Source organism: Durio zibethinus, chromosome 18 (assembly GCF_047325235.1).
Source record: "Durio zibethinus cultivar Kanyao isolate XHJ-2024 chromosome 18, ASM4732523v1, whole genome shotgun sequence".
Classification (NCBI taxonomy): domain Eukaryota; kingdom Viridiplantae; phylum Streptophyta; class Magnoliopsida; order Malvales; family Malvaceae; genus Durio; species Durio zibethinus.
This window is the reverse complement of record NC_143179.1, coordinates 365,414-437,502: the sequence shown is the minus strand read 5'-3', so window position 1 is coordinate 437,502 and position 72,089 is coordinate 365,414. Positions and strand designations below refer to the sequence as shown.

Here is a 72,089-nt window from a genome sequence, read left to right as displayed (position 1 = left end):
GGAGATTAGGAGGGCTGTAGAGTTGTATACTCCAAGTTCTATAGACGAAGTTTACCAGTCTGCTTAAGTAGCAGAGAGATTACTAGGAATGTTTCCCAACATAGGACTTCCTTTCAGTCTGATAGTCATGATCCCATTGAATACCCTAAGGATGAACTCAACCTTGGAAAGGAAGGTAGCGCTCACCAAATTACTATGATGATAGGTGATTTGGATGTTAGATATAGCTTAGAGGGTTGAAATGAGAATGAGATCATCGATATTGATAGTGTGCCCACTGAGTGGACATGTGAGTTCCCTTTCAAGAGTTTTTTGATCGAAAATGAGATTAGAAATTGCGATTTGGAGTTGGTTGTCGTTGGGATTGATCCTAAGTTCACTCATAAGTTTCATGACGAGTTCATTTTCTTGCCTCATTGAAAAACAGTCCCACATGCCTGTAGATTTTATTCTTCCACGACACCTTTGACATTTTTTATCTCCATGTTGGGACTAGACAAGAAATTGGGGCAAATTATATGGATTTAATCTTACCATGGACATGCATAGTAGGACTAATTTAATTTTACCATGGACAAGCAAGTAGGACTAAGACATTTGATGTCACTGAAGGTGTAATGGTTTACATCACTCTTGAATATTTTCTTGACCATATAATTAAATTCAGTGCCATCAATTTCCCTATATTTTTCCTCCCACAACTTGGACTTAGAACATATTTATTTGCTTTCCCCAATCACTTGAATGTTAGTCTTGTTTTTTACGTGGAAAGTACAGTACCTCATTGGGATTCTTTGGAGCCAATTGCTTTGCCTGCTATTATTCCTAGACACATTTTACTGGTGGCAGGGCTTCTTGGTGATGACTTGTTGCTTCTTGTCTTGACAACTATCAATATTATCTTGTTCATTGGAAAGGCCATTTATTTTTCTCTTTATGGATTCTCTAAAGCAGAACAGTATTTGCATTCTAACACTCAAGAATTGAATTCTTTCAGGGATGATATCAAGGGTTATATTTGAGCCTTTTTATTTTATTCGGTTTTTTTAATTAGGGTTATATTTGATATTTTCCATTTTATTAGGGTTGAGATGAATTTAAGGGGAAAGACTATTGGCAGGGCAATGATTAGAGGACAGGAGGAATTAGACCTGGCAATTTTACACACGACACGAAAATGACATAAAAAAACCGTGTATGGATTTAGTGTAATTGTGCTCCGTGCCCTAATCATGTCGACACGATTAAGACACGACATTATTCGTGTTGTGTTCATGTCAAACAATAATGACACGCTTAAAATACAATACTGCCATAGCATAAAAAAAGATTTAAAATTTATTTTAATTTATTTAAAAGACAAATTAATAATCGTATTTATCATATCATTTTTGTGTTTAAATAGAAATAAATATTTAATTTTTAAATAATTTTTTATTTAAATACTAATTTAAATTATTTTTTTGTTCAAATAAATAGATTAATCATGTCTAATCGTGTTATTCGTATATAATCATGTTAATCATGTCATATTATTTGGGTAATTAATCATGTCTAATCGTTTTATTCGTATATAATCGTGTTGATCGTGTGGTGTGGTGGTGTTAGTTGGGCATAAATTAATTTTAAATGTATTAATCGTGTCGTGTCATGTGTAACACGTATAATAAACATGTCGTATTCGTATTCGTGTGTTAGTTATTCGTGTCATTTATGCATTCATGTCATGTTTGTGTCCAAATTATTCGTTTCATGTCTGAAATCATATCTGACATGAAACACGACATGATGACACTAATTGCCAAGTCTAAGAGAAAGTTGGCACAAGTGCCGTACAAAGACGCTGGGAGAAGCAGAGTCTGGCAGTGGACATGAAGATGAAACTGGCATAACCATTTGAGCTAAGGTAGCAGCCAATCACTAGTTTTTTTTGGATAGAAAACTGTAATAGGGAGCTCTTAGATGACCTTTTCTTATTGGTTCTGGTAATTAGCAAATTCTGTTAAATTCAACATGTGGTGCTTATATATGTCAGCAATGTAACGAGCCAAACTATGAAATGAAAAAGTTGCTTTTCTCCTCTCTCATTCTTCTCTCAATTCTCTTTCTTCCTCTGGTTCTATCTTTTTTTTTTGGGTTAAATTCTATTTAGCAGATTATTCTTTATTCTGTGACAAGGGTTTTTGGTTTACTTATAAACACCTATGTTATTTAGTTTCAATTAGGTTTCGGACTATGAATATTTGAATTATTGTAATTTTCTTCCCCTATTGGTTCTTTTCAGGTTTTCTCCCTAGTTCTTCTGTTTTCCCCCCAATTTCCTCTATTCCTCCCTAGTTGTTCCAGTCTCTTTCTGATTTTACTACTAGATTTCTATATTTTATCTCTTCTCCCTACATATTCTACATCACTGATTGACCAACTATTTTAAAAAAGAAAAACAAATGCATGCACACACCTACACACATTACCAGTCTTATTGGAAGTCCTTTGGAGTTAAGAAATTGTGCAGGCTTAAGATCTACAGTTGCTCCCCCAATCTTGGTGACTGCTTCAATCTGCTCACATTTGGTATTGCCTTGTCCAAATGATGGTATTTGGATATCTTTTGGGTGGTGGAATTTGCAGGTCGCACCAAATTTACATTTTCCAGTCTTCATGTAGAACTGAAAAAGTTATAAGATGAAGGATTACAAATTAAAAATCTCAAGTTGGTACTACTGATACAAGAAGAAACCAAAGGAAGGAGATAAATATCTTACAGCACATGGGGGCTCAGAGGGCCTATCTGGTAAGACAGATACTTGTGTATTCTCAGAATCACCCTAAGAAAATAATCATGGCATTGTCATTGAAGGGTAAAAAATGAAAACAACTGCAAATTAGGGAAACATTGGATGAGTAGAACATACAGAAGTAGCCAATTTATCTTTTGGATGATTGAACTTGCACTTTGAACCAAACTTGCATCTTTGAGTTTTCAGAAAAAACTGCAAAATCAAACAGACAATAGAATAGAATATTTTAAGAACTCAAATTCAACTTAGAAAATAAATTAAAAGCATAAAAAATTATATGAATAACTGCTTACAGGACAATCTGGCTCTTCGGCTCTCTCAGGGAGGGATTCACCAGTGGCAAGAAGTGGAACCTAAAGAAACAGAAGCAAATCAAAATGTATCATAATAATGTAAACTGATTTTCCCTTTTGGCAATACCAGGATAGAATTGCTAACATAGAGAAACCAACATGGGTGCTAAGCTCATTGATATGACTATATGGCAAAGAAACAACTTAATAAAAAGTAGACCAACAAATAACCGTGTTTCTTTAATTGGAACAACCACGTAATACTTACAAAAAAAGGTAGGCACGTTTAACAAAATTAATAATCGACCAACCCTATCTTTAAATATACACATAGTAAACAAATGAAGAAGCACAAAAGTGTAGATGTTAAAGGGACCCACTCAGAAATTTAGAACCACTACAAAATAGCCCATCAAACTTAGCCAAACAGCTGAGAAAAGCATATCATTAATCCTTAGGTACGTCGATCTCCACCTCCAGTACATTGAACCCATCTAGCAAGACAGACTGACAGCAACAGATACATTGCTTTATATGCACAAACATGCGCCAATCAGTAGGTGATAAAAGAGTTACCCCTTTCTACCACATTTTTTTCCTGGGCCGAGGTCAGACAATGTCTCAGCTTCCTTAAAAAGACTGCCAGAAATTCTTGAGGCAGGGCCTTAAGGAGAAGCCTGTTTTCTTCAAGCCATCATTCTAGGCTGTTCTTAGTAGCAGTTACCCCAAAAGACCGACTCCAGTGCTCATGTCCTAGAAGGGCTGCCAAAAAATAGCTTGCTTTCTTCCACCCTCACTCTTGCAAGGTTGGAGAGAAAGAAAAAATACTAATGAATATTTGTGTATAACTATCTTTTGACTCCAGAGGTGGGCGAATTCCATTTGTCATATAGGTTGATGCAATAGGAGGATGAAAATTTAGATATAATTTCAATTTTGCAAACTTTGTGTAAATAATGAAATTCCCAATTTCTTTTCTAGTGAAAAACATTATATAGATGAAGTTTCCAAAACAACTGTTTTAAACATACATGTATAAGCATCCAAATTATATATTACAAAACCAGACCATTATGTAATAAAACCATACATCTAGCCATGGAGGCAAATCTATTAGACCCTTGTTTATTTTAAAATTTTACATAATCTAATTGGCAACCCAAACCAGAATCCTCTGATAACCCTTAGAACCATGCCCACAAATGATGATATCAATAATCAATACAAGTGTCATTAAGTCTTGACATCTCTATATAAATAATATAAAAATATTCGATTATAACAATAACAAAATGTAAAATTCAAAAGAAAGGATGAATTTTTCAACATCTATTTTTGGAACCACTCTTGAAAAATGGACCACTAGTACTAGATTACTAGATATGATTGAGTACACTGACTGAAGTTTATAAAACATGCAAACATAATGCTATAGTAGTGCAAATTCTTTAAAACAAAGGTAAAACTAAATACATACCCAGACAACCCTTGGAAATTTGTTTATCCATGCATAATAGCAGCAATCATATACATTAAAGGTGAAAAATAGCAGGTATATAATAGTACTTTCCTTATTAATATTAAAAATGTGTAATATATAAAAGTCAAAAATTAATTTCATTCAAATAGTAATGTTTATATTGTACCCAAAAAAAAAAAAAAGTAATTTCTATAGGCATGTTCTAATAAGATTCATTATCATTGGTGTAAAGATGGTAATAAACGGTCACCTCTTTCCAATATGGGATTCCACCCTCGGGAACCCAAATAGGATGGTCAAACTTGCAGCTATCTCCAAACTTACAGGTTCTTGTGAGCATATAATGAGCACAATCCTTCTCTCCTGGCCTCTGAGGATATATAGGTAAATTGCTTGAACTCTCGAATCTAGGTCGCTTGACTAAAGAGCTAGTAGAATACCAAGCTTCAATCTGCCCAATTGTGTTATGGGCATCCAAAACATTCTGATGGTAGAGCACTATAGTACATAGTAGATATATACAACAAAACAGGAAATATATACGTTACTAGTATAAGTTTGACATAATAGTTTGGGAATTATATACCAAATAAAAGTGTGAAAGTAATTATAAATACTTTAAACTTTTGATTCAAAAATATTACCAAATACTAGAAAGTAATTAAAATCATTAGGAGATGCTCGACATTTTCAACAGTTAAATTAGAATCAAGATAACTTACAATGCCTTCTAGAAAAGAAAAATATAAAACCGGGTCAGTTTTTTCAACATGCTGATGCAAGCTAATTGCCTATGGGATCCCAGATAGCATTAGACAACACACTATGTTACAATGAAAAGTACAAATGTTAGTATAAGAATAGGCTCAATAATGTCATCTCTGACTAACCACACAAACATGTAAACATTATAGCTAACTTGTTTGGTCTGATTATAATGGTATCATTTACTAGAGAGAAGAAGAGTTTATCTAAAATTTGAAAGTAAAGGTTAATGCCAAATATCATCGTTAGCATCAATATTTTGAATCAATTACGGCCCGTATGAAGGTAGTTTCACCACATTAAATATGAAAGAATTGAACTGACAATCAGATATATTTATGCAATTGAAACTAAAAGAAAATCTGAAGATAGTTTGGTTACCTTGAGAGGGGCGTTTGATGGGTGGGGCGGCAGCAGCGGAGGAAGAGACGTCGACTGTGGGAGGCCAGGGCTGGAGGTGGTGAAGGAAATGTGAATGAGTAGTGGAGTCGGAGTCCAAATAACGGAGAGAGAGAGAGGCGGAAGGTGATGGGCTTGAGTACCCATACAACTGGTTGGCCATTTGGCCACAACTACGAACCCTAATTCACAAAATCTAACACTGCTCACTGCTCACTGCTGAATTAGATACTAATTCTCAAATTGTTTATTCTTTCTTCACATTTTTAGCTTTTAGGTTTAAATATGGCACTCTGGCAGGCACCGCGGAAACAGCAGTGATGCCGCAAGGAAGAGGGAGGGGTAGCAGCTCAATAAGTTTTCTGTTTTTTTTTTTTTTTTTCTTAGGAAACGTACACTTGAAATCTAAATAGGCTAATGAATTGTGGGTTTACTCAGAAATCACTTAAAGGGCCCTTTGGAATCCACCGAGGCCATGGTGCGGCACGGTTACGGTCACTTCTTTGTTTTAACTGCGTTGGTACTTGGTAACCCCGCTTCAATAGTAGAGGTGCCACATGATGAAAGCATTTTTATTATGTGACATGTGCGTGTGATAATTTTTATATTTATATTATATAAAATATTAATAATTTGTTATATATTATATAAAAATTATATATTATAATTTATATTAATAAAAATATTTTTTTTTATTTTTTAAATTTATATTTAATTTTTATTAAAATTTTAAATAGTATCATATTTATATTTTTTATTTATATTATTTTTATATCATATGACTAATATCATATTTGATAAATCTAATCATACATTCTTTTGCTCATAAGAGAATGGTCATTTTTTTTTCCAATTTTACCCAGTAATAGATTATCCTCCGTCAAACAATCAACTATCCTTTTGAAAAGTGACAAAACAATTAAAGAAATATGAAACAATCGACTACCCTCCACCAAATATTTTATTATGCACAACTGAAAGTTAAAAATATATTATACTAGAAAAAAATCCAATGCTTCACTTTGGGACCTATATAATTTCATGCTAAATAAATAAATTATTATAAAATAAAATTAATTACATAAATTTATTATAATTTTTCTTATCACAATCTTGTTATATTCTTATATATTAAAACAAATCAAATTTATCCAAAAATTTTTAAGAGAGAGAGCGAAACTTCAACTTGCAAGCGGATATTTTGAATATATTTTTATAATAGATGTGTGAAGAATAAATAATATACGGACAAAAAATACTCTCCCCCAAGTCTCAGATGTTAAACTATCAACCGTGCCACATAAAAAAAATCATGTCAAGTCTTCCTTCATTTTCCTTTCTATTTCTTTTTTCCTCTCATTTGCAGCTTCATTTTGTTGCGCAGAAGCTTCGCATTTTAAGTCCCTGTCTATCTCATTCTTTTTTCCTCTCTTTCCGTTGGTCCTAATTCTCCATTTTCTCTAAAATATCTCATTTATTTTTCATTCACAAAATTCACCCTTGTCTAACAAACCCTAAAATATTTATATTGACCTTAATAAGTAAACATAATGCTTGTAATGTTCTAAAAAGGCTAAGTGTCAACAATATATGTAACATGTAATACATTTTCTATTAATGTTAGATGAAGCAAATGACAAATAAATAAATAGGGGTATTATAATAATTTCACTTATAATTAACTCTCATATAGTTATAGATAGATTGTAGATAATAAAAATATTTCAAAAAATACATGCCATATGTCAGGTTTCCATGAAACACATAGCAATGATATTTTAGTAATTTAATATGTAATTAAATCTTATGTAACTAATTTAATGTATAATTTAATAGGGGTATTATAAAAATAGTTAAGTTTTATGTAGTTAATTTAATATGTTATTTTTATTTGCATATTGCTATTGAGTGACACGTGAACTTTTAAAGATGAGTAAAAAGAATGATCAATTTCGACTTTTTGATTTTTCATTTCATGGCTATTTATTTTTTGACCCAAAAACAATGAACTAACTTTTCTCATTCTAAATATAATTACCGGGAACGTTTTTCATGTATCTATATTGTGAAATATATGCAACCCCTCGATTTCCTCATCTTTTTAGTGTTTTTATTAATTTTTTAATACAAAAATATGATAAATCTCCCAAGCCCAAATCTTCACCGGAAAAAATCCTTGCAAAATTCCTACATTCCTTCTTCCTCATTTCTCTAACAAAATCTATTGTCTTCTTATTATCTTTTTCAAAAATAAATCAAAGGATATTAAAAAAAAATTGAAAACAAAGATTTTGTCAGTAGATTTGATAAAGAATTAAGGCAAGCAAATTTCATTCCAAGTATATACCCAATCTTTTAACTACTTTGAAACTCTTTTTTCTATATACCCTAATTAGATTTTCCATTTGGTAAAATTCATGTTTCGTTAGTTTAGAAGATCTATTTTCTTTTTTTAATTTTATCGATACATTTTGAAAATTTATGTAAGGAATTTATATTACTATTTTGTTTTGGATGGGAAGAAATATGTGATTGTTTAAGGAGAAAAATTATATATTCGAATTATCAAAAAATAATGACACAATTTTTTATTGTATTATATTTTGCTTCTTCTTCAATTATTTAATTTCTTCTAATTTTGTTTTGTATAAGCAACTCTGTGTGTTTTTAAAAATGCATTTGACATCCAGCATTTTCCACCAAATCTTCGTATTTCAACTATTAGTAAGCATAATTGAATTCCTTTTTGCTTTTTACATTTCTTCACTTTTGTTATGTATGTTTTAATAAATTTATTTATCATAATTACTTTTGTTATGCGTGTTTTTATTGGTTGATTGTTCGAGAGTAAAAATGAAATTGTTAAAATTTTAAGATTGATGTTGGCTATAAACTTTTTTCATAATTGTTTGAATTGTTCTTAGGTGATTGGTTTCAGGTAAAAATGAAACTGTTCAAACCTTAATACCAAATTTGACTATAAATTCATTTTTATAACTGTTTGAATTGTTAGTCTCATCCTTACTTTTATGTATTCATTTCTTATTAAAGGGTTAAGTTTGCTATTATTCAATTTTAATTTGTATTCTATGTCTAAAACATCAATATATCTTTGTTAGCAAATGATAGTAGAGACTTTTATAACAATATGATTACATATGAATAAACTACTATTGACTTCTATAAAATATGCTTATTATGACATTTGTAGAAGATTCGATTAATTTGAATTGAAAATGCTATGATTGAGATTTTAAGATTTCTTGCTCGCAACAAAAAGTTGGCAAGATTGTTTTAAATCTAACTTATGTTCTTAAGTGTATTCTTTCTTTTCATACAAAAAATAAAAAAGATTAGCATTGTAATGTGTTTTAATCAGTTTTGTAGTAATTACATATAAATTTTTGCTTATTTCACGCAATTACATATAGTCATTTTTTGCCATATAAATTTGATTCACTTTTGGAAAAAAAAAAATGATTCTTTGCAAACCTTTCATGAATTCTATTGGAATAGTGTACTGCAATAAATGGCAAAGAGTTAAAAAAACCTTAAAACCTTTATTCTGTTGTATATGTCTAAAGAAAAAATTCAATAGGTAGGCTATGTGTGCAATTCATCAACTATTGATATCATTAAAGTTTACATGACCAATGGTTTATTGTATTAGATTTGATACTATAATGTAATATGTATCAAGTCTGTGAATTAATGTGTCCCTTTCAAAATAAGATACTAGTCTAATTAATTTATCCTCATATTGGAAACATATATATTTGAATTTTTTTTGACATCATAACTACTATTGACTGCAATGTATTAATGGATCTTTACAAATGACCATATAACATATGCAAAGCTGTTGTTAACTTAATAGTAAAATAACTGAAATTGTTGATTGTGCTCTTTAATGGTAATGGAAATTACTAATATTTCTCAAGTTAGAGAAAATACACATAAAAGAATTAAAATTTTAATCCTATAAAAAAATGTAATAGATTTGAAATAATTGTTTTATATAGTCAATAGCTAGACATGGATTCCGAAGTATGGAATAAATATGTTTTGCTACAATAATGGTTAAAGTGCCTAATATAGCTAAAATAAAAGATAATTGAGCATGCCATAATGTTGTTAGAATTTTATATAACCATTAATGGCCTGAGCCTATAAATGAATCTTTTTTAGCATTTAAACTATCTTATAACCCTTGTACAATGCACCAATTGATCTTATGCGATTGAAAAAATATTTAATTTATAAATTTTAAAACTACTTATTATTATCAATAATACCAAATTTGTTTCTAATATGTGGAGTTCAATGAAACATGTATGATTCTATGGTATGAAAGAGTTTTATTTTATGTTTTTGGTTTTCTAATAACCAATTACTACCCATAATTGTTTTTTTTCTATATTAATAAAAATGCACTTATATGTGCTACATTGTTGAGATTGTTAATTGCATAAACAATGGTCTAATGAACTTGCTTTTGTTAAATAATGTAATAGATTGCTATTCGTTCTACTGCTATTTTGCATCAAAATTTAAGATACATTTCTTTAAAACTCTAATTGTTTACTTAATGAATCATTAGACATTGTTAACTCTGATTGTTTATTTAATGAATCATTAGACATTGTTAGGAAAGATGAAAATGCTTAATTTTGTATTGTTATCATATATGGAGCTATTAAATACAATTGTGATGAAATTTCCTTACACCATTGCTCTAAATTTTGAACTCTACCTTATTGTACCATACATTTAAAGTTTCTTATGTTATTAATTTAGAAATTACAATTTATTGTTATACTTTATTCATATAATAAAGAAAAATTTTAACTTATACGTTCAAGATATATGTAAAATACATATAATATAATTAAGATTATGAAATCATAATAAAATTAAAGTTTCTAATTAAAAATTTTGATAGAATTCAAAACATATAATAAAAATATTTGAGGAAGAATAAAATATCCAAAATATATTATAAATAGTATTATTTACTTTAACAAAATATTTAAATTGAAACTAAAAGTTTCATAACTACAAATTAACCTTTTTTTTAATTTGTGCCATCTCCATCTAGTGTAGTCAATTTTATACATGTGCAAATTTATATAATTTAAAGTTAAATTTTATTTATTTAAAAGAAATAATGACTTTAAATGTTTAAATAATGTAAGTGATAACTTACTGATGTGTATACATATATTTTTTGCAAAAATTTTCAGTAATATTTTGATCTTCAACATCTATAATGTCTTTTAGTTGTTTTAAGCTTCACATTTAATGCGTAATTATATTCCTAGAAAAGTTGAAATGAAATAGTGTTAAATTTTGAGTAAGTAATAGTATTCAATTTTAAATAATTATTTGAAAAACTTTGTCAAAAGGTTTTAATGAAACATATAAAGCTATTTATCTTTTATATTTTTCCAAGTAAATACCGACTTTCCACTACATAAGCTATCTCTTGAACAAGTGTAACTATCAATCTTGAATTTCCATGAAAAAATTATAATCATTAAGTTCTACTTCAAAGAAATATGAATGACCTATTAACACTTTCAATTTTTTCCACTTTTGCAACTCCATTCTCATATGAATGAGTTATGTATAAATTTAATTAAATAAATTTGATATTCATATAAAGTTAAAAAATTTGTTGTGAAATCGATATAATCTAATTTTTCATTTGAAACAATTGCTCAACTGTATAATCTAAAATTTGATTAGTTTTTCTACCAAGATGGACCAATGGTACATTGCCATTCCCGTTTTATACATTAATAGTTAACTTATACCTATGATGAAATATGAATGATAATCAAGCTTAGATTCAGTTGAATAAAAATGAAAAGGTAAATATCCATACAATCATTTCCAAAAATTTACCTTTTTAAGAATATTTCCACGAATTTTATTTAAATTGATATATAATGATTATGAAATTTAACAACTAAAAATTGGATTTTATATACACAGTCATTGCAAACATAATCTCCATCAACATCTATACCTTTTTTTATGCACAACACATAACAAATAATTCGCAATATGTACCTTAGCAATGGACTTTTTCACCTATTACTAGTAAAAGTAAAAAGTACTTTTCTTAATTATAATTTTATGTGTACATTTGCATTGGAATATATGAGTAGTATTCATATTTGTTGCCTTACACAAATAGTCATTTATGACCTAAAAAAATCACCTATCGATCTTCTAATTGTAAATAACATATCTTTGGAAGATATACCTTCTTTTGTTGGTGTCACATACTTTTACATTTGAGAATCGACAACAATTTTTTACTATTTTGCATCAGAAATTATAATTTGTATTTTGTGAAATGCGTTACAACTTATTGATAGCAAAATCTATTGTTTTCGAATGCTTTTATAAAATATTTATTTTAACTAACTATATATTTACTATTGATAAATATGTAATTATTTGTTTAGAATTATAGCAACTTCAGGTGTATCTAAGTTCTAGTGTATCTTTATCGCTGGTGTAGATGATAAATTGTATTTATCTCAATTAAATGTTCAATATAAGAAATATTGGTTACATAATTAATGTTAAAACTAAATTAATTAAAATATATTTTTTTACTTATCTTTGAATTGTTTAACAATGATGGATGTCACGACCATTGTAATGGTTTCATTTTTGCTTGTCAAAATACTATTATCAACTTAATATACAACTCCACCCTTAAAGAGTAGTTTCCATTGAGTTTTCACTATGAATAAAAAAATCAAAACAGTTAATTAATCAATTAATTTAACTATAGAATTATCATAGTTTTTTATGATGAATTCTTGCTGAATTCTCAAGAAATTATGAAGAAATATTCCTAATTAGTGAAAATTCTTATGTGCAAGTAATTTTATCATTTTGAAGGAAAAGGAATGAATTTAGAAAATTTAAAAGCAATTTGGTGCAATTTCGAGTTGTTTTGATCTTAATGGCAGATCATTGTGCTAAAAGATGTAGTAGCCGAGATTGATGACTTTTGAGCTAGAATTGGCATTGATTTCATGAGCATGGGAGCTGGATAAGTTAAATTTAAGTCATTTTTTAAGTGTTTAAAATGCCTAATTATTTCTTTTAGCTAATTAAATTGTGCAAGGTCTCGTAGAAAGTGCAATTAGCTCAATAAGAGGAGGAAGCATTTGGTGTGGTTAGGAGGCTGTGTGAGAGATGACAAATTGCTAATTTTTTATTTCAAAATTATTTGCTGAGTTAGCATGTTGAAGTTATTTCATTCGTGCATTTTTTGAATTTCATCATTAAAATAACTATCATTTACTTCCAAACTTTTTTATTCAAATTTTATTTTAATTTGAAAATTAATGTTAACTATCGTTTATTGAAAATTTTAATCTAAAATTTTCATCATTTTGACAATATTTAGAAAAAGAATTTCTTATCTAAAAATTTCTAAAGTCACTCATTCATGTATTTTTAAAATTTTATCATTGGGATGATTACCATTTGTTTCAAAACTTTTTATAAAAATTACATTTTTATTTACAACAATAAAATTTCCTAAATAATAAAAAACCCAAACTTATCCTAATTCATAAATTTAAATAAACACACGAATTAAGCTAAGTAAAGAATCCAAAAGTCCTCTGGGAATTTTCTCTTTAGGGGTGAGTAAAGTCTCGTTTGGGATTTTCGTCTCAAGATTGGTTAGTTTGGTGATCTCTAAGTATAATTTAAGTTTAGGAACAGTGTGTTATTGAGAAAGTTGTTGGAGGAAGAACTGGAGACATTATAGCAGCAGTTACAGTTGATAGAGGAGGAAAAGAATGGGATTGCAACGAAACTGATAGGAACAGAGAACGGGACTGATGAGAAGAGGGCGTTTCTGGTAGGAAAACTCTTCACAAAGAGATCTTTCAACAAAAAAGCGACGAAGAGCACTCTTAAATTGATATAGAGGTTGGCTAAGGAGGTGGAAATCATCGACTTGGAGGAAAATCTCGTTTTGTTCAAATTTTCTTCTGGATCAGATCGAAGGAGAATAATAGACGGTTCGCCATGGAGCTTTGATAAACTAATAATTCTTTTCAGCAAATACGATGGCAGCCTAAAACCAGAGGAATACACATTCCCTACAGCATTGTTCTGGGTAAGGGTTTATGGTCTACTGCTAAGACTGAGGAACCAAGAGATAGCAACTCATATTAGAAAGAAGCTGGGAACTCTCAAGGCGGTGGATACAACACTTGATGTGAGAGGATGGGCACGTTTTCTGTGTATTAGGTTTGAAGCTGATATCTCAAAACCATTTAGGAGAGCCGTTTTATTCAACGCAAAAGGATTAACGAAAGAGGTGTGGGGAAGATTGAGCTATGAAAGATTACCAAGTTTTTGCTATTTTTGTGGTAAATTAGGGCACATGGATGATGAATGTGAAAAGTAGAAGAAATAGGTGGGCAGTTCAACGACAGGGAAGCAATATGGGACCTAGTTACGTGCATCCCCTTTAAGAAACAAGCTTTTGGCATGGGAAAAAGGAAATGCTGGGACCAAGGAGACTGTAGGAGGAAAGGGATATGTCCATGATGATATGTAGGGGACGACGACTACCGACAGAGAAGTTGCTCAGAAATTGAAGTGGGTAATAGATCAGGATAGTAGTAACGGATGGGAATCACGGGATTCGACAAATCAAAAGGGCAAAAATTAAGGGATAGAGTTGAGATCACAGGCAAAAAGTCAATTCGTAATCCTACTATAATACGTATGAAAGTAAATGAGATTGGGGTTGACCAGAATGAGGTTCGAACTTTGGAATTGATTGGACCGAAGCCCATTGCAGGTGGGATACATAAGAAGGACGTTAGACCCAATACAGCAGGCCCTAGTGGGGGAATATCTTCGCAGATCCATGATGAAAACCCATGCAGAAATAAAGGTGATACTATAACACATGTAAATAAGGAAAACCACAATGAGGGCAAAGTTGTAGGATCAAGGGGAGACATGTAGGGGGACGAAAAAGTTATGAACACGGATGTGGAACAAGGGGGAAAAGAAAGTGCAAGCACGACCAAAATGGAAGAGAAGGGCGAAGAGTCAATGGCAATAACAATAGAGTGGAAAGCGGGCACGGGGAAAAGGAAGTTGGCGAACGATGAAACAACAGACATGGAAGTGGATAACACAGGGAAAAGGAAAAGAAGAGAGGATTATAGCAACACGGAGAATATTAATAAGGAAAGGGCCACGACTGGTCTCCAATCCTGTTGAGAGCTATGAGATGCTTCGCATGGAATTGCCGTAGGCTTGGGAACCTATGTGCAGTTTGAGCTTTTCGGAACATCCTGAAAAGAGAAGGTCCCAAGGTGGTTTTTCTTTTTGAAACCATATCTAATAGTGCACAGATTGACCGAATAAAAATAAGTTATAAGCTAGGGTGTATGTTTATGGTGGATGCTTAGGGTAGAAATAGAGGGCTAGCTTTATGGAAAAAGGGTGTGACCGTCAATTTATTGAGCTTTTCAAAATATCATATCGATATGGGAATGGTGGATACAGAAAGGAGAACATGAAGGATAATGGGTTTCTATGGTGAATCATCAACTAGGAAAAAGAATGCGGCATGGGATATGCTACGGCTTTTAGCAAGAAATAGTCAGCAAACATGGCTTTGTTTTGGGGACTTTAATGAAATATTGTGAGAAAGTGAAAAAGAGGGTGGAGGCAAAATATCAAGACGGCAAATGAATGAATTCTGAGAAGCATTAGAAGATTAAAGACGTCATGACTTGGGCTTTGTAAGACCCTTTTCACGTGGGGGAAAGGTAGATCAATGGCAACCAGAATTTGAAAAATATTAGATAGGGCTGTGACTATCAAAGGTTGGATGGATGAGTTCCCAAACTATCTAGCCGCATTTATCATGTTCTACATCAGAAAATAGTCCAATCATGGTTGACACAGAAGGAAGCCGCAAAAAAGGTCATGGTTTATTGAAAAAAAAAGGGATTTGAAGCTATATGGGCTTGTGAAGATGAAAGCGAAGAAATCGTGACAGATTGCTAGAAGGAAGGCATGCACAAGGACGTGAAAACAAAGTTGCATGAAACACATGCGAAACTTGGGGAATGGAGCAGAAAGAAGTTTTGGGATTAAACGATGAAATAGAGAGGACAAAAAAGAAACTTAAGACAACGCAACTAATGACAAACAGTGAAGAGGGCTTAGCAAAAGAGGCGGCGCTCAAATCGAGATTGAACATGATGTTGGAGAAAAAAAAAGATGTATTGGCAGCAAAGGGCTCGGGTGAGTTAGTTGAAGTATGGGGACAGCAATACTTGATTCTTTCATGCGCAGGCATGCCAGAGGAGAAGAACTAATAGAAAATAAGGGGTGGAGGATGAAAATGGGGTTTGGTTTGAAGGAAAACTGAAAGTGGATGAACAAACAGTTTACTATTTTACGAGTCTGTTCAAATCTCAAAGATCTACTGACTTAACTCAAATCTTGGATTCAATAACTCCTTGTATCATAGATGAGATGAATACCTCACTTCTAGCAGATTTCACATCAGAGGAGGTCTATACAGTGGTCGAACAGATTCATCTTGATAAAACCCCAAGACCGGATGGTATGTTTGCATTATTCTATCGTAGATATTGGCAAACTATTAGGGTTGATGTCATTGAATATTACCTGAATGTGCTTAATGGGAATGGTGAATGGATGATATTAATGAAACACATATTGTTCTTATCCCCAAAATTAATAATCCCAAGAGAATGACACATTATAAACCTGTTAGTTTGTGTAATGTTCTTTACAAGATTATAGCCAAAACACTAGCAAATAGATTGAAACAGTTCCTGCCTACCTATATAAGTGAAAATCAAAGTGCTTTTGTCTTGGCCACCTAATATCTGATAATGTTATAATTGCATACGAGTTTTTACATAGCATGCATCGGAAAAGGAGGGGCAATGAGGGATGAGTAGCTCTTAAGTTAGACATGAGCAACGCTTATGATAGAGTAGAATGGCACTATTTCAAAGCTATTATAGGGAAATTAGGGTTTAATGATAGAAAGAGATCTCTTTTAATGAAATGTATTACTTCAGTTTCATACAAGGTGGTCATTAATGGACATGTGACTAATACGATTATGCCAGGAAGAGGCCTCCGCCAAGGAGACCCTCTTTCACCTTACTTATTCTTGATCTGTATTAGAGGGAATTTGGCATTGTTATCTAAGCACCAAAGGAGTGACATGTAACAAGGTGTGCGCGCAAACGTTAGAGGCCCAAGAATCACTCACCTATTTTTTGCAAATGACAGCTTGGTTTTTTTCAAAGTAAACCAAAAGGAATGCAAATTTGTGAGGGACTTGCTAAAGTTATACGAGGAAGGTTCGGGAAAACAGATTAACTACGATAAGTCGGGCCCATTTTTTAGTAAGAATACAAGTGCTAATGCCGTAGAAGCAATAGAAGCCAGCTTTGGTATACAAGTCATTTTATGTCTAGAAAAATACCTGGGCTTATCAATGTTCATAGGCAGGGGGAAGAAAAAGGCTTTCAAAGGCATTTTAGAAAGGATAGATAGAAGAATCAGGCAGTGGGGTAAGAGATGGCTTTCACAAGAAGGGAAAGAGGTCATTATAAAATCGGTGCTACAATCTGTCCTTTTACAACATGTCGAGTTTTATGTTCCCCAAAGGTTTATATAATGAGATAGTTATGGCCATTCGTAACTTCTGGTGGCAACAGTCAATGAAGAAAAGGGGAATTCAGTGGATGTCATGGAAAAGAATGTGTATGGGGAAAAGGGAAGGGGCATAGGCTTTCATGACATGGAATTGTTCAACAGAGCTTTAATAGCGAAACAAGGTTGGAGACTTGTACAAAACACAGACTCCCTTGTGTATAAAGTACTTAGCCCGAAATACTTCCCCAATAAAATCTTCCTGGAAGCCGACTTAGTGAGGTTACCATCTTATATATGGAAGAGCATCCGGCTAGGTAGAAGTTTGTTAGAACATAGGCTTAGATGGCAAGTCGATAATGGAGAAAAAAATAAAAGTATGGCAGGATAAGTGGGTACCATGGGGCAACAATTTCATTCTCATCCAAATACCAATTTTTCAACGAGAGAAGAAAGAGTCAGTGAGCTAATTGACTACGACTTTATACAACGGAAGGAGGATAAACTCACTGAGTGGTTCTCAAACGAGTGGGCTACGGAGATAAGATCTATACCAATTGAAAGGAACAGACAGAGGGATATTCTAGTGTGGTACCATACGAAGGATGGAGAATACAGTGTACGGACAGGTTACGATATCCTGGTTTCACGAGAACTGGGCGAAACATAGGGGAAACGATCTTTTGAACAGAGAACCAATAGTAATACATCTATATAGAATCAAATTTGAAAACTGTCATTACCAAGGAGAGTAAAGGTTTTTGCATGGAGACTTTGCCATAATATTTTTCTAGTGTACGATGTACTGATGGGAAGAAGGATCAGAGACCAAGTTGTATGTCCAAGATGCAACATGTAGAATGAAACAACTATGCACGCAATCAAGGAGTTCTTTTACGCAAAGGAGGTTTGGGACCATGCAAAGCTAACAAGAGAGTGGCGAAATCTGCATGCATCAGACTTGAAAGAATGGGTGACTGTCATGGTAAAAAACATGAACGTAAAGAGCTTTGGAAAGCTGGTTTTATATTGCTGGGCTATCTGGGGAAATAGGAACGAGGCTGTGAAGAATAATGTGAGCAGATTAGGGCAACGTATAGTGGAATTTGTAAACCTGTATGTAGAAGAGTATCAACGAGCACAGGATAAACAACCAATGGACCAAATGAAGAAAACATCGAAATGGCATGCGCCGAAAGAAGCAACAGTAAAGATTAATTATGATAGAGCTGTGGACAAGGAAAGGAAAGTGGTGGGAATCGGTATCATCCCTAAAGATGGTGAAGGGGAGGTGCTCGGAGCAAGGTGTCAAATTATAAAGAGTTTACATGATCCAGAGATCATAGAAGAAATGGCAGCGACAGGGCACTTAGAGTTTACATGTCAAATTGTATGGATTTCTAGAGACTCACGATGGATGGGAATGCACTTAGAGTTGTTATTCAAACAAGTAAGTATAATGAAAAAAACATGTCTGCTATAGGAAATCTGGTGAAGGATATAAGGAAGGACTTATTGCAGATTCCAGAATGGAAGATTGTCCATATTCATTGAAAAGCTAATGGTGTAGCACACAGATAAGCGAAAATGGTTGTTGAATGTATGAACTCTTATTCTTGGGAGGCTAAATACCCTAATGAAATTGGTGATATTGTAATAGAAAAGAAACTGCTTTCCATTAATGATAGCAGTGATTTCTTCAAAAAAAAAAAAGCACACGTACATATGAAAAACACATAAACATACAAATAAGATAAGAATGAAATTAGTAAATGAATAAAACAAATATAAACTAAATAAAGAAAACAAAAGAAGAAAGAAAAAAGAGGAAGTAGGACATACGAGTCGGATCTCAACCGGGTATAAGTGCCCGTCATTGCATCAAGCTGCAAGTCATGAAAAATTTTTAACTCAAAATGGCGTTGTTTTGAGTTCCTTTAAAAATCACTAGTTTTACTTTTTCTTCATTTCTCCACCTCTTCTTTCTTCTCCACAATTCTCTCTAACCTCTCTCTAGAAACTCCCTTTTTTCAATTAAATCCAAGAAACTAACCAACCCCAGCCCAGAACCCGATCAACTGTCACCGTCTCTGCCGATCGTCGGTGCCGATGCCGGAAACTAGAAAAACCCCCTTTGGGTTGAAGATTGCATAAAGTAATTTGAAAATACTCATGTTCTACACACGAAAAATCTGGCAACTCTCAATGAGTAAGTCACTTTAGCAATCAAACACCCACAATAATCAATTATATTTTTTATAGCAAGAAATTTAAATTGCTAATAATTTTAGTTTGCATATTTAATTGAGTGTACATATTTTGACCATTTCTTACTAGATATTTGATTATGATATATCTCTTTAGATCATTAAAAAATTAATTATTTTTTATGAGACACTAATAATTAATGTGTATCTCGATGAAACATTATAAATATGATTTTTTTTTGTGAGACACTTGAATCATATATATCTTACTAGATCAATAAATAACTTATTATATTTAAATCAAGTGTTTTGAATTTTATGGATAATTTAATATTTTCATTCAATAATTTATTATATTTTATGGATAATTTAATATTTAATATTTTATTATATTTTATACTTTATTATATTTAATATTTTATGGATAATTTAATATTTTCATTTAACACATGGGTAACAACATTTAAGAACTAATTCAAATTAAAACATATAAAACATTGATGTTTTAAAGAAATTTTAAATTTGGTTCAAAGTTTGAACCAAAATCTTTAAATCTTGATTTCTTTCTCTACAAAATGACTTATAGAAATTGTTGATATGGTTTTGTTCTTTGTTTGAAGAGAAATAGAAACATCAAATCAATTTTGAAAAAACAAGATTAAAAAATTGGATTGTAATAATTATAAGATTTTACCTAAAATTTAATTTTATGTGAAATTAAAATTAAAATAAAACATAAATTTAGGTTCTAATATCACATGATATCACATGTAAGAATAATTCTAAATCTAAATAATCATATGTGAATATTAAAACATCAAATTTAATCACATTACATACCTATTTGAGCAATCATAATTAATAAATAGAAGTAACAATAATTTCTTAAAAGAGACTAAGTTTTCTTCTTTACTCTTTTCTTCCTAATGTTTGGGTAGATATAATAAGAAGGGATCTTAGCCAAATATTAGTAAATTCCAAAAACCTCCCTAAAGGTTTATCATATTAAAGGTTTACATAATCACTAAATCACATTATCCTAATAAAATGTATAAAACTCATAAGTGATCACAATTAATTATACAAATTTTTATACTTGTTTCATATTAAAATTAAATTTATCAATCTATTTTATTAAAAATTAAAATCATCATTTAATAATAACCCACTTACTAAAAAATTTTAACATTCTTCTAAAAAAAAAAAAAAACTAATCCTAGAATTTCCCCGAAACAAAGCTCGCTGCCATTTTTGCTTTGAATTGCCTTCATCCCTATGTATTCGTAGGTCCCAAAGCCCCAAATTTCTCAAGCCCGAAAGTTCCCAAAATAAAGAAAATAGAAACCCTCTTGTTCTTCATGTCGATTTCTGTTTCCCAAAGTAATTTGGAAAAAACCCAGGTAGAACCCAGCAGAACTCTCAAAAGACTAAATCCGAATGCTTCAAAAACCCCTATTCTGCCAACACAAGAGCTGCCATGTTTACAGTGTACCTGCAACTTGCTCTTGTTAATGGTCCCTTCATTCGAGTTGATTGCGGACTACTTTTATAAGGGATTAATCTTTATTCCAAAAGAATTATAAATTCAAAGTGTTTCGGTTCAACAAAATTTTTTGTTGTTATTTTTTTTAATTAAAACTCATCCGTGATTCAATCCCAAACGCTTTAATAAACTCAAAACGCTTTCAGACTCTCTTCCATTTTTTTTTCCAAATTAATAAATAGAAATAAAATAAATAATAAATAAATAAAAATAAAAGAAAAATATATGGGTTTAAGACCCAAATCAAGCTTAAGACCAATTAATCAATTAAAGTCCAAAAATAATTTTAAAAGCCCATAATACTTGATTAATGGATTGAAAATCTAATAGTTAATTTGGGGATTAAAAAACTCCAAAAGACCTCTACAGATAGAATCATAAGCAAAGTTTGTTGTGTTGAAATAATAATTAAACCCAATGGCCAATAAACCCTTTATACTGTATGGTTATATTCAAATTCCTTACCAAATAAGAATCCATCATTGAAAATTAAAAACGAAAGGGAAATAAAGGGAAAAATTCAATCATCTCAGAGAGAGAAACATGGATGCCACAAGCTAAATGTGAGACACTTCTTTTGTCCTAGTCCTAAATATTTTTTATCTTGGCATGTTCACATTCTTTAGTTAGCAACACATTTAATTGTAACCTTCCTAAAGTCTCATCAAATTCCATTTGTTGTTTTAGTTGGAACTTTTATTTGTAGAATTGCATCAGAACCATGCAGCAATTGCTGGCTCCAACACGCAAAAAAGCACTTTCAGACAGATACAAACTTACCAACAAAAAACAGAGAAAGCATGTTTGAACTACTTCATTTGTCTGTTTTGCATAGAGAAGTTTAGTAGCAATGTCTCTTATATTTGTTTTACAATTACATGCCATGCTTTTCTTTTTTACTGTTGCTGCCTGGACCTCTCTTCGCTTCCTTGAGAATGAGCTCCAAGAGCCTTTCATACATTGAAATTGCAGACTCAAGCATGTCAATGGCTCTGCTCCTGTCCTTTGTAGCCACCCTTAACACATCTTCCAAGTCTAACGTATCCTTCAATGACCTGCTGAGCTTCGCCCTGTGTAATCCACCATATCCATCAGAAGAATTGTTAGCTCTTTTACCAACTTTAAAGCCTTGCCCCATACCATTAGCCACCACCATATCACTAATGCATCCCATATCATTGCCAAGTCCCATAATGACCTGACCTGTTTCAATTTCCCAAATATAAACCCTTCCATCTTCGGAGGCTGATACCAAATTATTCTGCTCATTCATTGTCACCAAAGATACAATTCCTCCTTCATGCTTTTGAGGCAATCTGACGAATTCACGGCCTTGATTCACCTGCTTTTTGCTTCCAACATTTACTGATCCCTTATAGATGAATCCATCAGAGCCTGCAGCAAAGAATTCTGTCTTCATTTGATCCAATGCTACCCTCATAACTTCACATGGGAATGTCACTGTTCTCAAGTTTGCTCTATCCAACAGTCTCCAAAATTTAACTGTGCAATCCATAGAGCATGATATTATAGATGAATTGCACTGTGCCAAACAAGAGACTATTGCAGTCACTGAATCATCATGTGCAACAAATCTCAGCATCATCAAGCTGCTGGAACTCTTATCAGGCGATGCCTCAACAATTTGAAAGATTGGAACAAAAGCAATGGTACCATCATCACCACCTGATATGAGAAGAGATCCATCTTCACTTATTTTGAGGCAAGATACAGGTTTGTTATGTGCAGAATATGATCTGAGGATATCCCCAGAAGGAACCGAGAGAGCATATATACAACCTGAAAGGCCAGCAGCAAATAAATACAAGCCATTAGGACTAGCTGCTAACGATGCAACAGGTTCAGGAACAAGAAAATTGTGCATTGCTGTTGATGACCACCAATTGTAGAGATGAATAGAGCCAGAAGCTGTCTCTGGAGATATATGAGAGGCAGCAATGAATGTGTTTCCAACAAGGGCAAGGCCATGGCATGGAGTTCTGCTGCCAGAGAAGTTACTAATAAAGTCACCAGAGGCAGCGTCTAAGGCAGTGATGGGAGCATCATGGGAGCTGGTGAGGACAATAGGATGTGAAGAAGACATTTTTCTGGTAGGCTACAGGACACATAATGAGGGGAATAAAAGGAAAGTTTGTGAGGTGGGGGTGGTTAAATGAGTACCTGTTAAGGAGGGAATTCTGGATCCTGGGCGTTGAAAACAAGGTGGTTTTAATCATCAAATTTGGCTGCTTTCTCCATTAATTCTTAAAAAATTTTGTTGTGTGAAAGGGCTGGAGTAGTGGTTTGGTACAAGGCAATTTATAGCCGTATCATTAAACAAAGCTACCCCTGGACAATTGCTCGGTAATAAATTTTTATAGTTACTCCGCTTTACATATCCATTTAATGTCAAATAAATAGGTTTTTAAAGTGAACCCTATTTGTTGCCAAGAGAGAAAAGTGGACCCTAATTCCCATCCTTCATTCCCTAGTTTATAACTAGATAATAATGGATTTTTTTTAGTCCTAACTTTGTGATTTTAAATAAAGAAATGGGTGTAGATACCTCTTTTGTTCCAAGTCTTTCAAAATATATATATTTTTTAAATAATTCAAATCAATTTGAATCAAATTATCAAAACAACTCTATTCTAATTAATTTGAATCGAAATATTAAAAACAATTCTTGTCTAAACTTTTTCCAATTTAGCTTAAGCTTATTTTAATCTAAAATTAGATTTGACTTTTGTGTTTGTGAAGACCCACATATGTTATATTCTATCAGTCTAAGACTTGATCGTTGAGGTGAAAAAAAATTACCACCAATATTTTTTTGATTAAGTATGATTGATCATCAAATTAAATCTATTCTTTTTTAAAAGATCCAAAGCTCAACTAAAGTTTCTTTAAAAATGATAGGGTTTGCTCTTACACTGCAAAGTTAGGTTCAGATATATAGTTATATGTGAAGAAGAATTAGCATCTTAAAATACTCGTCAAAGGATGATATCGATTAGTCTTTGTGTTTATCCTAAAATCATCTCAATTAAATAGTATTTTATTTTTAATTCAATTTACTTATTTAAATATTGAAATTTTCATAAGAACCCTCCATCATTTTGGTAAAATTCTTAGAAGTTTTTTCACCTAAAAAACATTCAAGTATTTCATTTGTTTCCTTAAAGAGACTTTATTGTTGAATTCATTTTGTTTTATGAAATGTTCTAATATTCCTTTTTCTACTTATTTGTTTTTATTTTCCTTTTTATTTTTCTTAATTAATTAATTAATTATGATTAAATCTATTATTTTTTCTTTATTTAAGAAAAATAAAGATGATCTTCGACATTGAGATTTCATCTAAATGTTTCATCATTTTGTAAAAAACTACATAAATTATCTCTCCTCAAAATCCTTTAAAAAACCACTCATTTGTAATTTTTATAAAATCTCATCATCGGTTAAAAATCATGGCTTGAGATTTAAAATTTTACGATATGGATAAGGTGATAATGTGGAGTAAGACTCATCTCCTGAACTTTTATTATTTGTTTTCCTTTTATTTTCTTTATTATTATTTTTTATTTCTTGTTGAGGAACAAATGTAAACAATTGGTGTTAAAATTTTTTAATTTCCCAAATTCTTCATCACTCTAGTAGAATTTGGACTAATTTTCACATTTAAAAAATTTGTAGAAGCTCACATTTTTATGACATATTAAAATTCCATAATTGAGATGATTTTCATTCATTCTCAAGTTTACAATGTTTTCATGATGGAATAATTAAATCTAGTAAACCATTTCTATTATTGACTATTAATTTATTAAGTTTTATAAAAAAAAATATTTTTAATCTCTTAATAATTTTTTATACATTCTTTGTTTTCTTTTATTTGGGAATAAATGCAGCCATTGATATTAAAAATAATTCCATTTTATTTTTCTAAATTTTTTAATATTGGCAAAATTTAAAAGAAAATCTCATCTAAAAAGTTATACATTTGTAATTTTTTTAGAATTTATCATTGATCGAGATCCTCATTTATCCCACTAAAAAGAGAATCAAGCCAGTTAATCATATGTATTATTATTTTTTTATTTTTATTGTTTATGGATAAGGCCTAAATTAGAGTTCTAATTATCTAATTATTTTGCTTCATTTTCATCTTTTGCTTTTGTTTCAAAATAAATATTCATGGTAATTGAAAATTTTCTAAATACACTATCATTCTAGTAAAATTTAAAAAGATTTTCACTAATTTGTTCTATTTTATTATTATTTTCTTATTTTAATTTTAGCTTATTTATTATTATCTTTTTTTTAAAGGAATAAATATTAAACTTTAATAATAAAATTCTTTTTAAATTCATCATCATTTCAATCGAATTTAAAATGATTTTTCCAACCGCACATTTAGGATTCCTTAAAATTTTATTACTTAGATGATATTTTTTTTATTCCCAAATTTATTAAATTTCTAGGATGAAATTAAATTATTTTATCAAGGGATTTGATTAAATATTTTATTTATTTATTTTATTTTTACTTTTATTAAAGCATAAAATTAAAAAAAATGGGTAAATCATTAACTAATCTAATTTGTAAAATATTAACACAAATATAAAAATAGGAATAAAACAAGCAAAACCTAAAAACTATAGAACATGCATGAAAATTTACCAAATTCGGCTAGTTAAGAATTGATCTAAGGTCCAAAGTGGTTCAAGTGGTTTAGCACAGTTTGATGCAATTTTGAGACGTCTAGAAGCTTGTTCAAAGACGTCCGATGTGGTTCAAAATAGTATAAAGTGATCCGGTTCAGTTTAAGACTCTGTTGATGTGGAATGGGTCAAGATGTAGGCTTTGAATGCAGGTCACATCCACGTGTAGATCTTTTTTTTTTCTTTTAATGATATAAAATCTTTTTTTTAATTCATTTCCACTCTTTTCTCTAAAAAAAAATCTTTTTCTCTCAAAAACCCAAATGGTCGACCTCTTCAAAACCCCAAAACCCAAATTTTGATTGACCACAACCTTCTATAGTGTTATCCAAATGCATTGAAAAACCATTAAAAAACACTCCAAAACTCTTTTTGACCCTCTTTTTCGTATTCCAACTTGATTTTACCTAAAACAGCTTCTAAAACCCTAGATCTAACTTTAAAAGTCACAATTTCATCATCTAAAAGTTCTTCTTTTGCTGTTTCAAATGTCGCTGCTTCTAATTATGTTTTTTTTTCCTTTCTAGTTCTTTTTTTTCATTGAGTTTCAAGTCCCAAAATGCCTTTGAAATCCCTAATTGAAACTTCCCATTTTTCTTGGCTTTTAAGTTGCTTTTTTTTTTTTTTTTACAATTCCCTTTGGAGATATAACTAATAGACTAAGTTTTTATGTTGTTTTTTTTTTAGTAGGTGGATGTGGGATCTTAGATTGGTGGTTCAAAGCCAGAAAACTCATTTTGTTTTTTTGTAAGATTTTTTCAAATTATTTTTAGTCTAGTAAGGATAGGTTGTTTTTTGTACGATGGTGTTGTTTGGGTGTTATGCAAATAAAGGTCATGGGGTTTGGGTTATGATAGTGGTTAGGTTTCGAGTGTGGGTAGTCTATGTAGAGATATAGTGGATGTATGGTTGTTAATGATGTGTGGCAAGGGTGGTTCTTGTACATTATGGTTTAGGTAATGTATGCAATAAGCTGGGGATGGTGGTTTTTCATGGATGTGCAGGTATGAAGATTGTGGAAGAGTAATGTTGATAGGGTCGGACATAAGGTTTTTCACTAGGACTTTGTTATATAAAAAATACCTTCATTTGTTATGAAATGCCTTTTTAGATTGGTTCTATGATAGGAAAAAGGTTTGGAACTAGTGGTTTGAATTGAGAGATTAGATTTATGGACTTTTGTTGCAACCTATGATGATGATCTTAGGGTAGTGTAACATGCTAGTTCTTGTGTAGAGGCAAAGATTTAAATTGCAGTTGTAGTCACGTTTTTTGTTACATTACGTTTATCGCGATTATGGAGATAATGGAGATCATTGCGGTTATTGCTTTTTTTTATTTTGATTTTAAAAGTAATTTATAACACCTTATGTTTTTATTTTTTATAAAAAAAATTATTCATAATTTTTTTAAAAAATATAACAATGTATTCATATTTTATTTTGTACCAAATTTTTGCTTGAGCTAAAATTATATTCAATATTATAACAAAGTTATTAAAATTTCTATTTTCTTTCACCTATTCACACCCTCTAAACATACCCTTCAGCTAACATTAATGCCCACCAATTTATCATATACACTCACTCACAACATCCCTCCAAAGTTCCTATTTCATTTATTTTAGAAATCTTTATTTTCTTTTGGCTTTCACCCGTTTCCTAACCTTTCTATCTCAACCTTCAATCTCATATCCAATACTCACACATTCTAGCCTTCATTCCTCCAAAGTCCAACTTTTACATTTTTTTCTTCACTCTTTTTCTTCTCGTCTTTCTCACAAAGTCATAAACCCCAAAATCAGTAAATTAGTAAAAATCATCCCTTTTTGACCTCTCTTGATAGAGATCGCTAGTCTCTACCTCCTTTCTCCCCCACCAATTTCAATATACACTCAACTTCTAACCCATAGCTTTTCAACCTCCCAGTTACAAATCAATCATCGGATTTTTTTTTCAACATCAAATTACAATAAGCATTTAAAAAAAAATAGAGGTAATTTGCACTACTGGTTAGAATCTCAATAGTGCAAATTGACTTTTAATTGTTATAATGATTTTGGAGACCGTTAAACAAAAAATTTTAAAAATAAAAAAAATAAAGAGAGTCACCACCAATCTTTTTTATTAAATGTGATTGGCTACTTAAAAAGTTTATCTTTTTAATAAAATCAAAAAAAGAATTTAAGACTTATCAAAAAGATATTTTTGGTTTTCGAAAATAGAGTTAGGTTCGGGAGATTAGTTATGCATGAGGGAGGATTTGCATTCCCATAGTGCCCGTTTAAAAATGATACCAATTAATCATACGTTATCTTTGGCTTTGGATAAAAATAGTTTCCATTTAAAATTTAAAAATAATTTCCTTCACTTTTTTTAAAAAAAAGTCAATTTTATTAAAAGTCTCTATTCAAAAATATTAAGAAAATATTTAGGTTAAAGAATTACCTCAAATTTTTCAACATTTAGATAAAATTTAAAGATAACTTTTTTCATCTAAGATTTACTATGACATTCCTAAAAAATGAAATAATATTCTTTACAGATGATAATTATTTGTGACTCTCTAACATCTAGGTAAAATACTAAAAATTATTTTTCTCGGAATGTTATTTTAGTTTTATTTCAAAATTCATAATTTTGAATAACAATTTTTAAAAAATATTTTATGCAAAAAACAAATGATGCTACAATTAAATAATAAATAATAACAATTAAAAGAAATAAACATACAAAACGACTGTAAGCAATAACATAAAATTGAAGATATGCAAATACATATCCTGCATGATGATGAGATAAGATTTTAAAATCGGGTCCTTAAATATAAAGAGACTAGCTAGACTCTTCAACCTCTGGGCAGAGTTTACCTACGATTATTTATACTTAAGATTCTATTTTTATTTATATTCTTTTGTTTAATCTTATTATTATTTTAGGTTGAGAAATTATACGAAAAACTTAATCAAATAAATTTCCTAAATATCTCATTCTCTATGTGACAATTAGGAGTAGATTATTTCATATAAAATTTTTATACGAATCTCTAGAATTTTGGGATAGTTTTAGGTGTGGGCATAGATCAAGGTTTTTGGGGTTTGAATAGTTTTTTAGTTTAGATAATGTAGGGTTGCAGGTTGGATTTAGGGTTTAGGTCCAATTTAAGATTTAGGGTTTTGTTTTAGGATTTCACGGTTTAAGGTTTCAAAGGTTTAGGATTTTAAAGTTTTAGGGTTTAAAGTTTCAAGATTTTTTTTTTAAGAAAAAAAGAGAATTATTAATAACTGAATTTCCTAAATCATTCTATCATCGAGGAAGACTTTCGAAGTAAGTTCAATTTTTTAATTTTTTGTCCTTAATAGTTTTGTATTAATGCAACATGAAGCAAATAGATGATGCAAATGAAATCTAAAAATTAAAACAACCAATTTAAACCATGCTATGCATATTTAATCCTATAATATTTTCCTTCATTTCTTTTCCAAAATAAAAAAATAAAAATGAAAGCAACTTTATTTATTATTTATCTTGAGAGAAAATTTCTTTTTCTTTTTATTTTTTAATTAATTTTTAATTCTTTAATTCCTTAACATCTAAGTAGAATTAATTTTTTAAAAAACTGATTTAAATTCCCTTCAACATCTAAGTAGGGTTTCAAAAATCATCATTATAATAATTTTTAATCAGTCAATCCTAATTAATTATTTGATAAATGTTTTTGTAACTATTTTTAAATTTTTAAATTTTTAAATTTTCTATTATCCTTAAACTCTTTTCCTTAACCTTAATTAAAAAAACTAAAATAAAGCAAACACCTTTTAAGGACCCAAATAATAATTAAATGGCAAGATAAAAAATAAAAACCAAGAAACATGGTGTTCTACCCATTTTCACCCTCTTCCACAAATAGCCCATATACAAAAAAGATAAAAGAAGTAAAAACCAAATGAAGCACTTATCTTTTGTAAAAATCATACATGCAATAAAAGCAAACCCAACATCCATAAAAAGTTGAGCCCTGAAGCTTCTATGGACCAATAAAATAGTATTCAACCACCAAAAAAAAAAAAAGCAAGCAACAACACACATGCATAAAGACAACAAGTAACAGTTTATGCATGTAGGAGAGTTGGCAATCATAATAAAAAGAGAAAGCCTTATGCTTTTTTACGCAAATCATATGCAAAAAAGAAATGAAAGACTAGCAATCAAGAAGTCAAGATGAAGCTTTAAGCTTTTGCAAACTGTTGGTATACAAAAATTGCAAGCTTAAAAAGAAACCCATACATAGACCATTTTTTCCTATTTTGAAAGTTTTTTCTCTAATAAAAAAAAACTGCTTTTAACTTTAAAATATAGATATTAGCAGTGTCCAGATTTTTCAGCTTTTGAAGTCATCTCAAATCTTTCTTACACTTTCAAATCTTTCAATTTTTAAAAAAGAAAAAGGAGCCTTTTTTCTCATTGCTTATAGGTTAATATCTCAAAAGGGTTGCACCTTAAACCCTTAAAAAAAAAGCTGTCAACAAACACTAACTAAAAGAAAAGCTTAGAGGTAGGTTTTGGTGCTTTATAACATTAAAATGACTATTTTTATTTTATATCTTTGAAATCTCCTATCTTTAAAAAAAAAAATGAGGCTTTTTACTATAAGAACCAACAATCATTGTCCATAAATGGAGCTTAAAACTCCTGGTTCATCAAGGTAAAGAAAAACAATCAAAAACTCATATTTATACATCTTTTACCTTACATGAAAAACTTGTTTATCTTACATATAATGTAAAAAAGTGACCTTTTTCTTAAAGCTTACAAGGAAAGAATGATAGTGGTTTCATGTATGTAAATAAACCATGAGGAGCAAGAAAAAATGTTACGTTTTTTTTTTTTTTTTCATTTAAAAGCAGTAGCTTTTTTGTTTTTTTGTCAAATAGCTTATCTTTTTATGTCCAAAGCTTCCTTTCCCTCATGCGTTTTATTTGCTAAAAATCTCTCTGTCTTTTTTATGTTTTATTTTTAAAAGTTTTTCCCAAAAACTAAAAAACTTCCATTTTATTGTTAGAAAAAAATTTTTTTCTCTCTTTTTTAACTACTCCAAAACCCCTCTCTTTTTTTCTTCAAACTATTCCTCTTATTTTTCAGCTAATTTTAGACTTTTTTAATTTTTTTTCTATTTTTTAACCAATTCTCCTCTTTTTTTTTTATAAATTTTTAACGATTTTTTTTAGTTTCTCCCTTCTTAAAGTCGTCGGCTCTTTTTTCTTTTATAAATAAGGATAAAGTGAATATCTTTTATATAATTTTATTTTCTTTTTCTCTCTTTTTCACTACGTCCGTAGACTGTCTTTGTTAGCCACATCCCCTTATTATCTTTTGCTGTAGGTTTTCACATAATGGAGAGATGAATTTTTATATGACTTAAGCTTTCTCTTTTCTTATCAGTTTTGAAGCTCCCATTTCTTTATTTTTGTATTGTTTTTTAGTTTGAGCTTTTGCAACTTTACTTATGGGCCAAATGGCTTTGATTTTATTCTTTGATTGTTTTGGGTTTCATCTTTTTAGCATTGGGCCAAGCTTTTATGGCCAACGTGGGCTTCTTTTATTTGTTTCTTTATTGGTTTTGTTTGGGTTCTTATATTTAGGCCATTTTTAATGTCCTACATTAAGCCTTTAATTTGGGCTTAAAAAAATATATAATTTTATAAATCCCTCATTGAGTCATGTTTGGATTCTTAAATGGTTAACTTATGGGCTACTATCGAGCTTTTAAAATAGGCTACATAATGGGCCCAAAATTAATGGTCTTAACCCATGTGTAAGAAACGAGTCTAAATCAACGGTGTTAAATTATTTTGGATAAAATTAAATGTTTACACTAATAAAAATTTTATTGTATCTCATAGACTATTTGATTAACTCTTATTGTATCCAAAGTATTGGTAGAGGTAAATAATTTAAAGAAAAATGACTTTAGAGAATGGTTTGAAGCAATAATTAATCATGTTGTTAAGTTCTCCAATCTTAACATTGATCAGCGGTTATGACATCTCTAAGAAAGATTTTTCACCAACAACAATTTATACAATAGAAAATGATAAAATTTCAAAGAAAGTTTTTTTAATGAATATTGTGTGTCTATATATATATATGAATTTTTAATTTTTTTATAGTCATAATTTTTTTATTGTAAAATTATATACTTTTTCGTATATAACATTATTTTGATGTAGACTTTGATTTTATAATTAAGTTCTTTTAATGAAAAATTTCGATTTAAACTTCTATTAAATTAGAAGGTTATTACATACCATAATTGGGGCTTGATTATAATAATTATTATGATATAAATAATTATATCTGGCAATATTCTAAATTTTAATTGTAAAATCCAAAATTTTCATTTAACATATGAATGTTTAGGTGGTTGAAGTATCGTTCAATTTTTTGAAATTTTTAATCTACTTTTAAATTCCAAACTTCTATCTATTTAATTCATTCAAAAAAGATATCACACATCTAAATCTTCATTGAACACGTAACCTCAAAAAATTTAATTGGCCATCTCTATTAGCTTTATTGTTTGTGTGATACCTTCAACATTGGTATATTAGCCTTTTTGTTTGGAAATAAATGAAATACCAACATAATTACATTAGAACTAATAGTATACACCGGTTAATTAAATGTTCAATTAGAATGTTAAATAGTATACATGAAAATATTATCAATTAATTGCTTTAATCTTAATAATCAATATTTAAAATATTAAAAAAACTATAACATGTAAAAATTAATTGATATAATATTATTTAATTTTAATATTTGACCATTTTGATATTAACATTAGATATAAGTATATTGATCAATTACTAATCGTTCCAATATAATGTTGAATATTAATTATTAAAAAAGCATCAATTATCATTTACAAAAAATATTTAGTATGAATAATTAGCTAATTAACTAGTTCGATCTTATATCTATTTTGTTTTTAGTTTTATGAATTATAATACTAACATTACTACATTAAATATTATCCTATATTATAATTTATCAAATATTCTGTTAGAATGTTGAATTAGAAAAAGTCATATACACCAATTGACACTAACATAATAGCATTAGATATAATCATTACCCAATTGATCAAATTTCCAAAGTTGAATAGTAAAAATTATTAAAAAAGCACTAATTTAATCATTTTGACATTAATAAATATAATAACGTTGGATATGCGCAATTGATCAATTATCCAATTAGAGTATTGAATAGTAAACATTATTAAATTAATTAATATAATGCTAAGAACCCTAACTCAATAAGTATAGTTACTTAAATCAATACAACTCCATATAAAAAGTATTGATAGAGGAAATGCTGCTCTTTGACAAATCTCCCTTAACCAAGATGATTGTGATTATCAGCATGATTCTGTTTCTCCCACAGGTTGTACTCCTATTTATATGCTTTTGCAATGGTTTACGAAATTGAACTTGAGTATAATAACATGCCTGGTGTGGAGAAAAGAATTAGATTAGTTAGTGTAATTTGTTCTGGTACATGTATAACATGCATCAGAACATGCTTAGCGTTTTTCCACCTTGAGAATACTTTTTTAATACTTTTTGTGTTTTTGCCTAACATGCTAAAGAAAGCGTCTCTCAGATTATTTGAGAAATTAATTTACCATTGGTTAGATATTAGCTAACTTTCTCTAGAAAAGGGGTAACTAATCTTTTTTTTTTTTTTTCTTTTTGATTAATGATATTATATTGTTAAGATGACCACATAATAATCCTACCTCTGAAAATAAAAGAATCAAACCCTCCAGGAAGGTTTCCAAGAGAAAACTTAAAAGCTGTTAAAACAGGGAATAATCTTTCCCCTACGCAGGAGTATGGTTGCATTAATCTGGGCTGTTGACAGTCATGTTACTTGGGAAAACCTTAGGTGCTAAGTGTGACAGTTGAAGTAAATGGTAGATACCTTGTTAATGGTTGTAACTTGTGAGTACAGGCTTCCAGCCATCAGCCTTGATGATTGCATACAAGTTTTCATGATTCACGATTTTAAATCTCATTTTATTTATTTAGAATCATGGGTTTTTAGGATAATATGAAGCCTTTTAAACGAGTGGTTATCCTGTTAATTTTAACGGAACAATTGTGCATGTGTAGTCTTGTTATGTCCAATTACTTACTGATTTTCACACACTGGCCTTTTAGCAGATATCCTGATGGTTCTTGGTGCAGTCTTTGCTGGATATGCTACATGCTTGCTTCAGAATGGATTTGGACCTTCTTTCTTACCAAGAACAGTATGGCTCTTCCATCTTGTTTCAACCATGTAACATAAATAGTTTAAATGCTGACAATTATAACAATCTTGAAAATCCATCAGCGTTATTTATTTTTTTCATCTTTTGTGGCAAGTAAAACCATGAGTTTCTCTCTTTCAGCAACTTTCAGAAGAATACAATTTCAGCACCCCTATTGCCAAATATATCCCATATTTATTTTCTCATACATATACCAATAAGCTTTGCTGCTATTTTAGCTGTGGTGTCAAGTTGTTTTTGTAGGGTAGTGTGCTAACAAACACTGAGTCTGGCTCATTGCAATTTCTATCCCTTTGTTATTGTTGATTTTCCTTTTAATGGTCTGGTAGATCAAAGCATCATCAGCTTTTCTGCGCCAAAATAATTTTCCTTTCATGGCATTTGAAATTGTTTTCATGCTTTTTTGCTTTATTGCTGCAGCAACCTTCAGAGAGTGAATTCAAAGAACAACCAAGCAAGGAGAAGCCCACTACTATTCTAGAGAGCATGAAAGAGGAACCTGGGTGGCCATCTTTTGGCCAACTTGTCTTGGATCTGTCCAAGCATGCAATTGAAGCAATGCCCAGCATGTTCCTATATTTTGTCCCCTCTCGTTTCCGATCAAATGGCCCAGAGAAATGTCTTACACCAATGAAGGATTCTCGTAGGATGCCTGAAGATGAAGCCCCTCCTCCATTAGTTCAAAGGCAGACCACTCCAGCTCCTGTTTCTGAAACCCGGCAGACTCATGCAATTAAAATAAGTGATAAGCACTCGGAAATGAAGCCTTTGAAAATAAAATCAAGTAGTTTTAGGGATCCTTCTTTGTCTAGCAAGCATCGTTTGTCCAAACGACAAGAATGTGCAGAATTCTATGGGCCAGGTGAGGTTCCTTCTTACAGTAGGTCTAAAACTCAGAAGGAAAGAACAAGACATCGTATCCATGATAAAACAGGTGAGGTGGTTTTTGGAGCAGGTGGGACAGGTCAAAAACCTGTCGAGACCAAGCTGGTAGATTATGATAACTCAAAGTTTGACCATGACAATATGAGGAGGAAGTATGGATCCAGTGATTCATTTCGATTCTGAAGTCTGAACTAATTGCAACTATTGATGACAGGCTTGTCCAGCTACTGATTTTAACCCTCCTTTATGGGTATACATTCTTCATCTTGAATACATATTTCTCTTTCAGGTAGTCTGTAACTGAATCATATATGTATTAGCAGGAATTTGCACTTTAGAGATCTACACAGATGAGAATAGCACCGGTTATTTCTTGGCAAGCTGCTGTGCATGTGTAAGGTTCTCTATTACCTACATATAACTGAAAATACGAAGACTTGTGTCTAGTACTTTAGAAGGAATCTGATCATTTACTAAAAGCATAGTGGTTAAGAGACTCGTTATGCAGAGAAGTAGATTTTGTGTACACTTGTTTTTGTTTTGTTAATGCAGACAACCCTGTCTTGTAGAAGCAAAATGTGAATGTAGTTGCGAAAGTTAAAGCAGTTTTATTGTAAATGTGCATTACCGTTAATCTTAGGTTGCTTTTGATGTCTTCCCTTGTGATTTCAATAGAATCTGATTCCCATCAATCACAGCCTCAAAAAGAACCCATCTCTTCTGGATCGAATGACATGATTCTTCAGTGGAATCAACTATTCTACTCCACTGCAAGGCATTAAAAGCTGCTTTACAGATAACCAATGCATAACCTTCACCAGAAAAAAAACTCACAGATAACCAATGCATAGCCTTCACCAGAAGAAAAACTCGTTGTTCGCTCGGATTATTTGATAGCTAAAACAAGAAATATAACAAATAAGGGAACTTCAATTAGGGGGAGAAAAAATCCAAGATCGATTCAAAACTATAATGCTTTGTTTAGGTTATTTATTTATTTATTTATTTGATTTGGATTAAATTCGAATATTAAAAGTATTTATTAGATTTTGATCAAGAAGTAAAAAATTAAAAAACTCAAATCAAACTAAATTATATATTTTTATTAGCTTATATATATTTTAAATTTTTATAAAACAAAAACTATTATTTTATATCTAGATCTATTTAAATATGAGAAAAATATCATGAATAGCTTTGAATTATAATAAAATATTTAATGTGATATTTAAATTTAAAAAATTTTTAATATAGTATATAAATTATGAATTTATTGACTGATGTAGATTTGAAAAATTATTTATCTTCTACATGTCATTATTTAAAATGAATCATGTTAGAAGTAACTATCATATTAATTAATAAATTTATAATGCAAGTAATACATTAGAGAATTTTAAAATTTATATCACATTAAATATTTCATTATAGATCATGAGCCATTTGTGACATTAACACTTAAATATATTAAAAATCACATTAAAATAATATATAAAAATTTAAATTTAAAAAATAGATGCATCAAACTTAACAGAACTAGTAGAATTTAATTTAGATTAAATCGATTTAAAAAAATAGATTTAATTTATATCAAATATTAAAATTTTATAATATTGTATATTATCTAAAAAAATTAAATCAAATTTAATCATTATCACCTGTTACTTCAATACCAATGAATGATATTTCAATTTCTTACAATCTTTGGTTGACAAAAATAAAAAACCATTAACGTTAGAATTTGAGAAAGACAATTCCCCCAATCTCAAATTAAAATTTACATAGGTTAATTACTAATTGAACTTTTGAAAATAATTCTTAAACAGTAATTTTTTTATGAAATTACATTTAGGGATCGAAATTAAATTATAATACAAGTTTGAACAAATATGATATTATTTTAATTCAATATAAGAAATCAATTACTAAATTAAATAAACTAATATAAAGTTAGATTAAAATCATACACAGTTTAGCTAAAACCTTAACTCTAATGATTCTAAAACTTTTCCTTGTCATGGTCTTACCGGCTTTAAAATAGAATAGTAACACTTAACAACTCTTAGAATTAAAAATGTAATTTGGATATCTAGAATTTGAATAGAGAAGAGAGGTGAGATTTATGAAAATTAAGATTTAAGTTTTTTGACATAACATAATCTTTTACCTTAATTATTGTATATTACCCATGAAATAAAAACATGGGAGGAATCCACATAAAGTTGAGTAGATGCATAATTAATACTGAAAAAGAATAAAAAGTAAATATATGATTTGAAATAGGAAATAATATAAAATTTGATACTGAAAAAAAGAAATGTGAGTTTCATAATCATCAACGGAAACAATAGATAAGCCGCAGCCGCCAATGGCGGGCCCAATTGTCTTCAGCAGGATCAATAGGACAATTACAAGTTGGCCCCAACAGAAAGTCCAAATCATCATCTTGTGCTGGCAATTTGTCCCCAGCCAATCAACCTCACTGCATCATAAAGATTCCATACGCCTGACTGCACCCAACGCTTTAAGGGATTACAATTAAATATGATAACGAGTCTTTGTATTAAATTTAATTTAATTTTATATTTATAATATTTAAATTTGATTTGATTTGATATTATATCTTTTACACTTAATTTGATTTAACTTTAAATATAAAATATTATTTTTAATAAAAATATAAAATTATATATATATATTAAGTAGGATTGAGTCAAATTTATTTAAAATTTGATTTCAATTTGATTTTAACTTTTTTTTAACAAATACTCTATTCAACTCAAAACTCAATTTTCAAAACAAAATAACTAACTTTAAAAAGTAAGATCAAATCAAAACTCATCAAAAATAAATTAGACTGTCATCTCTAATTACAATTTTTGTCTTGGTGATTTGTATTAACATTAATCATTAAGGCCTTGTTTGATAAGTCATTAAAAATTTTTATGGCATTGAAAATGAAACTTTTCAACATTTTAATTTTTTAATGCATTTGATAATAATTTTTAAAATTAATTTTTTCAAATAAAAGAGTGTTGAATAAGATAAGTAGATATAGACCTACTTATCAGTAGAAAATGTTAAAGTAAAATTTTTTTTTAAATATTTTAAAATTATTATCCTTTAAAGACACTATTTCATTATTTACAATGAAAATAAAAGTAAAAAGATAAAATGATAAATTTTCAAAATTCAATATTTTCTAGTTATTAAATAATAAATTTATATTCAACATTTAATTTTTTAGTAAATATAAAATGATTTTTATAATTTAAATTCAATACCTATCAAATTTAGTATTAAAAATTCAGTATTTAATTTTTTAGCACTTAATATTTTAGTTTATCAATCGGAAGCTAAATTTAGGCTTGTTAATTCTAACCCAAAAACCTATTTGAAGTAAAACTCGACTCAACCCAAATTTAGTTTATCATGTGTTTTTTTTTTTTTTGCTTTTTATTCCTAGGAGTTTCTCTTTTTTGTTCTGTCCTTTTTTTTTTAAATTATAGATGGTATTTAACATTTATTTTCTTTGGATAGATATCAAATATTATTTTTAAACATATTTATTTTTATGATTTTAAGAAAGCTAAAAAAATCAGACAATTCAATTTTAGTTTTCTCTAACTCGATCATCAAATTTGTAATTCCTCTAATTAATTATAAATAAAATTTCAAAATTATTTTATTGAATTTTACTAGCAATTTAAACTCATTGTACAGTTTGTACATATCTTTCTTGTCAAATGCACATATGTTTAAGTTTTATATTAATTTCAAACCCTAAATATTTTGTGATAAACATTCATTAATTTTTTTAGGGGTTAGTTTTACGATTTAAAAATTCGATATTTAAAAATAAGATCCAAGGTCATGTTAAAAATCTTTCAAACTTATAATAGTTTGAGTTTTTTTTTTTTTTTTTATAAATAATTATTTTCTTTCTTTGATTAGATTTTAATAAAAAATTTTATTTGTTTTTTAAAAAATGTATAAATTGTACATGCAAGCTAACATACGTGTGTGGTAAGATGCAAATATTATGTACATGACAAACCCCAAGAAACTTGTTATTTACAAGTATTTAGAGTCAGTAAAAGCAATTTCCTTATCATTAATTTTGCAATTTGATATTTCCTTTCGGCTAAATATTTTTTTGTCAGGGTGATAACTAATATTCCCAAACACCTCAAAAAAAAAGAAAAAAACCTCAATTTGTAATTCTCCCAAAAAAATATTTCAAATGATTGACCTAAAAGGGATTGAATTGCAAAGTTTGCTAAAATCTAGGATAAAATTATTAGAAGTCCAAAAAAAAAAAGAAAAAGTTAGATAGATGAATTAAAAAAGTCACGAACAAGGAACATGACAGCCAACCACCGCTCTCTATCGATGCACGATTTTTCTCTTATTATTATTATTTATCCAATCTTTAAAAATTTGATTTAACTCACCAGAAAACCTCAGGCCTTTTCACCGGAATCATTTCAATGAACAAGAATTTGCTCTGAAACAAATTGAAAAAAATTTGAACCTTTTTTGGGCTTTGAAAATTGTGAGTTTTTGGGCTTTAGAAGAAAAGCAGAATGGGCTGTGCTGGATCGACGCCGGCCAAAGGAGACGGTGAGGCTTACCTTTTTCCTTTTTTTTTTCCCTGAATTTTCTGTTTGGTTACTGTGAAAGTGATATGGAAAATTTGAAGCTTGCCTAGAGAACAATGACAACGTATTTGAATTGTTTGAGCTTAAGAAAAATTCACTAAGAAAATTTTGCGATATTTTCTAAGCAGGTAAAAGGCTGCTGCTTGAATTTAACTTTTTTTTTTTATTTCAAATTTTAGTTTTCTTTTTTTAGTAGTCATTTGCTTTTGGAATGTTTTGTTGATTTAAGTTTTCAATGGCATTTTAGGAGTTGTAACTATATTATTTATTTACTATTACTATTTTTTATTTTGCTTTTACGTTTGGAGAAACAATAAATTCATTCATGTGGGACTTTTTTATTATAATCCCAAATGTTGTTTCATCTTCAAAAGAGTTTGTTTTTTTTTTTTTCTTTTGTCCCCAACAGTGAATGTGAAAAAGATCCGGAAGCCTAAACCCTGGAAACATCCTCAGCCGATAACAAAGTCTCAACTTGTGCAGATGCGTGAAGAGTTTTGGGACACTGCTCCTCATTATGGTGGCAGGAAAGGTACTTACCTATAACCACTAATGACTTTGTTATTACAAATCAACTGTTAATTATTCGCAATTTTGACTAACAAATTTTGTTGATCTTGACTTGGCCAAATAAGGAGAAACTATGAAATTGCTTAAACACTGAGTGGATAATCTGATAAAGGAAACTAAAACACCCATATGCATACCTAGTTATGAGGTTGAATCCTTTTTTTGAGGGAAAACTGAATCAGACTGAAGTTAGACCAACAACTGTAAATGTGAAATGCTTGTACTTGGATATTCGGATTCATGTAGCAAGGTAGTTTCTTGTTCATAATTTAAATTGTTACATCCCCTGTGCCAAATAAAATTAAGATTGGATTATGTTTGTAATAATACTTAAAGCATGCATTGCATAAATCAACTTAAACCTGAAACTTATAATTGTAGACTAGGCAGCCCAGATTAATTTCAAGTTTTTCTACCCCAAAAGGAAAAGAAAAGAAAAACTGACACAAAGACATGAATGTTGAGCTGGCTTTAGGTTCCCCTTTGCAGTCTTCTTTTGAATGTTGAGAACTAAGGACATTGCTAATAGGAGGCTTTAGGTTTAATTTCTTTATGATGAGAAATTTACATCAGCTTTCAAACAAGCCAACAGTCTATCAAAAACATTAATTCTGAGATGGTTTATCTAAACATTATGGATAACTTAGATTTAATGTTCGATTGGCCTGAGTAAAGTTACTAATGGGAACTAAAGGTATCATTTGATGGTTCACCATGGATGTGACTGTCTAATTAAACTTTGATATTTAGGAGTTTTGGATAACAGTATTAAATCCCACTTAAAATACAAAGGCTGGCTAAGTTGTACTGAGTGAACATATGTTTTATAAGAACAGCTTTTTTAGCTACGCTTATTTCAATTAAAATCAGGTCTTACTAAAAGCCTTAAATGATTTTTTGCAAATCACTAGATTAAGCATACAAGCTCACAATACTTAACTTCAGTAGTTGGCATTCTAATGTTTGACTACTGGTTGTCAGATGGATATAGAACCAAGGGAGAAAAAGGGAGAAATAGAATTACATGAGAATCAAAGAGGAAGAAGAGCAAGAACTTAGGGGTGAATTAGAAGAAATGGATGAAGGAAAAATGAGAACCAAGGGGGATACCTCAATTCTCAAATCTCAGTAATTCGAAGCTGAATGCCAATAACCAAAAAAAGTATATGTAAGTACAAGGCACACAACTTCAACATAAATCCAAAGTTCGAAATATATCACAGTTAATTAAACTCTAATAAAACTCCAACTTGGTTCTCTATCAAAGATTCTGTGGAAGATTATATTTCTGGCTTGAGGAGGTTTATAAAACTCTTTTTCGTTTACAATATAGAAAAAAAACATGACAGGCTGTACGTCTTGAATTCCCGGAATCAACAAAAAATCTGGTTACTTTGCTTAAATGCAATCTAGTTTTACTGTAGAATAGACCATCAGTAGTAAGTGATTCGAAGTAATTCAACAGGTAATTTCTTGGTAGCCTTCTACTTCCAATATAACTTATTCTCTTGACTCTGCATAAAAGTAAATAATGTGGTTATTCTTTCACGTGGGTCGGAAACTTAATGTTGACTTCCTGGACACCAGAGATCTGGGATGCACTTCGAGCTGCTGGTGAAGCTGATCTAACCCTTGCTCAAGCTATCGTGGACAGTGCAGGGATCATAGTGCAAAATGCTGATTTAACTGTCTGCTATGATGAAAGAGGTAAACAAACTTTGCTGCATCAAATTTTTTGATTATTATTTTAGCCTCCTTTCAATACCATTATGATTCAACCTCCTTGACAACTATCAACTTAGAAAATGCTGCTTTCTAAGCTTGAAATTTCTTCTAACATGCCTTACACCAACTCTTGTTTGCAGGTGCCAAGTATGAACTACCAAAGTATGTTTTGAGTGAGCCAACCAACTTGATCCGAGAAAGTGGAAAATAGAGAGAATGCTGAGTGCAATGTATGCAAGGTTGAATGTAAATCATGTATATTATTCTCTCAATCTTCTTTGAAATCCTTTATAAACTCTGCGCCACTTTTGTGCCTTCTTAACTTGTGACTTTCAACGTTTACTAGGTTGCTCTAAGTTTCTCTGATGAAATGATCAAGGGCATAAACATTGGTTTGAATTGAGCAAGACGTCTTGGTTTTTCTCTGACGAATCTCAACTTGAAGATTTTATATATAATATTTTGGCATAAGAGTAAAAAAAAAGCCCTCAAACAAAAATCAATATTCATTTAAGCTCGTGAAAATTGCAATCAATTAAGTTATGAATTTTTTATTTTGAATCAATTGAATTTTTAAATATTTATTTTTATTTAATTGAATTTATATATATTTATTCAATTAAGCTCTGGATTGGACGAAAGAGTTAATTATTTTTTCTTTAATAAGAGTTCAATTAATAAAATATATATGTTTGAGATTTAATTGATTGAAAAAAAATTAAAAACTTAAATGATTATTGAATTTGAATGCAGAGATTAGTTTTACTCTTTTACCTAATATATTTTATGATGAGATTTTACCAAAACCCAAGTAGCAAACAAAACGATTTTGATTTTGGTTATCCAAATAAGACTTCATTTGTTTCATTGAAAATAATTTTTGTAAAATAATTTTTGCATTTTTACATATTTATTTTATAAAAAATTAATTAGTTAATGAAAAATAATTTATTAGTAACAGAAAATAAGGTAAATTTTTTAAAATTTGTCTTCTTTTTTTCAGGAAAAACAATTTCTGAAGCAAAACTGTTTTATGAATAAAATTACTTATTAATGTAATTGAGCATAATTTTACTAAGTCAAACCTTGCACATGATTTTTTTAACTCAAACTTAATTTGATCTAACTCAAAATATTATTATATCAATAAATAATATTTTACTTAAAAAATTAAAATATTAATATTAAAAGTCTTTAATATTTTAATTTTAGATACTTTTATAGTTATACTCGCAAGATTTTGAATATAATATTTTAAGTTCGAAATTGATTGATCGTACTTGAAATATTATTATATTAACAAAAATATTTTATTTAATTTTAATTAAAAATTAAAATATTAACATTAAAAATCTTTTTATATTTCAATTTTAGATATTTTTATTTGTGTATTATTAAACGTAAATATTTTTAGTATTTCAATAATAAATAGTATTATTTATTATTTTAATAATAAATAATAACATATAGAATAATATATTTATTATTTTAATAATTCATGTTAAATAATATAATAATATTATTTTCCTATATATGAAAATTTTTAATAATTTCTTTTTATTTTTTAGTTTAAACTATATCATTTTATATTTTACTTATTATGGTATTTATATTACTATTTTAATAATTAATAAAAATAAAAAATATTTTTGTTATGATTTAATAATAGATACTGTTAATATAAAACATAAATATTTTAATAGTATAAATATTTTAATAATATATATTACTATTTTAATATTAGTAGAAATAATATTTTAAGAGTAGTAATACTGTTTTAGATATTTTAAAATATTAATATAAAGAATAATAAATAGTTTTATTTAAAGTATTTTTATATTAATATATAATATTTTAATATTAAATATTATTATTAAAATATAATTATTCTTAAATATTAATAATTTTAATAATAAATAATTTCAATATACTTTAATAATAAATAATTTTAAATACTTTAATAGTTATATTAATATTATTTGAAAATTTTTTTTAAAAAAAAAACAACCTAACAATAAAAAATATTTTTCATTAATTCATGCAAGCAACAAAAATTTTTACTTTTTTAAAAAATATAAATATTTTTCAAAATATATTTTTTAAAAATAAATTTCTACAAAATAAACAGAGCCTAAAACTAAAATAACTAGTTGAATCGACAGAATTATGCGTTGGCATAATATCTCATTTTAGAGCATTGCTAAGTTTTGTATAAGTTAATTATATTTTTGGTGCCTAAATTTTGGAAAGTATACAAATTGGTATCTAAAATAAAAAAGTATAATTTGTACCTTAATTTTTCAAGGGACAATAACTCATTTAGTCCTAGAACTTTTATAATTTTTTTAATGTGGTACTTAAATTAAAATTTTTTTTAATCAGATACTGAAATTTAATTTCTATAGATTAAATTACCCAAACTCTTAATACCATTTGAATAATATTGATGTTACACTTAAATACAGACATAGATGACACATGATACCATGTGGTAGAAATGTTGTTGTGATGTCATTTTTAAAAAATAAAAAAATAAAAACCTTCTTTTAGAAATTTTATTTTAATTTTTTTATTTTTTAAAAATAACATGTGATAGCCATAACTCAAACCACATAATAGTCACGTATTATTTACGTCAATATTTAAATACTACATTAGCATTACTATAACATGTTATGGAGTTGAGATAATTTAATATATGACAATGAAATTTAGGTATTAATTAAAAATTTTTTTGTTTAAGTATCACACTAGAAAATGTGCAATAGTTCAAGGGATAAATGGAGTATTATCCCAACTTTCAAATAATATATTATTTTAGTTCAAATTTTACTATTGTTAATTTAATTCGTCTATATAGTATCTAATCAATACAATTTTATTATATGTATGTTATTTGTTAAATAAAAGTATTAAATATTTTGTAAAATTTTCATCATGTGGATATCATGCGATAAATAATAATTGATCAATCCTAAACAATTTTTACTGCTTAGGTAAAAAATATATTTTATATCTTTTTTATAGAAAAAATGTTTATAATATATCTTGTGGATACATAATTTGATAACATTTATCAAATATCTTATATATAAATTGATATGATCAGTGAGATTACAATTCATGCTAACATAATATATAATTGGAAAATTAAGAATGCAAATTATACTTTTTATGAAAGTTCAAGATGCAAATTGTATATATATATTTTTTAGATATCAATTTATACAATTTTTTTTTTCAAAACTCAAAATTATAATTAACTCTTTCTGTGTATGTTTGAGATTACGTGTTCTTTTCTTTTCAACACCTTGCTTCTCTGTCCTTTCACTACGTCTTTTATTTCAATTTTTTGTGGCATAAGGGTAAGAATAAGGGTGGTAGAGTTCGAGCTCCCACATTAAATGTTTTAAAGATTTTTTAACCACTAAATCAATAAGCTGAAGACTTACTTTGTCTATTTGGATGGCCTTTTTCCGCAAAATATAAACCAACGGACGGTCTAATTCCTGGGGTGTTGATTTCACAACCCATTAATGTCCTTATAAAGTATATATTTTCTTATGAGTTGGTCTTTGTTTTCTTTCTGCATCAAACAAACTTGAATGGCACTTCCCTGTTTGATATGTATTTGCATGTTTGTGTTTTAACTGTACCTGTTTCTATGTACTTTTGGCTTAGATGAAAATTTTTTTCTTTTAAGAATAAACTATGTTATGATTGTAGATAATATGATTCCCTGGCAACAGTGAGAACCAGTGGGTAAATCTCTCATCATTTGGCCGTTTGACTGAAGAATTTTTTCCGGAAGCTTAATTTTTGTGGAAAGCTATTAGTATCTGTCATTGATTAAGATATGAACCCGTGAAGAATTCGTTGAGGTGCTACTCTTCATTCCAAAAGCCACCAAGATGTGTTTCTTCATGTTAAATCCGTCTTTAAAAGGCTTCTACCAAACTATCCTCGAGTAGGATTTACTTAAAACAGAATCTGCATATTCTCAGAACTAGCAGATGAAGATGCAAATTGAGAAAAACATATATATATATATCTTCAAAATAATCCATTTTAAATTATACATGAAGATACTTGATGTCTGTTAGAGCAACCTTTGATTAGCTCAAAGCTCATACAAAAAGTGAAGACGCTTTGACATCACTTTGATCAAATCCTTTTGAAGAAAGATAGAATGTTGCCTTGCTTAGGATCCTTTGCATTTCCAGCTTTCTTGTTACCGGCTCTGCCTCCGGGATTAGATGGTGCAGTGCTTCCAACTGCAGGCCTGCAATCAACAATTCAAACAGTTAGGTCACACTGATACCTTAGCTATTAATTTTCCACTAAAAGAGTGAAATGAGATAAAAGATATAGAGAATAGGAACAAAGATAGTCCTCAGCGAAGGCAAGCAATCTCATTGAAAGCATAGCCTAGAAACTATCAATGTTTCAATTGCTTGAACTAGCAAAAGAAAACAAGATGCAGCACAAAAGCACCCAAAATAAATTTATGCATTGCAGTAAGGACCTATATACAACCACCCAACCCCCCTTTCTCCCTCCTTACAATTTAACAGGATCACAATCCACTTCAAGATGTATGTTAACTATGAATTATCCTTAAAAGTTAAAAAATGCAATACAAGCTGTAATTTCATCTTTTTGTTCCGGTAAAGATTGTTACCACTCCCTCGTAGGACCTAGTATTTTAGCAAATAACTGTTGGGATTTATCTTTTTTTGTTCTCATGCCTGGCAGGACGAAAGGAGAAGAAACAAAGAAACAGAGAGATTATATGGAACATCCCAAGTGAGAATCCTCCAACAAAAAAAAAAAAAATCATATTTGGGATGGTGAGTTTCAAATAACTAGGATGCTGACTGAATTACCAAGAATGTACTAATAATAATGTGATAAAGAGGACAGATTATACAAGAATAAAGGAGGCATCTTTCTCTCATTTAGGGGGATTTTCTAAGAAATTACTTTTTACTTAATAATTTTTATTTTTTTCCTTTTCCATTTTTTTCTGAATGCAGCAGAAGAGGATAAGGTATCCTGGAATCACTTCCCGGACCTAGTAACCACTATAACTAAACAGAATGCTTATTAGCAGGCACATACAGTAAAAACCAAACAGCTGCAAGTTTTTCAGACAAGGATGTGTTTCATTAGACATGATAATTATGACAGTGCACTTCTGCTAAAAGAAAAAATGAGAACAAGCAAAAAAATAAAAAAAAATAAAATGAAGAGAAAATAGCATTAACCAGTTATTAGTATTTGTGACAGTATTGGTCTCAGCATTGGTTGTTCCATTTCCAACTTTCTTTTCCTCTGTCTCCTCCCATTCCCCAACTACCTCATTTAATAATATTAACATGGACAGGAATATATATATATATATATATATATTTATTTATTTATATACAAGAGTACATATTCTGTTGAATTTAACACTACTAATACTGCTTTATCCAATTTACTGCATTTAAGTGGGAAAAAAGGGGATACATAAGCACAAATACCAATTTCCACATATATCACGGAAAGCAAGATGTACAAAACTATTCAAGTAAAATTTTACAGTGGTCAAATTTAAATTTGGCATATCCCTGAGAAAAGTTAATTGCATTAGCAAAACTGTAGGCATTGAAGGAACTTGAGAAGAGTATACCATTGGCATGAACTAAATAATGTAGCATGATGACATATAAACTTTGTTTTCAGTATTTCAAATCCCAATTGACCTAAGAAAGAGCAGGTAGTGAAATTATCTAAATTGGATGATGCACTGAAAAAGAAAAAAGGAAAAATGGCACTCTTGTACAGAGGCTTGTCATTGTCTTTACCTTCTCTCCCACGGTCATCAATTCGTCTCTTCAACACTTTTCTCCTTTTAGGTGAATTTGGTGCAGCATCAGTCACTTTATCCTTCTTGCCATGATCAGTTTCAGGAAGGTGATTTTAAAGCTTAACCGAAGAGGAATGTCTACCATTTGTGCTTTTGCTGACAAGTGAAGTTTGTTCCCCCGGCAATCTGTTGGGTTCTCTGTTAGTACACTCTTCCTTAACCATTACTTTGGCTTGTCGACAATCAAATTGGGCCTCTCAGGAAAAAAAGTTCTAGAATTTTGTTCGGAAACTAAAGATGATTTCCTTTTAGGGGGATCAGGTGAAGTAAGATTGACAGCATCTTCATATTCATCTTCATCTGAGAAATCAAAAACTACCCTCCATTTCCTATAGCCTTCACCATTAGAAGCTCTCCGTTTCCTCCGTTTCTTGGCATCAACGTCACTTATCTCATCATCTACTGCTTCATGACCACGAATTTGTGCATCTGCACTAACTAATAATTTAAAAAGAAATTACAGAAATAAGAAAATGAATCACATAAGAATATGAAACGTGTTGTAGAGAAGAAAAAATTAAATGTTAGAACCACTCAAGTAATGTGAGTCCTAGGTTATTGAATATAGCTTCACTTTATAATTTATAGAATGCACATAAAAAATTCATATGCCAGGGAAACTCTACTACTCTAGTAATAAATCAAATGGAAACAAACCATTGGGATTTTGGATGGAATCACTGTCATCTGCTGGAACACCACTGGATTTTGGTTTTGTAGATGCACGACCCCATAAATTTGCTAATGAACCTCCACTTCCAGTGGAGCTTTTATCATTCTAGCCTTTCTTTTTATTATAAGGCGAGGAAGGAATTTTATCTTTATCAGCAGAAGGCTTGCCGGCCAGATCATGGACTTCTCTGCCAATACTTTCGCTTTTGACATCTTTTACCACACTGGGAGGATGCTGAGCAACTTTTGAGCTTGATTGCTGAACTTTATTTTGTTGAGACGGTAAAGCGGCATTACTTGGGGCAGAATTATGTTTGGACGGCCCTGAGATTCCCACCGTATTTGGCTGCGTAGCTGCCCGCAACCCTTGCGGGAGTTCCATCAACATTGTGCTTGATAAATGAAGTTGAAATCCCACAGAACCTGGTGAAAACATTAGAGCCAAGAGATACACATTACGCATAGAGTCTTCAAAATCTTTATCTGATTAAGGAACTAGCATGAAAAATTCTGCCAAGAGTTCATGAGTAAATGAGCTGACTCACATATCTCTTGAACTCACCGAACTACTTCCATCACACCCCTCCCCCAACCCAAAGGAACCACAAATGCAACATGGAATCTATTCTCTTCCTGTGCTGCAATGATCACTTTACAGAAGTAGGATACCTGTTATCTCTCAAGCAATTATCCACTGTGGTGGGCTGCTTGAAGAGCTCTTCAGCTTGTAAAAATTCAGCATTCCAAAGTGCAGCTAGATCCTTTGGGATGCAAGCTTGCACACTATACAGATGAACTCTGCACTTGCCATCATATATATTCACATGGAGAAGCCAATGGGTTGGTCTAAGATAACTTGCTAAGCAAAAGGAAACTAATATGAAGAAGCTTTAGCAGCCATGTTGAAAATGTGGCAGTTAAAATAAATGTAAAAGGCAATCCATCTTATTCATTGTATATACTTGCATATAAATTTCCATTGTCTATTCTGTTAAAATTATGAAAAATGAAAAATAGGCCAGTTGGTTAGTGAATTAAGATTTCTCATTAAAAAAAAAAAAAAGAATGAAACCAAGGCAATTTCTTTGAGCATAAAAGTCAGAAAGATAATGCAAGGAATCCTACATCATTTTTATCAAAATCTTCATCCAACCCCCTAAACTTTATACCATACAATGCCACCTTGGAACGTAATTACTATCTCATAAAATCAAAACTTACACTCCCAAATTCTAACATGTAAAATATTTGACAACCCTTTGACATTGTCGATCAAGTGTATAAAATAATATTCACTATCAATATATAAAATAATTTTTTTAATAGTAAATTCTTAGCGTCATGATTGTTAATTCTCGTGTCAAGAGAAACATTTACTTTAACGCATTTCATGGGTGAAAGAGTGAAAGATGATTTAAGAAATAATTAAAATTGTTGTTTGAAACCGCTAAGACAGTTACCTATTAAAATTTGGATTTTTTTTTCAAATTTATGCGAAAATAAAAAAGAACAGGTTGTTTTATTTAAAAAAAAAAAATTGAAAGGCCAACATCCCACATTTGTATTTTTTTTAATTAATCTTTTAAAGAAATTTTTTTATCAATTTACTAAGTTGATATTAGACCTGATAATTTATTTATTTATATCATGTAAAATATTAACAATTCATTTATTTGTGCTATAATTTATACGAAAATTATATATTATAATTTATATCACTCATGTCGTATAAAATATTAATAATTTGTGTATTTATATTATATTTTACATAAAAATTCTGTTACAATTCGCATCAATATGAAAATATAAAATATATATTTTTTATTTTGTTTAATTCATTTTTAAGTTTTACAAAAATTTTAAACCGTAAACCTTTGTGATTTTTTATATTATTTTCATATTATATCACTATATCATATTTTAAATTGTCAAAGTAATTGATGTTATTAAGTCTATGATATCCAATCCAATCAAACACATATAGATACATTATATATAGTATAGATCATATTTTCATTATTATGGCCAAGAATTGAACCCTCATAATAATAGTAGTAAGAGATTGGGATTTTACTTCTCAGTCTTAACGTTTTGTAGAAAAAATCATAATCTAATGATGAAAAGAAAATTACACAGATTTGAACTCCAAACTTAAAAATCTAAGCTAATAAGAGTAAGCATTACTTTCGCATATTTATTTATCAAAAGGCCTTGATGTCTTATAAAAGATTATTACTTGGGTAGCAAGTATCCTGACCACAGCTTACATGAAGAGAACATTCAGATTCAGAAACTCGAACAAGTTGCGAAAACATTTATAATAACAACAAAATATATATATCTATACATATATATATATATATATATTTCCAACAACATAACATACATCTTCAACTTGTGATAACAATGGCTATGTAGGCGAGCAACCCTTTCAAATTCGAGGTTGAAGCTGTGTAAAAATGTAGACCTCATCGAATCCCTTCCTGCATTCGCATACAATGAACATGTGGATGGTCTTGCATTCAAATATGAAGCGTTAATAATCTCGAAAGGATGGTATCAGCCTACCCAGCCTTCCCACAATAGGTGGGACTGTAATTATAAATAAGGTTGCCACGTACTTTTCAAGCAGGTGCCCTGTTTGGTGACTTCCTAGCCTCACTTCACCGGAAAAATGAAAATGACCTCAACTGCAAACAGATAAAGGTAACAGATAGTAGGTTACTGTAACAAGAAGTCCGCTGCTTAAACTTGCATTTACCATCCTCCACAATGGCTTTGTCAACTAGTTTAGAAATCCACTTTTCCTTTCTTTTCTTTTTTTCCTTTCATCTTTCTTATATTCGGAAAGTTACTGCCTTTCTTTTTTCAGCCAGAAAACTGCTTGCAGTCTCTCATGTTGAGAATGAAGTTCACATATTTCCCCTCCTTTTCCTTTCATTCTCGAAAATTTATCTTCTTATATCTTTACTATAATGAAATTACTAAAATTCATCAAAATTTCCTTTTAATCTTTCTTCCGTACCTACACCGTAGCATGAAGCAGAGCATATCCCACTAGCAACAAGACTTATGTTTAAGTGCAAGATTGTGCCTTAATAGAATGTGTCATAAATTCACTTTACTGTTCACTCAGTTGAAAGAATATAAAGAACAAACTATTAATAACTTCCTTTATTAACATTCCTAACTTAATTAAGAAGTTTGCAACATGTTGCGTCACTTCAATGGCATCTTCAGAGTGTGGAATCATTCTTGATCCCCATTCAAAAGCATTTTTCTGCAATTTACGTGGACAGACTATTCACATTGAAGTCGAATGTGTTGCTAGATCAAAGTATAACAAAACAATTTTGCAAACCAAGTTAAAAGGTCCGTGGGAAAGATGAGCAGAAGAAACAAACAAGTTAATAATAATAATAAAAAAAAGAGACCAATTCCTTATAGTTTGTCATACATTTGACTTTTAGTTTAGAAGAAAAATGATTTGGAAGTCAAATCTCATGCCAAAACTAGACTAAAGGGAAGAAATTAGTTAAATTAAATGCTACATTTTCTCATATGAAGAAAAGTCAAACAATTATAACTAAATAAAATATCCAAGTACCCTGGAGAAGAATGCTCCAAAAACACATTATTAGATTGCTTGCATCTTAAAAGGTTTTAGATTTGAATCATGGCAGTATGCTTTTCATTGAACTGATTATGCGATAGGAACACCTCTAAAATCTCAAAATTCCAAAAACTCAAACAGGATTCTAAAAATCCCATAAATAAAAATTTGAACCCCAAATTGAACCCAGAGAATTAAGCTTCTATGATTGCTTATTTTTACTGTTTGATTTCCCCCCTATCATCACAAATTCGAGTCTTTGATATAAGAATTCAGGCTATTTCAATTAGGAAAAAAGCTAATTCAATTGAATTTGTGATTGTTTCTATGATTTTATTTTCTCTTCAATCTTCCCTTTTTCAATGATTTAAGACTCAAGAATTCTTCAAAATATTTTATCATTAAATTCCAAAGATTGAATCCAAGAGTTTTCCTACAAATTATACGTTTCCTTTTTCAATTTTCTGATTTTTTTTCTTTTCTTTCTCTTTTTTGACTTTTTTGACTTTGACTTTGACTCTAACAAAGCCCATTTTCAATTTTGAAATTTTTTTTGAACAAAGAGTAATCTACAATTTAAATTTTTAAGTGAGAAATTTTTTTTAAAATAATCTTAACAAAAGTGCTAAGATGATATATATATATATTACTATTTTCTAATAAAAATAGAATTTTACTTATTTTCTCAATAAAATGTCTCGTAAATTTAAAACATTTTAAGTGAAAAATAGTAAAAATTAGAATAAAGGTTAGATAGAAAATATAAAAGAAAAGATAAAATTAAGAGATCATTCAATTAAGACAAATTTTAGGATAATATAAGATTAATTGGTATCATCTTTAAATTGACGTTATGGGGTACTAATATTTTTCTCTTATATAATCGAATTCTTAGACTTAGATATATTAAAAATATTAGAACCTATTCTTTTAGAAATCTGTAGTCAAACTTATAATGTCTTTAAAATGAATAAATTCATGTAAATAGCTAATTATACTTAATAAAATGTTTTATGGCAACTTTTATCTTTTGTGTCCAACAATCGAGTAATTGGACTTGCATGTTATGGCATTCCTAGGTCAAGAATTGTTTTTTACTATATTATGTTATACAGGAGTGATAAAGGTTCAGTTTAGTTATTTCAATTAATATCTAATATTACAGATTTTAAAAAATCAATCAAATTTGAATTGTACTCTATCGGTCTAGATAATCAAATTTTAAAAATTAATTTTTTAATTTTTATTATTATTTTAATATAATTTTTAATATATTTAAAAAAATTTAGATATTAAATAATTATTTTATTTTATAAAAATTTTAAAAATATATAAACTAACTACAAAAATATATAATTTGATTTAGTTTGAATATTTTGAATTTTCATTTTCTAATCCAAAAATCAAATCGAGCTAAATAGAAACATGTAATATATAAATTAAAATAAAATAAAAAAAACTGATATGAATTAAATTGAATATTACGATTTTAAATTGATTTTAAATTTTTTTATTTTATTCAACCTTAATACTATACTAGCAAAGAATCAAATTCAACCAATTCATTGACTTTTTTTTGCAAATAAAGCCACAACCTAGATTTAAAAAAATAAATTGTAAGTGTTAATATTTGAATTTATTAGATATCATTTTATAAAGATAAATAAATAATTTATTGATTTGTCATAATCGTGATAATACACAAACTTCATCTAATTATGAGGAAAATCACTTGCCTTTTCGTTTTAATAATATACAAAGTATGTATGCACGCATGAACCAGAGACACAGTCCAAATGATTCATTCACTTTTTTTAATAGATTAATTCTAACAAGATTGAGGTTCCATCCTTAACCCTTGCAAATTTTCCTTCTCCAATTTTCGTTAGTCCTTGACCTCCTATATATGTAAACAAATATGTATGCATATATGGTAACTTTATTCATGTGAAAATACTCGCAAATAAAATAGGATCTTTTATCAAATTATTGGTGTTTTAACACTTTATTTTGTATCACGCAAACGAGCAATCCATCACAATCGGAGTTCTCCTCTTTTCAGCATTAATTCGTTCTATGATACATAAATACATACGTGTATATATATATATATATATATATATATAATTAAGATAACCAATGCAAATGACAAAGAAAGGACTGTTAAATTTGTAAAATAGAAACGTATTCGTTATATTCGATACATATTATCAACATATAACAAATGCTGATTTTAAGATTAGACCAAAAACACTTAAAAGGTCAAGCAAGCCATTCTTTAATTTAGGGAATGGTCTTTAATCCAATTTCCCATGCATAGGAAGAGGCTTCATATAAATCGTCTGATCCTTAGTTAATTATTAATAAAAAAATTCCAAATAACAAGATTTGAGTAAATTCCATTAGTGGTCTGTAATAATTTTTGCAAATTTTCAGTTTCTTCTTGTAACCTAAAAAAGTTGATTTTTTTCATCTAATTTTTTTATAGGGGGATGTTAGGATGCATATTGAGATTAGAAGAAGAGATTATAGATATTAAGATTCAAATTTTAAATTTAATAAAAATTATTTTTTAAAATAATTGCATGAACCAACTGAAATCATAAATTTATTATATATTTATTAATTTGTTTTAAATTCATGATTCATCCAAAATAAATTACCTACAGTTAAAATTTTGATGGAATTTGCCATGTGTATTTCCACTAAAGAGTTACATCACAAAATGTATAGACACATGGCAAATTTTGACCATGTTCATGGAATTTCTAACAAAGTATTGACGGATGAATGGATTTAGAATAAATTATAAAATTATGAATAAAAAAATCTAGTTTTTTTAATTCTCGAATGAATATAAAATATTTATTACAAAAAATAAAAACTAATGTTGTAATATTATTTAAATATATAAGAGTTTTTACTACATGAACAATTGAAGTAACGCCATTTTTTTTTTTTTTTATATGCAGGATGGGTGTAGTTCATGAAAAAAATAACTTCAACTAAGATGGTCACGCTTAATATTTCAAGCAGAACACAAATACTTATTCAGAAGCCTTCTAATCGATTCTTGATAGCAACCGTATTCTAACAAACACCTGTTCAGTTGTCTCTTCCCTATTATACAACCTATGTTCCTTTTTCTCCATGCTTGATTTATACAAGCACTCCAAGCAATTCGCAAAATAAGACAGAACTTTGCTTATATTTTGGGGACCAGACGCCTTGCATGGTAAAATTATATCATGTACCATTTACGACGATTGAACAGATCGATCGGTTCCTTTGATTTTCCATTTCCCTCCTCGGAAGTGATAACTGGTCGGTACCTTCGATTTTGCATATCCCTTCTCGAAGTGATAACTGGTCGGTACCTTTGATTTTGCATATCCCTCCTCGGAAGTAATGGTGAAGCGTATTTCACTAATTCGTCAACCTCGTCGGAGTTGTTGGTGCATATTTGTCCTTCATTCCGTATCTTTGGTAGTTTCATCACCTCCGCGGCCGCGTAGTTTGGATTGGTTATGTTTAGCTCATCAAAGGCAATCGCAAGGTCCTTTTGGGTAAGCAATCCTTTCTTCGCATACTTCGTAATATTGGTTCTAAAATCACTGTCTGATCTGGTGTTGAAATCCCTAACATAAGCTGAAGTAGAGGTAGCTGGGAGAGGCCGTAAATAGCCCGAAGCATTCAAAAAATCTAAATCAGCTGAAATAAAACTGTCAGATCGGATATTGAAACCTCGTGGGACACGCGCTTGGCTTCTAATTTTGGTTCCCAATGATCCGATGTTGGAATCCAGACCAGAAGGTGAAATGAAAGTAGCTGCGTGGCCTGTACTTGTGGATTCCCGATCACTGCCTTTATCTGTTTGGTTTGGATTAGTGTTTAGGTTAAGGTTTTGGTTATCCGTAGAATCCCACCCACCTATTTGGCTTGTAGAGTTATCACATCCACGAAATTGCTCTGGCTCAGCGTTTGGGTTAAGGTTTTGGTTATGCATTGAGTTAAGGTTTGGGTTAGGGTTTGGGCTAGACATCCTATCTAAAATCAATTGAGCGTTAAGTCGTGTATTTTAGTGGCTTGAGATGAGGTTACGGATCACTTTTGAGAGGCTTGGCCGTGGTTGGAGGGAGGGAGGCGATTTATATGTCTCGGGAGCTATGATTTATGATCTTTGCCCCCAACTTGTTTTGAAAGGACGTAAAGAAGACGCAAAGAATGTACTTTAGTGAAGAACAAAGAAAAAGAATATATTCCAACGCGTTTCTTGAATTGTTCGGGTTGCAATAAATGTTCCATCCTATGATAAGAGAAGAAAGATCTCACTTGAAAATAAAATCGCAAAAAAATTAATATTTAATAGACATGGAATAATATAATTTTAAATTATAAAAAATTTAATATTTGATAGACATGAGATAATATAACTTTAACAAGTTTTATGATGAAAATAAAAATGCATCACATGATAAACTTGAAAAAAGTAATAGATAATAGAGTCAGAGCTTGATATTATCTTAAATATTATATTTAAAATTAATTGATAATAAGTAAAAAAATTTAATTTAAATATAAAATTATAAATATTAAATATTTAATAAATATAAGATAATATCAGTTTACTAAATTGATTTTGAAAGAACAATTCATAATCATGCATTTGCCGAAAGGCATTAGATCCTTTTCTCACCCTTTTTTATAAGTATATATTCTTCCAGACGAGACTTGGAAAGTTCACCTTAGGATGAGAATCTAATGCTTTCCAATCTCAATTTCAACAAGAATAAAAAAGTTTCGTCCCTACTTTCGACCAGAGCCGCACATTAGAAAATTATAGAATTAATGTAATTTTGTACAATATCTTTATATTTTCATAGTAGAAGATGTTGTCTGCGCTAAACGACGGCTTTAGTAACAAATAGTAATTTTTTTAATTTAATTTTCAACAACAATGTTAAAAGGAAGTAGGGAGACTCGAATATGATTTTTTGAGTAAGGGTTTTTGCATAATTTTCGAAAAGCTATAGGATGGTATCGACATTTTTGCCCCATGTTTAGAAGGCAATATCTTTTTGTTTCCATGGGACTAAATAATTAGATTGGCATATATTAATGGACAATAGATTTATTAATCCAAATCAGGGTTCCCATAAGCTTATTTGTTTTTGGTGCAATTGTTCCCAAAAGCATTGGCATAAGCTAAACTGACTATTTATTAATTACTGATAGTTTTCTGGGCGTGGTGACCGACTGTTATGCTGAAAGCTTGTTGGATGATTGACTTAGAAGATACAGTGACCTATAATACGACAAACGGTCGAAGGACGCTGAAAGTGGACGTGCTCCGGTACTTAAATCAACAAAGTATAATAGGTGAGGAAAAGTAAATAGAAAGTAAGAGTGAGTGAGAGTGAATGGAAGTACAAAATGAGATACATGTATCATGACCTTACCTTCTATAAAAATGTAACTACGAGTGAGTGAGAGTGAGTGAGAGTGAATGAAAGATTCAAAATGAGGTTCATGTGTCTTTATCAATGATATTTTAGTAATATTTTGATAATATTTTATAATAATGATATTATTTTTATTATTTCAGTAATATTTTAAATTGATTTGATATTGATTTAGAGAATATTAGATATTGATTTGATATTAATTTAGATATTGATTTAGATATTGATTATGTGATTATAAAAATTGACTTAGTCATTATTTCTATTCATTATATTTTTTATTCCATAACAGTTTACCTTTGTATAAATAGGCTTTAAGCCTCATTGTAAAATATAAGTCAATATAATAAAGTTTTCATCATTTTTTTCCATGGTATCAGAGCCTTTTCCTGATTCATTGCGAATGTGAATCACCTTGGAATAACCAATGTTTGCTTATTCTCATCCTTGGTTTATTCTCTTTTCTAAACTTCATTTTTTTCTTTCGTGCTTCAATTTTTGGGGTTTCTCTTCTCATTTTCAATATTCATCTTTTGTATTAATACTTATAACTTTTCAAATCTCTATTTTTTTTCAAGAGCTCTTATAGAATTTATATCTGAGGAAACTAGGTTGGGTATGAGTCAGACTCATAGTGTTGATATCGTTGTTACTGTTGCTTCTCATAAGAATACTAACTCTACTTTTCACAAGTCTTGTTCATGATGTGAGAGGATTAATCATCTTGTTCAAAAATGTAAATCTAAATATTATTATAATGATAGTCTAATTAATGATCCTCGCGCTAACAAGACTATTGCGGTAACAACCACTAAATCAAACACTTCTGAGTCTTCTTTTAAGACTATTACAATTTTTACCACTGATCTCCAAACTTTGTTCAATCAAGTATTATCTCGATCTCAATGTTTTTGTCATGTCTATTGCCATATCAGGTAATGTTTGGTTGTTTGATACTACATGTGAAAATCATATGACTACTGACCCTTTTTTGTTCAAAAGCAAGATACCTGTGCCAATGGTCCAATCACTAAAACAGTAAATGGATCTGTTTTAAAAGCTAACCACATTGGTAATATTGAAATCTCAAAACTATGTATATCTAACACTTACCTTATTCTTAATCTTGCCTTAAATTTGCTTTCTATTGGCTAAATTTGTGACCTTAATCTTTATTTACATTTTTCTCAATGATATGGCTATATTATGCAGGATACTTGAACAGGTTAGAAAGTTGAGACAGGTATAAGGTTGGAACATTGTTTAAGCTTTAAACTTTGAAAATTTCACAACATTTACTTATTGTTGCTACATCTTAAACAATCAACTCTTCAATTTTTTTATATCTATGGCATTCTAGGCTAGGGTATGCATTTATTTCTCGAATAAAGTCACTCACTTTCACTGGTGTCTTAGGTAATGTTTCTCATGATATTTTTAATTGTTTCTCTTGTTAACTTGGAAAACAAAGTGCTTTACCTTTTAATAAAAGTGGTTCTATCTCATCTGCTCATTTTGATTTAGTCAATTTTGATATTTAGGGTCTAGACCAACCTTAGGAAGTTCACGTTACATTGTTATATTTGTTGATGATTTCTCTCATTATACTTGGATATATTTATTCAAACAAAGAACTGAACTTTTATCCATTTTTTGTGAATTCAATAACATGATACGAACTTAATTTACTAGAAAAATAAAAATTTTCAAGTTTGACAATGTTGCTAAATATACAAAAATTGAGTTTCATAACTTATTAAAAGATGATGAGACTCTTTCTCATAGGTCTTACCCATATACTTTATAACAAAATGGTTGAGCAGAAAGAAACATTGTTATATTCTTGACATAGTTCATGCCCTTATCATTTTCTCTTCCCTTCTTGAACATTTTTGGGGTGAAACTCCTCTCACTATTGTTTACATTATTAATCATGTTCTTACAGCAATATTAGGCACACGATCTCTCTATGAGGGTCTATACAATAAGGTACCTAATTATCATTCTCTCAAAGTTTTTGGATGTACTCGCTTTGTTCTACTTCCTACTCATAAAAGCACTAAACTTGAACCTAGAGGTAAATTATGTTATTTTTTGGGTTATAGTATAGAACACACAGGGTATAAGTATTATGATCCAATGTCTAAATGTTTTCACATCTAAAGACATGTAATTTTTTAAGAATATAATAAGTTCACTAGTGTGTCATCATTACATTCATCATGTTATTCTCCATGTATTGTTAAAGATTCATTTTTTTATTTTTCAAATGAAGAGACTATTATAGGTACTTCTGACTCAAACAGTGATCCATCCTCTATTCTTACTATGTCTAATTTGACTAAGGTGTTTATTGATACAGTTGTCCCTTCCCTATACATACCGTCTCTATTTCATCATTTCACTTGGGTAAAGAAACCCAACACTCAATTTCATGATTTTTATTTTTATTATGCTTTAGCCACATTACTTGAACCTCATAATTTTCATAAAGTTGTCTCTAATCCTATGTGGCAACAAGCAATGGCAAAAGAGCTTCAAGTTCTTAAAAAAACTTATACTTGAGATATTATTGAACAACCTTTTGATAAGTCAGTGATTGATTATAAGTATATCTATAATATCAAAACTAGATCTGATGGTTCAGTGAAACTTTACAAAGCTCGTCTTGTTACTCGATGATTTATACAAGAATATGACATTGACTATAAAGAGACTTTTATCCCAGTTGCATCTCTCACATCTGTTCGTTTACTATTAGCTATTGCTATAGCTAAAAATTGGCTAACTTTTCAAATTGATGTTAAAAATACCTTTTTAAATGGTGATCTAGTCGAAGAAATCTATATGAAAGCACCTCTTAGTTTATCTGTAACTTTCAACATGGTCTGTCATTTTTGATGTGATTCATATAGTCTTAAGTAAGCCCCTAGAGCTTGGTTCTCGAAGTTTAGTACCACTGTTGCATAACTTGGTTTTACATCTAGTAATCATGATTCTACCCTTTTTACTTGAACTACTGAAAATGGTACTATTTATCTCTTAACTACTAAAAATGGTACTATTCTTCTCTTACTTTATGTGATAACATGATCATTATGGGTAATGATATAAATGATATTCAAAATCTAAAGATTTTTCTTTCTAAGTTTGAGATGAAAGACCTTGGTCCTTCGAGTTATTTTTTAGGCCTTGAAGTCACTAATGATTCTATTGGTTTATATTTGTTTCCAACAAAGTATGATTTTGATCTTATTGCTTGAGTAAGTTTAACTGATAGCAAGATTGCATCATCACCTTTTGAATAGAATTTAAAGCTTTCTCTTTATGATGGTACATAATTTTCAAGCCCTTCTTTGTATCGAACTTTGGTGGGTAGTCTCATACACTTGACAGTTACTCGTCTAGATATTGACTATGTTGTTCATCTGGTTAGTTAATTTTTGTTTGCTCCTTGATCTACTCATTTTGCTGTTATCATTAGGATCCTACGATATGTTAAAGGTACTATGTTTCATGGTTTGCATTTTTTCTCTAGTTCCTATTTGGATTTACAGTGTTATTGTGATGCTGATTGGGCAAGAGATCCTAGTTATCGTCGTTCTACCACAGGCTATTTTTTTTTTAGTTCTTCTTTTATTTCTTGACGAAGTAAAAAACAAACTATGGTATTTCATTCTAGCACTAAAGCTAAGTGTCGAGCTCTTACAAATGCCACATTAAAACTTTTATGATTCCGATAGCTACTTCAAGATATGAATTTTTCTCATCATTCTAATACTCATATATTTTATGACAATCAAAGTGTCATTTAAATAGCTCACAATGATGTTTTTTATGAATGTACTAAACATATTGAAATTGATTGTCACTTCATTCATCACCATCTACTCGTTCAAACTTTTTGACTTATTCCTATTACCAGTGCTGATCTTCACCAAATCACATCCACCTAGTCAATTTCTTATCCAAGTTTTCAAACTCAAGTTGGCCTCTATATTACTATCTTGAGTTTGCAAAAAGGTGTCAATGATATTCTAGTAATAATCTAAATTAATGATATTATTCTAGTAATATTTTAGTAATATTCTAGATTGATTTGATATTGATTTAGAGAATATTATATATTGATTTGATATTGATTTGGATATTGATTAGGTGATTAGTCATTATTTCTATTTATTGTATATTTTATTTTGTAACAGTTTATTTTTGTATAAATGAGTTTTAAGCCTCATTGTAAAATATAAGTCAATATACTAAAATTTTTATCATTTTCTTCTTTTTCAGTCATGACCTTACCTTTTATAAATAATTTATGTTGATGTAGCTAGTTGGGTTGACGTAACCAATAGGTTTACCTTTTGATATTGTCTTAATCTTATGTGGTCGATTTGTAAGTGCAAGATTAGTCAAAATGATCACCAACATGACGATCAATGGACGCTGACCAAATAACCATGGCATAATAATCCTTTTGTAGTAACACACTTAAAAGGTTTAATATTAAAAGAAAGTTTTTCTATATTATTTTAATCCTATTCCAAGATTTAATCAATTTTTCAATGTCTATTTTGGTGCTAAAACAAGTTAATTTCCCTTTTATCTTTAAAATTTCAAAGAAAGAACTAATTAAATAAAAATGACAAATGTTGAAAATTACAGTAAATCAAACAAATAACCTTAATTAAATTACTCTAAACATGCAAATCTTGAATGAAAAAAGAAAAGTAATAAATGAGCTTGTACAAAACATTGACTTGGTAAAGGCATAATCACTAAATTATCAATATTACCCTATATAAAAAAGATCATTTAATGGATCTAACCTTGACACCCATCTTCAGTGATGGAAGAGAGCTGTCAAACCAAAACAAAATAGCCCAACACGTATCAATGGCTCTATTTTTTTTATTCTTTTTTTCTTCTTTCTCTACTATGTTTTCTTCTTCTCTGAAACTTCACACCGAAATTTTTTTCTCTCATTCCAAAATTGGAGCTTCTTTGTTTTTGTCTTTGTCAACTTCACAAGTTATTTAACATACTCCTTTTTCAAATCCAAAAGTCAGAGAATGAGGTAAAAATGCCAAGCTCATTGACACTCTAGTTTAAACTCTTATCTCTTTCATTTCTTTTTTTTATTTTTTTTTATTTTTTTAAATCTTTTTTATGATTGATGATTTTAGTGTTACAGACTTGAATTTAGTACTATAGAGAGAGAGAATGTATCATACTAAAAAAGATTAAACTAGGAAGAACCAATTAGAAACTACCAAAGCTAAGAAGTAATCGAAAAAGAAAAAATCAGTAACATTAAATGAGCAATTAAGCTACTGCTACTGCATAACAGTGTGAGTCTGAGCAACATGCATGATTTAATGGGTTTTTCTTGATTGTAAAGGATTGGACCTCTTCCTTCATTTGCTTGGGTGGGTTACCCAGGAATATAATAATACTACTACTTACTAAATAATCACTCTTTTTTTTTTTTTTTTTGAAATTTCACACTTTGGTTACCTTTTCTTTTCTTTTTTTAACTCTTTAGAATTTGGAATTCTCTTGCAAGTTTTGTAAATTATTTTTATTTTTATTTAAAATGGTGTAATAATAGTCTTATTTGTGATTGTTTTTGTGTATCTTTAAGTTTAATGGGATTTTATTTTGTTGCATGTGATGTGGTGTAATTTATTTGAGTTCTCTTCTTTTTTGAGTTGTATGTTACTTTGTTTAGTTTAAAGGTTGTGTTGTTATTTTAAGTATGTAAATTTGCTTTTTAATTTTTCAGAATGTTTAATTTTAACTTTTTTTTTGTTTATTATATATGAGTTTGCAATGAATGAACTATGTTTTATGTAATTTTAAGAACCCAAAAGAGATCCCATAAGGTGAGACCAGAGCCAAATATATAATTCAATCAACTTAAGTGTTTACTGACAAAAACAAGGTTATTGCCCATTTGAAGGTACTTTGTTATTTGTTCATTTCTCTTTGCATTTTTTATTTGTTTTATGTTATTTTTCATGTATGATTTTGTTTGAATTATGATTTATTAATGACCTATCCCATTTTTGGTTTGTTACTTTGGAATAAGTTTCTGTGTAACGTAAGGGGATGATTTGATTTATAAACTCTTTAGCTTGAATGGTTAAGCTTCTTTACTTTGAATTGTATTAAACTTACATGTGGCTTATCTCACATGGATTGATTATCAAGGTGGTTTTAAGAAAGTAATCATCTTAACCCTCAGCAATGATGCTTTCATTATTGTTATGGGTGTGTTAATGAGAATGAATACAAGCCAGAATACGACATCATTTTTAATGCTAGCTACACTACTAATTACTTTGCAACCCTCCCTAAGGTTTATCTTTGATTGTTATTTCTGAGTGACTTAATCTTTATTCTTGAAATTATCTTTACAATCTTACCGTGAGTTAAAAGTCATTCATGACAAATTCAGCATTGTTGAAGGTCTTATGACAACCGTTCATTCAATTACTAGTAAGATTTATAACTAAATTTTTACACAATTAATTAACTTAGTCTATTTTGTGTATTAATTGTGTTATTTTCCTCTTACTCAACTACACAAAAAACTAAGGATGGTCCACCAATGAAAGACCTGAAAGAAGAAAGAGCTACTTTATTTAACATCATTCTTAGCAAGTTCATAAAAATGAATTGTGTCTAGATTGTAGTTTTAGAAAGTCCATAAGAACTTTTACTTTTATTTCATAATTATCATTCTCACATTTTCTAGAGATTCATTTCTAGTAAGAATGTTATTTATTACAAAAATAAAAAGATAATTAGTTCAATGAATTTCTTTTTCTACAATTATGCATATAGGACCATAGTTCTTGGTAGGTTAGGTTGCTTTTCCTTAGTATCTTTCACCATATCAACATCCAAGATTAATTTTTTTAGGATGAATTTTATTTTTTCACTAGGTTGTTAGAAAAGTACTGCCCACTATGAATGTAAAATTAACTAGGATGGCTTTCAATGTTCCCACTATTGATGTTCAGTGGTTGACCTCATAATAAAACTGGAAAAGCCAACCTTTTATGATGAAATCAAAGTTGCTATCAAGTAAGAAAGTTCTTTTAGTTGTACTTTAAAATGTACCTTTATTGAATTTTTTTCTATTTTTTATAGGAGTTGTTGAAATTATTTCTTGGTTAAGTTGAAGGTGAGTGAAAAGTTTGGTTTTTTGTTTTGTTTCAATGTTTGTCTTGGTTATGTTTTTTTCATGAGAATGCATGTTAGTTGTGTTTATTTTGATGAATTTTGGTTATGTAATGAATTTGTTATTTGATTTCTTTTCAAATGTCTATGATTTTGTATATATTGGTTTCTTTTTACCTAGGTTTAGGTCCATAAGCAGTTGACAATTGCCTTATGAAGACTTATTTTCGTTATGGCCCCAGTGGGTTCCCCCTAACCAAGCCATTGCCTATGAGTCACTGGCTCATTTTTCAATAGGCACGCGATTAGAGCCTTGGGCTCCTCCCATTGCTTGGGAGCTTACAGTTTGTGAAATTCCACATTAAAATTCTTACATAGCATGAATAGGGAAGAATAATCCAAGTTTTTTACTGTTAGATGAGTCGAGTACTTATAATGTCATTCTCACAAAATATAGAATGCAACCATTTTCCTATTCTTTTGCTGTTAATTTAAAAATGTTAAAAACAAAAAAAAAAATTCATAACAGTAATACTATATTATGATGTTGCTAAATTTGCATGTTGTTTTATTTTTATTTAAAATGGTGTAAGGATTACATTATTTAAGATCGTGTTTCAGGTTAAAAGACATATGACTTTGAATGTAATTAGTGCTGCTATGTGCAATCATTTTTTGTTCATGATACAAGCCGCGTTAAATATTTGTACATTTGTAAGTTAATGGACTCATAAATTCATTCAATTACAGGTCAAGAGAATGAGGGAAGAGTATGGCAAGCTGAACAAGATGGAAATGAGCATATGGGATAATTGTGAACTTCTTAATGATGTAATTGATGAGATAACTTGGATGAGCCTCAGATTGAACACTGACTACAAACAGTTGAAGCCATTAGAAAGGACTATCTTGATAAAGATTGGCTACATTTGATAGGCTTTATCCATGGTATATTTGGGACTTTATTTCTTGAGAGTCTATACTTAAGACCTATGTTTCATAATTTGCAAAATTGTGTATTGTTAACTATTGCTTTATTTCTTTTATAAGGTTTAGACCTTGGAAATGTGCTTTTTCACCCTAGCTTTAGAGATCTTCCTCAGTGGGCTGTTATAGGTAAGTCACATTTATTACATCTGTAATAGTTTATATACTACACTGATAAAAATAATGATAATGTCATCCCCTAATTAACCAATCATATTTCTAAATTTTAATTATGATTTTCGGTGCTATAGGTGACACATATCCTGTTGGTTGTGCTTTTGACAAATCAATTATTCACCATGAGGTGATTACTTACAGATTTTAAACTTAAGCTTTGCTTAATTCCTAATGTTAGTAGTTTAGAATGTGAAGTATCTCACATTGGATAGAAAGATTTAATTATTGGTGAATAAAATTATTTTTTGTATTAATTTTATTCATATTTTAAATAATTATGTTTCAACAGAAACAATTATCATATAATAAATGATCATAACTATTTGAATATAAATAGATTATTATTCATAAAAGTCATGATTATACAAAAAGTCATAACCATTTGAATAGAAGTTTATGTCTATTTATTCATTATAAATAAATCTTTTAGTATAACCCTTTTTACTCTTTTGTTTGGAGAGTTTTAAAATTTTGTTGTATCCTGAGACATAATTACTTTTAAAAAAGTATTCTTCACAACTTAAAGCGAAAATTTTTTTTTATTATTTATTTTCTCTTATTTATTTTTTTCTAACAATTTAAAGGTCATTATGAAATTCATAATTCGCATGAAGAAGATATAAGGAAAACAAATTGGCAAAGTTGACAAAATTGACTTTTGAAACAAGCGTGGAAAACTTCAATAATCCAAATAGTTTCTTGGTGAAATAAAATATAAGATAAGTTTCTTGTTATTATCTTTCTAGTTTTATATTCTACTAAAAGAATTGATGATTAATAATTCTTAAGAGACTTTGAGTCTTATTTAATTTTGCTTTCTTTATTGACTATTCTTTTAATCATTTTATTTTAAATTAAATTGTTTAACTTATGATTCATTAGTTTATAACATGTTATATGTGGAATTTTTTTATCATAGCATTGAATGGTCATAAGCATAAAATAAAGATGGAATGCTTGCTAGCTTTGGTTATGAATCTTTTATAGGCTTATTATATTTTGTCAATCATTGGACTTCATTGTATTTTCGAGGTTTGTTACTAGTAACTTTTTTGTACACCAATTAAGCAAGTGGTAAAGGCGAATAAAACTTTAAGGAAAGTGGCACCATTACACGCCTTGAAGCCTTTCCTCAATTTCTCATGATTTTTCTAAACCCCAAGTTCTAACAATCTTAAGGTTTTATTTTCACAAGTTTATGAAAAATTTTGATTAAAGGCTGTTGATTAAAGTAAAGGACAAAATTATGATTTATCATTAAAATTTAATCAATATGAGAGGCGTGGCTTGAATACGACATTAGATGTGGCATGTGAATGAATTTTTCATCAACTTAAGCCTCTAGTTGTTCATTTTTCTTTGCAAGCCAAGGAAATAAAAGTTTATTGCTACATAAACTAGATATGCAAATTATGATTCTATATCACTAGGAAAAGAAATTAGAAATTAAAGAAAAATGAAAAGTCTCAAATATTAACACAAAACAATAATTTTATAGCCACGGTTGGACAATATAGTGGTTTATAAAATTGAATTGTGTGAATCATAAAGAAAAGGTTTAAAGTACAACTCAATTTGTGTTTGATGGCCAAAACAAGACAAATAAATTCAAGAATTTGGAATATAAATGTTCCTGCTATATAATTATGATTGATGGAATTAGCTTACAAAAGGTAGGAGATTAAAGATATGCTTGTTTAAAAAAAATATATCAAACTATTATAACTATAAGATTTATTCTGTAATATTGTTCCCGTTGATGATAGCATTTATAAATTGTTTGAATTTATAATGTAATAAATTAATGCAAGTTTAATATATGCAATGAATATATAATTTCATGAAGAATTATGTCTGGTGGCAATGTAAAATACATTAAGTATGTATATCTATGGCATCCCTATATTGTGTAACTTTCATGTTAGTATCACTAACTAAAATTTGGTCAAGAATTTGGGCTAATTAGATGATTGATTAAAAGAAAAGGCATGTCATTAAAAAATATTAAAACATTTGTTGGTTACTAGCATTTTGAAGGATGCTCATCATTATCAAATTAGCCATATTTATAAATTAGAAAAAAACATGCAAATTCAATATTCCAAAGGTATCGATACATGCATGTGTTTAATTTCATTTTATGATGGCATAGAGAACATTGGTACAGTTTGCCATATATTACAAAAATGAAATGAATGTGATGGAATTTTCTTTCTTATACATATAAGAAAGATATGGACTATAGAGATAGAATGCCACCATTCAATTAAATCATTATTGGTTAAAGAAAACAAAGACATTTTTGCTTCTTGTACTAGGAAAAATGACCTTTTGTAGACTGTTAAAATGAAAAGTACACAAGTTTCTGTGGTTTTCAATAGTTTCATGATAATGGCAAAGATGTGGCTAGTTATATACCATATTAAAATGTGGGCTTAGATAATGATATTAGCTTGTGAAAGTCATAACTTTAGAGTTAGCCAATCAATGATTTAACCAATATAAATTCATCATGAGTTTTTGCATGAAATATGAGTAGAACTCATATTATAATTATTGTTTACGTTATTTTATGAAAATGATTCTTTGTATTCATGTTTCATGACTTGCATTAATATGGTGATTTAAATATAAACATATTGATCACAAAATGATTGTGAAAGTATTTGAAATTGGAGTTAAATATACTATAGACTTTTATTACACATAGGCGTATTGGTCTTATGAGTAAAGTTTGAATTATTATATATCCAAAAATATTATGACCAATTAAAAGTGGTAAATAATATAGATATATACTTAGGCTACACAAGGGTGGAGAAAGTTCTCATAAAATTTTGAAATCAAGTTAGAGGTTTCAATAGTCATGAACTTGGAATTAGCCATTGGGTAATTAATATATGCATTGGAAACTCATGATAATGTTTGAGATAATTGGTTTACCTTAACAGCCATCATTATAAATAAGATAACTTTAATAGCCAAAATCTTCATGATTTGTAGGTATAATGTTGATTATTATGGTTAGCTTAGAATATCCATTAGACAAAATTGATGCGACAATGTTGATCATATTGTGATAATTTTTTTTAATATATATGGTCTAATTCATGGATTGTACAAATGATTTACTATCTATGGTTTTATTAAAAGTTTGGAAATATAGTGAAAATTTTAAATTATAGTTACTTTGAAAGCCAAAAGTAATGCAAAGATCTTATGAATATGAAAACTTTTGTAATAGCAAAAAGAATGCTATTTGATCCATTTGGGTGGTGAAAATGGTTTTGTTTAGGGTAATAAAAATTATTAATAGTGTTCATGATGAAATAGATTCACATAAGTATTTATGAATTAACATAAAAAGTCTTAAAAGAAAACTATAGAAGCATAATTATATTTGAAATTTGCTTATTGATTTAAACTCTTATATTTAGTTAAAATATAAAAGTTTTGAAACTTTTACAAAAAGAAAAATTAAGATATAAAATATTTTCTAGTTATCTTTCACTGAGGGTGGAATTTAGAGGCCTCCTACTTTAAAAAAAAAAAAACTACCAAATAGTGAAAAGATAAATGAAATGGCAACTTGATTAAGTATATATGATATCCTGATAATTGAATAAGATATTCTTTAATAAAAGAATGCATACTTGCACATGGTAGGGGTGATAAGAATCGAAAGAATAAAAATTACCACCATATTATTGTAAGATTTTAATATAATTTTATGAGCAAATTATACAAGCTAATAAGTTTAGTACACTTATTAAAGTAAAATCATAAAAAGGTTCTTAAAATCTTAAAGGACTAAAATGGTTTGGTTTATTCATTGAGTTTATCCAATTGCACTAGAAGTATAATTATATTAAAGATATCTAAAAGTATAGAAATACAGTGGTTGAAATTTATGAGTATAGAGTTGTGGCCATAACCAAAACCAACAATTTCTTAAAATGATAAAATAAAGCAACAATGTCTAAAGTATGTAAATGATATGCAAAATGAAAATTTTGGATATATTAGCCTGAAATGATTATATTAAAGATTCAATCTTAAGTGTGGGTAATTACCATAAAAGAAAATTGAATTCCAAGATATTTGGTTAGTTGTACTACAAGTAGAATGGATTTAAATCCTTACCATTAGACACCAATAATGGAAACCCAACTTTGAATTAGTAACCTCTAATTACAAAGTTTAATGGGTAAAAATAAGTTATTATTATGTGTTTGTTAAGCACTAATAAAATCCATTCAAAAACTAGTGTGATCCATTGCGTGAAGAGGATGGGTATTTATACTCATAATAGAGTTTTAAATATCTAAAGCAATAGAGACATAATGAAAACTTTACTATATAAACATAGAAGTGATGCTGTTTCAATAAAATGAATTGGGGTTTCTCTTGTAAATATTTATGAACAGGATAAACACATGACTATAATAGTGCTAAAACGGTTATAAACCTCTGATAGCATAATAAATAAGTATTATGTGTATTGTATCTTCAATTCTAAATTAAGAGTTGAGGTTTAATCTATGGATACCATCAACTTCATTAAAATTCTAAGATATATGTGTTAATTGAAAGTTTAAATTAAGAGGTACATTTTTGTATTTATAATATTTATTTGTGTGGAAGGTTAAAGATTAAACACTAACATTTCAAACTAGTGGGAGATTATTAGTAGTTTAGAATGTGGTGCATCCCACATTATAGAAAGATTTAATTATTGATGAATGAAATTAATTTTTGTATTAATTTTATTTATATTTTAAATAATTATGTTTAAACAAAATAATTATCATATGACAAATGATCATAATTGTCTGAATATAAATAGATTATTTTTCATAAAAGTCATGATTATACAAAATGTTATAACAATTTGGATAAAAATTTATATTTGTTCATTCATTATAAATAAATCTTTCAATATAACCATTTTCATTACTTCTACTTAGAGAATTTTGAGATTTTATTGTATCTTAGATACATAATTACCTTTAAAAAAGTATTCTTTATGTCTCAAAGCCAAAATTCTTTTTTATTTTTTCTCTTCTCTTATTTATTTTTTTCTAACACCTAATCCTTATGATGTCCTGCACAATTTGTTGTTAACATCAATGCAACTTTTTTGTAGTACTTTCCAACAAAGTTAATATGATGAGTCCTAGTTCTCTCTGACTCACTAGTTTAACGTCTCCTAAGCTTAAACTTGTCCGATTTGTTCAATAACTCGCATACATAATTCGGATGGTGACAGCGAACACTTTTTATAAAAAAAACCGCTTGATAAAATTTGACAATGATAAGAAAAGTGACCTATATTATGCTAGCGAAGTTGGTATTTAGAAAATGTCAATATGAATGAATGTTTAGTCTAACATGGCAAGCTAGCCAAATTGCATGATTGGAGTCATGAATGCAAGGTGTCAAACTATGCATGAAGATAAATTTCAACAAAAAAATCTAAGAAAAATTTGAAGATTAAAGCCTCAAGATCAAAGAATCTTTAAAAGGGATTGTACTTTACAAAGTCCAATAAATAAAATTATTATTTGTATCCAATTTTACTTATTATATTTTCAACAATTTTACTTATGGATAAATAAAGCTATTCAAAATTCATTATAACTTATAAAAAAAAAAAAAAAAAGACAATAAACAGATATATAAAAAGTGATAAAAAAATAAAAGTATGAAAAATAAGTGGCAATTTTTTTTAAAAAAAAGTAATTACATGTATAACTCTTACTTTTAATTCAAACTAATATCAATTTAATAAAATATAAAAAATTATTATAATAGACAGGGCGAAGCGGATCCTATTGTCAGTAATATTCAAAGAGAGGAATTAAAGTATGTAAGAAGAATAAAAGAGTACTGATTGACCAAAGATCAAAAAGCTGACGACAACTGACTTTGATGATACAAATCATTAACAAACCAACTGACGTGGCAAAACGTGTTTATT

At 29.3% G+C, this 72,089-nt stretch overlaps 4 protein-coding genes and 2 pseudogenes across 6 annotated transcripts in view; 2 read left to right on the top strand and 4 right to left on the bottom strand.

Annotated features, from left to right (window-relative positions):
* HUA1 (floral homeotic protein (HUA1)) overlaps positions 1 to 6,149 on the bottom strand; it is a 10,721-nt gene extending 4,572 nt beyond the window's left edge. For all 3 annotated transcript variants that reach the window (XM_022893565.2, XM_022893567.2, XM_022893568.2), the window contains exons 1-6: positions 5,718 to 6,149; positions 4,822 to 5,069; positions 3,092 to 3,151; positions 2,913 to 2,990; positions 2,763 to 2,825; positions 2,472 to 2,666 (exon numbers count right to left, since the gene is read on the bottom strand). In XM_022893565.2, the coding sequence (XP_022749300.1) occupies positions 2,472 to 2,666; positions 2,763 to 2,825; positions 2,913 to 2,990; positions 3,092 to 3,151; positions 4,822 to 5,069; positions 5,718 to 5,898 (825 nt within the window). In that variant the 5' untranslated portion in view covers positions 5,899 to 6,149. The remainder of the gene's footprint in view (positions 1 to 2,471; positions 2,667 to 2,762; positions 2,826 to 2,912; positions 2,991 to 3,091; positions 3,152 to 4,821; positions 5,070 to 5,717) is intronic.
* Positions 6,150 to 21,741: 15,592 nt separating this feature from the next.
* Positions 21,742 to 23,422, bottom strand: LOC111300211 (protein ROOT INITIATION DEFECTIVE 3-like). Its single transcript, XM_022895851.2, has one exon. The coding sequence runs from the start codon at positions 23,299 to 23,301 to the stop codon at positions 22,072 to 22,074; it is 1,230 nt and encodes a 409-aa protein (XP_022751586.2). The 5' UTR covers positions 23,302 to 23,422; the 3' UTR covers positions 21,742 to 22,071.
* A 7,174-nt stretch (positions 23,423 to 30,596) lies between these two features.
* On the top strand, positions 30,597 to 35,726 carry LOC111300158 (uncharacterized; annotated as a pseudogene).
* Positions 35,727 to 39,585: 3,859 nt separating this feature from the next.
* LOC111300210 (uncharacterized) lies at positions 39,586 to 42,498 on the top strand. The gene is made up of 4 exons (XM_022895850.2): positions 39,586 to 39,766; positions 40,214 to 40,336; positions 41,962 to 42,081; positions 42,240 to 42,498. Exons 1-4 carry the CDS (start codon positions 39,730 to 39,732, stop codon positions 42,308 to 42,310), a joined length of 351 nt encoding a protein of 116 aa, XP_022751585.1. The 5' UTR covers positions 39,586 to 39,729; the 3' UTR covers positions 42,311 to 42,498.
* A 3,709-nt stretch (positions 42,499 to 46,207) lies between these two features.
* On the bottom strand, positions 46,208 to 56,337 carry LOC111300157 (uncharacterized; annotated as a pseudogene).
* Positions 56,338 to 71,871: 15,534 nt separating this feature from the next.
* The window catches only part of LOC111300155 (uncharacterized), a 2,420-nt gene continuing 2,202 nt past the window's right edge, over positions 71,872 to 72,089 (bottom strand). Inside the window, exon 1 of the mRNA XM_022895816.2 lies at positions 71,872 to 72,089. This exon is cut by the window's right edge and continues 2,202 nt beyond it. The gene's annotated coding sequence lies outside the window, so the exon portion shown is untranslated.

What these genes read in the sequence shown, in the direction of transcription:
- LOC111300211 (XM_022895851.2), bottom strand. Translation starts at nt 23,301, where the DNA reads ATGTCTTCTTCACATCCTATTGTCCTCACCAGCTCCCATGATGCTCCC.
- LOC111300210 (XM_022895850.2), top strand. Translation starts at nt 39,730, where the DNA reads ATGGGCTGTGCTGGATCGACGCCGGCCAAAGGAGACG. An exon ending in GACGCCGGCCAAAGGAGACG is followed by an intron (nt 39,767 to 40,213) that starts GTGAGGCTTACC and finishes TGTCCCCAACAG; the next exon opens with TGAATGTGAAAAAGATCCGG. An exon ending in TCATTATGGTGGCAGGAAAG is followed by an intron (nt 40,337 to 41,961) that starts GTACTTACCTAT and finishes CCTGGACACCAG; the next exon opens with AGATCTGGGATGCACTTCGA.